Source organism: Cololabis saira, chromosome 1, assembly GCF_033807715.1.
Source record: "Cololabis saira isolate AMF1-May2022 chromosome 1, fColSai1.1, whole genome shotgun sequence".
Lineage (NCBI taxonomy): Eukaryota > Metazoa > Chordata > Actinopteri > Beloniformes > Belonidae > Cololabis > Cololabis saira.
This window is the reverse complement of record NC_084587.1, coordinates 39,173,489-39,245,577: the sequence shown is the minus strand read 5'-3', so window position 1 is coordinate 39,245,577 and position 72,089 is coordinate 39,173,489. Positions and strand designations below refer to the sequence as shown.

Genomic DNA, 72,089 nt, shown 5'->3' with positions numbered 1-72,089 from the left:
TTTTTTTACCTTGTCTGCACACATATTAATGGTTAATACCATGCTGGTAAGAACCTAAAACATATATATGTGCAATTTTGATATAAAATACATATGATATATTTTTTTAAATATGTCACATATATTTATTTTATTAATATATATACACATACATACGCATACACACACACACACACACACACACACACACACACACACACACACACACACACACACACACACACACACATATATATATATATATATATATATATATATATATATATATATATATATATATATATATATATATATATATATATATATGCATACACGATTTTTATTTTTTACATACATATATTTTATACATGTATACCTTTGTATTGGATTGATTCATTCTATAATAAAACACAATGTGGACCACACGCCGTTCTCTGTCAGTATCCTTTGGTATTACATAATCTCCTGTGCTCTTCCTTCACTGGCGCACGGCGCCACCCAGAGGCCAAGACGCGTTACTGCTGAAGGGCTGGGCAGTGGGCTCACAGGACCAGCAGCGCTGTTCACAATCCTCTACTTCTCGGATGCTATTTGTCCCTTGAGCACCTGGTGAGACACATTTATGTTATTCAATTAATTTTTTAAGACAGATCTGTTGCGGTGCTCTTTGCTGCCTTCGGGGACGGAGGCGGTGAAGTCGCCTGAACATCGCTGTTTGCGAGACAAATATGCGGCGTCCATAATGGACGAGATCCTCGGATGCACATCAATAGACAGCAGCCTCCACTACATTTTTTAAAAATAAAACACGTGAGATGTATTATTATGAGGGGATTTGCGTGTATTTATTCCTGACAATATGCTGAGTAGCCTAAGGATTTCTGAACCTGAATTGGTATTGAGCCTTAGAAGCGAAATTCATTCATACACGTAATCTTTGTATGATTTAGAATCTCATTATACGACCTGATATTCCTGTCGTTGGTGTTGTATCAATAATAAGCGGCTTCGTGATGCGCGCTGCCCAGAGACGGAGACATGGCCTGACTGGGCTAATTTGCAGCCTCTGCCTTTGACCGCCTTTAACCCATCAGCTGCAGCCGTTTGCACAAACAGTTCATGCGCTGTCATTTGCAGAGAACGTTGATATCTGATGCTGGATGCAGCCGTGTGTGTGTTTAAGCGTGACATTAGGAAATGTGGGCCAGTGGGAGTCAGTGTGCTGACAGACCTCTATAGGGGCCGAGCAGTCGATCTAATTCCATTGGGACTGGGTTGACAGTCAGGAGGTTCAGATACGACAAACTCTGTAATTAAATCCCTTTATTTCACCTAGTTATCCGCGAGCGTGAGTCAGCAAGGCCCTGGAGCTGCTGCAGAGGTAGGATGTTTGCTTCAGTCAAAAGAGCTGTTGTGCAGTTTTTTTTTATACACGGGGAACTTCGACTACTGAATGGAAATCATATGAGACCATCATGGGGGCATAGATGTGGGACTGTAAAGAAACAAATTATTGCTGCCTGACTCCTCTGGCCTATTTCTGGCCGATCTGTCTGTAATGTTTGTGTGTGGAGTAGCATCCAATTGAATTAGGAGGCTTAATAAACTTATCATACAGCATGTCTTACTGGACGTGACATCCTAACCTCGTCCTTCTCTTTGCACTACATTCTCTGTCCGTGGATTTGATGACGGGGGGGGGGGAGGGCACAGTTGAACAATCGGCTTTGATATTGAGCCTGGAACTGTTAAAATTCCTCTCTTGGTTTCCAGGCTTCTGGTTTTGTTTCATGTTGGTAACAGCACCACATGCTGCAATGAGCATCTCAGTGTCCTCAGGTGATGGCTGAAATAGCTACTGTGCTTATGATACACCAGCACATGCACAGATGCTGAAGTAACTTGCTTGGTAAGAAAAATAAGGAATTTGCACAATGTAATTGTTTTAAACAGTGTGTTTCATTAACCCCTATTGTTGATAGATTTAAGGCTTATAAGTAGCTGCTTTATTAGACGTATAGTTGCAGACTGTATTCTGACACTGTCATTGTTTTCAGCACAATGTATTGAGGGTCAAGGGGGAACTTGTGATGCAGAAATGAGTCTGACTTCCTGGTTTCTGGTGAGCGGTGGCGGGACACGCCATCGCCTTCCCAGAGAGATGATTTTTGTGGGGAGAGATGACTGTGAGCTCATGTTGCAGGTACAGTACTGGAACTCCTAATGGCCTAAACACTCATTTTTCTTCATCTGAAACTGATATTAGCGTGGATTACAGTGACTGACTTGATCTTGTCGGATTCAGTCCCGCAGTGTGGACAAACAGCATGCTGTCATCAACTATGACCCAAATACAGATGAACATAGAGTGAAGGACTTGGGCAGCTTAAATGGGGTGAGTGTTTCATGTATTTACTATTTTGTGTCTTAAAGTCACTTATGTCGGTTTTAGATTAGATCTTATTTACTCATTGGAATCTGTGCCGCATACTGTCTGATGACAGAGACTGTGCTATACTTGTCATGTTGTGAATATCATATGAAGACTATCCTTGTTTGAAACAAATATCTTGGGCTACAAACTGGACATGGGGATAAAATATCTGAATGTTTTTTCTGACTAAAAGAGTTGGATGAAGTGCATAATGGGAAATGTAGGATATAGCAATTGTGAGGTTGAAGCCTAGCCTGTTTCATCCAAATTACATCGCCACTCTGTTGTCATCATGTTAAGCCCTCCTAGAGATTCTCTCTTTTTCTACAAGGACAGTCTGATTTGATCGGCTCTCCAAGACTTTTGGGCATATTTAATGAGCTCCAACAGATGATAACCAAACACGCCTGCAAAGCAAATTGAGATTTGAAAGAGAAAAAAACAAAGATCTTGGCTTTTCCTCAAACGTAATGGATGTCTATTAAATTACATATTCTTATTACTGAAGAGACATTAGTTGAGAATGTAGAAGTTTTGAAATTTTTCATAAAACAGTTGGGGCAATAACAGAATAACAACAGAACAACAGAATTTGTTTGTTCCAGATGCCTGAGTGCATATATTTGGGGTCTGAAATAACTGTGAATCAAAATCTCCTAAACGGTACGACTCATGTCACTTTGTTTAGAGCTGCTGACACCTGAAGGTGTTCAGTTAGCCCTTCAGATTTGCAGGGTACTATGATATCGCAGACCCAGATCTGATTATCGAGTTTCCCCATGGTTATCTCTACCCAGCTTCACATCTTGCTGCACTTGCTCCACCCTGGAAGTGTAGTGCCAAGCTGTCGCAGTGACTTAAAAAAAAAATCCACATATCACAGAAGACAGTGGGGCAGTGGCTGGCTCTGCTTCCCAGAACTTGCTGCAATGAAGACAGTTTGAAGTCAAGACATAAGATTGTTCTTTTCTATTGCATCTATTGTGGCTTGAAGAAAATGTGTATCAGACATTTCATTAAGACCTGAAGAAATTATCATATTTGAAAAAAAATAAAATTAAATATTTTATTTAAGAGTTTTGAGCTCCCCACAGTATATTAGTAACATTCTGTTTGTAAGGTAATTTTCTTAAACTTTACCCTCAAATTCCAGAACTCTAATGCCACATTGAGCTACTGCACTCTCTAAAAAGCCAGGTGAACAAAAATGCTATTGCTAGGCATCCTCTTCAGCAACTGTGTTATGCTTGGAAACCTTTGAAAAATGGCGTAAGTTGGGTTTTTATAGCAAACACGTCAAGCGTAAATCAAGGGATGAAGTGGTGACAGTCTTTATATCATACATTCTACAAATGAGCTTTGTGTAAATTTAATATTGACTAATTCATTTTGGAATTTCAAATTCTGACCAAAGAAACATAAAAAAACCCCAAGGGAAACAGCTTACAACAAGCTTTGGTTACCAGTCTTTATAAGTGGATGTCTCACCATTGTCATATTAACAGTATCTATGTTTGAAAAGAATTAATTTGAAATGGTCAGATGGTCTCATATTTAAATTAAGGAGTTTGTATGTTATTTTAACCTCATACCTTTCCATTTGTTTGCAGACATTTGTCAACGATGTCAGAATACAGGAACAAATCTATGCCACACTGAAAATTGATGACAAATTGAGGTTTGGATATGATATCCTTTAAATATTTCCTTGTACCATCATGCTTCAAATCCAGTGACACAGCAACATTCGGCACATTTCCACTAGTGGGAGTTCCAGGTGCAGATATGCGGTCGGTGTACCGGACCGTCGTTGTGAAGAAGGAGCTGAGTCTCTTGATTTACCCGTCAATCTACGATCCCACCCTCACCTATGGTTATGAACTTTGGGTAGTGACCGAAAGGACGAGATTGCGGATACAAGCGGCCGAGATGAGTTTCCTCCGCAGGGTGGCTGGACGCTCCCTTAGAGATAGGGTGAGGAGTTCGGTCACCCGGGAGGAGCTCGGAGTCGAGCCGCTACTCCTCCACATTGAGAGGAGTCAGCTGAGGTGGCTTGGGCATCTGTACCGGATCCTCCTGGACGCCTCCCTAGGGAGGTGTTCCAGGCATGTCCCTCCGGGAGGAGACCCCGGGGAAGACCCAGGACACGCTGGAGAGACTATGTCTCTCGGCTGACCTGGGAACGCCTCGGACTCCCCTCGGAAGAGCTGGAGGAAGTGTCTGGGGTGAGGGAAGTCTGGGCATCCCTGCTGAGACTGCTGCCCCCGCGACCCGGGAACGGATGAGTGGAAGAAAATGGATGGTTGGTGAGTGAGTGAGTGATTTCCATAACCAGGAGCGGCCCTACAAAAGTGGCCTTCAAGAACCTTTAAGTGGCAAAAAATGTTCCTGTAGTAAGAAAGGCACTCAGGTTGGTCTACAGGAACTGCCTGGTGGCTGCTGGGTAGTTACAGGTAGTTCTGTTAATCAGGATTTTTAAATTATGTTCAGCACTTTTACATGAACATAAATCATGTGAACACAACTCATTTGAACCTTTGGGACCAGAAACATTTTGCTGAGTACATTTGAGAACTTTGAGAGATTACAAGAAAAAAAATCAATAAATGCACCAACAGTCGGTTCTGGCCTCGTTGGCATATTACGTCAACGTAGAGGTTAGATGTCGGGGGAGGGGTCCTTTTAATATCAATCGCTAACAACACGTATTTTAAAAAGCAAACAAAAGTGAGAGCAGTATTCTTTGTTTCATCTTTCTTCTCTTTCTTCTTTTGCTGCATTCTTTATTTTCGTCTCCTTCTATGTTGCTGGTCATTTGCGAACAGCAAACAATGCGCATTACCACCACCTAGTGGTCGGCTGTGCTATTTGTTCAGTCAAAGGTTCTTGTGTGGTGCTACAGTGTTATGGAGACATGTCGGCTGAAGGAGCTGAGAAGACGGTTTGTCCTGTTAGAGGTTCCTGTCTGGCGCGTTTACCTGGAGCTCCTGCTAGTGGAAACACACCTAATGTAACTTCATCTGTTGCCGAATAGCTGTGGATGCTCATTGGAGCTCTGCCTGCTGCATAATGGATGAGGCTATCAGTGCATGTTTCTCACCCCTGCAAAGAGCTCCCCATCTTTTATCTTAACCTGCTTCACATACCAACCTGTTCACTGTGGTCCGAGGAGAGCTGCATATTCCCGAGGAAGCCCTCAAGGTTAGACAACATGTTCTACAGTGAAATAAGTATATAAAGTTCATATGTTTACAGATTAGAACAGTTTACTTTTTCACGATTTCATGGTAAAGAAATTAAAGAGTATTGCTGAACTGGGCAAAAACTACTTTTTCAGTATTGAGGAAAATGCTGTTTCATCATAGCAAGCTGCCAAGGTAGCTGCAAAAAAGAGGACGTCATCTCAGCGAGCTAGATACACTTACAACTTTAAGTTAGAATGTCTCTTCAGTTATATGTCACAATAAATATTTTAAGGATAATAATAAGAAACAAAGTCCATATGCATTTCTAGCCATTGATTAGTTTGACAAAACCAGTTTGTTCCTTTTTTTGTTGGTTTATTCATCTTACTGCTGTTGCTTCATCTGTCAGCATGAGAAATTGAGCAGCCAGCTTCAGCTGAACCAGAAGAAACCAACAGAGGCAGAATCATCCAAATCTGATCCGAGAACTCTCAAGACATCAGTGGCACCGGTAGTTGAAGGGGCCTCGGCCAAAACCTCAGAGGCCAGCAGATCAGAAGAGAAGACAACAGGTGAGCTGTAATATTTAAAGACACAGTTCAAAGGACACATTTTCAGTGGACAATGGGATGATTTAAAACAAAACGAAATAAAAAAGCATGCAGCAATTGTTTCACACATGAGTTCCAGACATTTTTGGAGGGGCTAGATATGAAAAAACAACAGTCCTTTCAGGTTTGTAACAGCGTTCACCCACTTTTTACCTGGTAATAGCTCCAGAAAATGAAAAAGTGAGCTCAAACGTGCACACAGCCAGTAGTGCTTGGAACCATTTACAGGAAATGAGTGAGCACTGCTGGCAGTTCCAGTTTCATACATTTCTGTCACTCACTTATTCATACTGAGGATATATTTGAATAGGTGTATCAGTCTCTGCGCAAAATTGGTATTTATGTAGGGTGCCTCATTTTTCATTTGAAATGCTGTTAAAGTGAAACATTGTGATTTCCACAGCAAACTTTGTGCATTCTGTCCGGGCTCCTGTGGGCTGTACCAAGGCACCAATGCACAAATGCACATTCCACCGAGACTTTGCAGTTGTGAGAATAGAGAATCAAAAATCTCCTTCTTTGAATTACAAAGGATGTGTAAATAGGAAACCAAATGGTCTGCATTTGATTCTCCACACACATTTCTTTAGTGTCTATATGTGAAAAAGACTACAGTCTCACCATTAACCTCTGGGCCACCATTGTACTGTTTAAAACGATACAGTTGTGTTAGCCCAAGTTTTGTATTTCAGTGTAGTAAGACTAAGAAATGGACTGGTTTTGTCAGGAGACACAGCGATACCGCACAGAGGTACACCCCTTTATGGTCAGCCAGCCTGGTGGGGAGATGGAGATGCTGCCGACCAGCAGCCTGGAAGGCCTGAAGAAAAGAGCTCCGACCGGAAGAGAGAAAAAGCTGAAGCAGGTACTGTATGAACATTGATGTTTTGATATGTAGCTCTGTGTGGGATCTTACTGAAGCATGTAGTTGAGTCAAAAGTGTGTTGTCTGAAATATAAAAAAAAAAAAAATTGTAGCATTTCATATTTTGTCCTGTTTATATTTTGATGATAGACTAGCTTTAGAAACCTCGGTAATAGAAACATTAGGAAGTTTTCTAAAATGCAACAAAAAAACGAATATCTGGGAATTTGCTTTTAAATTTGTTCAAATTTTTTTCTCATTGTCTTTATTGAACATTGTCATGGTTTTTAGAAAATGTTAACAAATTCAGAATTAGATGCAACAAACTTAAAGACAAATAAATAGGGGCATGTTTACTATTGTGTTGAGTTCAAAGTTGCTTCGGCAGGTTTTAACCGGGATGGGATGAATTGTAGAATCTTGCAGAATATTGTTACTTGAATATTCTAAAAGCTTGTCTTTTTTATCTTTTATTTCTCTTTTTGGGGGGGTGTTTCTGGCATCAAATTCTAAATTTAATTAAATTATGATAAAGTAGTGAAGACACCAAATCTTTGCACGTATGCTTACAGATACTAAGAGAAGTGAAGAAATCCCAAAGTCTGCTGCGGTATCAGCCTCCAACCAAGAACCAAGTTACTTTGAAATCCCTACCAAGGATACCACCTCATCAGGTAAAGTCAGCAACGACCCCCCCTCACAGGAACAAGAGGCTGGTGCTTCTGTCAGTGCAGAAGCCGCCCATGGTCATGCCTCCTTCACTATTGAGTTTGACCCTGGGGCATTAGCTAAAGTCTCTGTCAAAGATCGAGTGGCAAAAGTAGGACCAGAGTCCCGGACACGTCCTAAAAGGCCAATCGGGGAAGAGCTTAGCCCGCTTCAAACAGCCATGGTAGCAGCTGAAGTTAAAGTTGCTGACTGGTTAGCCCAGAACGAGCTGCCATTGGCTCTTAAAGAAACGGTTGCAGAAGATGATGGGGAAAGTGTGAAGAGTGATGTTCCTGTACAACTGAAGAGTCTTAAAGGTTAGTGTATATGGTGAACAGTAGGCGTTTAACACATTATGTTTTTAATTACATTCTAACCATGTGTATTCCTCTCTTTTTAAAATACACATGGCAGGCAGTAAACACGAAGATGGCACTCAGAGCGATTCGGAAAACACACTAGGAGAGCAGCGGCGAGCTGCAGCCATGGAGGAGCGCTCATGGGGACTTTGGGGCGGTGCTGGGACGAAAATCAGAGAAGGTCGTGCAAACGTACCAGAGGGCCTCTTTGTGGAAGAGGACAGTCCTGCACGTCGTCGCAAGTCTTCGACCTCCAAGGTGGCAAGTGAATTGATTGAGAGACGACGAGGATCAGCACCACATCAGCAGAGTGGGCGAGATGACTGTTATCGCCACAGAGACGATTATAGTGACAGAGGAACATATACCATTGAGCTGGAGAATGGAGACCATGAAGAGGAAGAAGCTAGAAAACTGATTGACAAGGTGGGGAAGAGTTCAGTTCGATTTTATTGAATCAGAAATCAGAAATCAGAATCAGAAAAGGGTTTATTGCCAAGTTTTCACACGAGGAATTTGTTATGGTGATTGGTGCAACACAATACAATTATAAAAGCGATATGTACGAGATAAAATTAAATAAAATGTATAAACAATAAAAAGTATAAACAGTAAAAAAAAATGTAGACCGGAAATGTACAAAATTAGGTTTTAAAGTGCCGGGTGAGTCTGTACAAAAGTGACTTAGGAACTTAGGATAGGTAAAAAGTATAGACAGAAATGTACAATGAGGTTTGTAAAGTGCCGGATATGAGTCTTTGCAAAAGTTACAGGATTGGAATTTTTACGATTTTTTTTTTTACGAATTTTTACGGAATTCTTCAGTATCCAGTCATATTCTGATTATATGAGAAAATAAATGTTTTCTTTTATCATTATTATTTTGTGTATGTTTTAGGTGTTTGGTGTGGATGAGCACTGTATCTCCAGGTTGGTAGGTCCTGACCAGAGAGAGAGGCTCACAGCCCAGAAATCCGGCACCAGAGACAGAGGGAAGCCTGGGCGCTTGGAGACAGAGGTACAACAACTTTCCACTGGTTTGAAGTGACTAACTACACCTACTGTAAATGTGTTTTTAGCACTGAGTTGGGACCATTTTGATCCTAATTGATATTGGACAGGTTCTTCTTTATGCTCCAGTATTTCTCTTCTGTGTCCTGATATTCAGTGTTTTCTTGGTTTAGGTCTTGTCTGAAGAACTGATGGTGGGCGGTCCTCGGTGGGTTTCACAGTGGGCTACTCTCGCTGCCAGCCACATTAGGACTGACCCTGAGGGATCGGGAGGGGACAGCCAAATCATGGTCACAGATGATAGAGGTACTTGATTTAAGTAGTTACTATCCTGCATCAAAAAAAAGATTGTAACGATATGGATAATGCAATGATATTATAAATAACACTACTAATAAATATGATTCTTTAATGAAATGTGACATTATTTCTTTGGAGACTATGTGTGCCCTTTTATCACCTTGTAATGTATAAGTCCTTCTCTCAACACTTAAAAGACTTTCTGACATAAAGCCGCTGGTAGTTGTTTTGACCCATTCCTATATGTCTTAAGCTGTACAACAACAGCAGTGTAGCATTGTTGGTGCTGGATTTTTCAACATTTTCCATATTGGGGGCAGGTCAGGCCTGCAGGCAGGACAGTCCGGTACTCATATCTTCTTCTACCTTTGTAACAAGTGGAGAATGTGGTCCCATGTTGTCTTGTTGAAGAATGCATCAGTGTTTCTGGATAAGACATGCGGTGCGTCCGAAATGCCATACTAAACAGTATATACTCAAAATGTATACTTAAGTTCGGCACACTTTTGAGTAAATATTAGTAGTATGCATTAATTCGGATGTACTACTCAGAGTCACACGGCACTTCCTGCCGTTAGGAGAGGGAGTTGTTACCATGGTAACAACTCCTGTCACAGCAGCAGTAGCAGCACCGCTCCGCTCTTTCCTGTTTAACCTGGCCCAAACAAGATGACATTATATAATATTATTATATACGAATATTATAATATTAATATTATATAATAATGTTATTAGGGCCCGAGCACTTGCAGTGCGAAGGCCCTATTGTATTTGCAGGAATTTTTTTTTTTTTTTTTTTTTCTTCTGACAAAGTGATGGCCTTTTTGCCCCCCTTAACATGCCCAAAAAGTCACCAAATTTTGCACCCAAGTCAGGCCTGGCGAAAAATTTGATATTTAATGGTTTGCATTAATGGGCGTGGCAAAATGGCTCAACAGCGCCCCCTTGAAAACTTTGTGCCTCAAGCCCCACGATACGGTTTGACGTACATGCACGAAAATCGGTACACACCTGTATCAGTACACAACTTAAAGAAAAGTCTCTTGGCGTCATGCCCGAAACCGAACAGGAAGTCGGCCATTTTGAATTAATCGTGTCACTTTGGCGCAATTTATGCCATTCCTTCGGCAGTTAATTCAGCCCGAACCGTAACGTGCACCTAGGTGTGTTATACATCAAAATGTGCGTCTCCCTCCTGCGACCACACGCATTACTTTTCTCTTTCAAAAGCGTTACCGTGGCGACGCTAGACACCAAAAAGCGCGCCCACCCTTCATCTGGTTGGTTCAGACAGAAAAAACTTTGCGCCTCAAGCCCCATAATACGGTTTGACGTACATGAATGAAAATTGGTACACTCCTGTATCATGTCGCAACTAAAAGAAAAGTCTCTTGGCGCCATGGCCGAAACCAAACAGGAAGTCGGCCATTTTGAACATTCTGAATTAATTGCGTAATTTTGGAGCAATATATGCCATTCCTTTGAGAGTTAATTCAGCCCGAACCGTATCGTGAACCCAGATGTGTTATACATCAAAATGTGTGTCTCCATCCTGCGACTACACGCATTACTTTTCTCTTTCAAAAGTGTTACCGTGGCGACGGTAGACGCCAACAAGCGCATCCCCCCTTCATCTGATTGGTCCATATTTGATAGTTCCCCAAAAGGCACCAAATTTGGCATGCAAGCCAGGCCTGGCGATAAATTTGATATTTCATGGTTTGCATTAATGGGCGTGGCAAAATGGCTCAACAGCGCCCCCTTGAAAACATTGTGCCTCAAGCCCCACAATACTGTTTGACATACATGCAAGAAAATCGCTACACACCTGTATCATGGCACAACTTAAAGAAAAGTCTCTTGGAGCCATGGCCGAAACCGAACAGGATGTCGGCCATTTTGAATAAATTGTGTCATTTTGGCGAAATTTATGCCATTCCTTCGGCAGTTAATTCAGCCCGAACCGTAACGTGCACCCAGGTGTGTTATACATCAAAATGTGCGTCTCCATCCTGCGACTACACGCATTACTTTTCTCTTTCAAAAGTGTTACCATGGCAACGCTAGACGCCAAAAGGCGCGCCCCCCTTCATGTGATTGGTCAATATTTGATAGTTCTCCAAAAGTCACCAAATTTTGCATGCAAGCCAGACTTGGCGATAAATTTGATATTTCATGGTTTAATTGGCGTGGCCTAACGGCTCAACAGCGCCCCCTAGAATACTTTTATCTGCCATAACTTTTGAATGGTTTGACATAGAGAGTCCTGGGTGGTGTCATCAGATTCTTTATGGAGTCCTTGACCTTCATTGGCCAGAATTAGCCCTGCCTCTTCTTCTGATTGGTTGTCCCTTTTTTCTGCTATAACTTTTTAATGGTTTGACATAGGAAGTCGTGAGTGGTGTCATGGGACTTTGTACTGAGTTCTTAAGCTTCGTTGGCCTTAATTAGCCCCGCCCCTTCTTCTGATTGGTGTCCCGATTTTCTGCTATAACTTTGGAATGGTTTAACATAGGGAGTCGTGGGTGGGGTCATCAGATTCTTTATGGAGTCCTTGACCTTCATTGGCCTGAATTAGCCCCGCCCCTTCTTCTGATTGGTTGTCCCTTTTTTCTGCTATAACTTTTGAATGGTTTGACATAGGAAGTCGTGGGTGGTGTCATGGGACTCTGTAATGAGTTCTTAAGCTTCGTTGGCCTTAATTAGCCCCGCCCCTTCTTCTGATTGGTTGTCCCGATTTTCTGCTATAACTTTGGAATTGTTTGACATAGAGAGTCGTGGGTGGTGTCATCAGATTCTGTATGGATTCCTTTACCTTCATTGGCCTGAATTAGCCCCGCCCCTTCTTCTGATTGGTTGTCCCTTTTTTCTGCTATAACTTTTGAATGGTTTGACATAGGAAGTCGTGGGTGGTGTCTTTTCTGATATGCTTATGGGGGGCGGTGGCCGTGAGTGCGAGGGCCCGTTCATCGCTGCTTGCAGCTTTAATTATACTTAATATTATACTTGACATATACGTATCTGTGCAGAACTTAGCAACCGAACACCGCTGCATTGCATTGTGGGAAGTTTCTGCTTAGCTAGTGTCCATCAATTCATACCAAAGATACTCTATACAGAAGATAGCGCATTATCGTTACTGCCAATGGTATGAAATGGTATACACTTCCTGTCTCCTAAGTGGGCGTGGTCGCCCCTCTCCCCACATCGTTTTGGAACATACAACACTAGATACAGTACAACTTTCTTCAAAAAAGACTTAAATAATAAAAATAACAGTATTATTAAGCAAAGAAGCAAGTTTTATTTTAGTTTTAAACTTCATTTTATCCGATGGGAAAACGATGATTCTTCATTTTCTCCTAATCTATCGGTCCGAAAATTGCCATTTTGGTGTCAGAATGTTCAGAAGGTTTGTGGCTTTTGAAAAATGGGTCCCATATTTACTTAGGTTACTATGGGGCGAAGGAATTGGTAATAATCTGTGCTCACGTTCACTTTTCCCATAGGACTCAATAGACTCAGGACCTGCTTCCTGTCTGTTAAAGGGGCGGAGCAGTCACGTGACACAGATACAGGAAACCGAACCGTAGTGGGCTGTCTCGGTTATTGAACGTCTCTGTCCATACTAATAAATTTCTCCGGAATGAGTATGGATAGCGCATACTATTGTGTACTTACTAATGTCTGGTTTGGATTCTACTTTTAAAACAAGTCATTTTTAAAATTACCTGTTGATGTCACCTGTTTGAAATGATTTCATAATTATTTTCTTCCACCTCCTTACTAGCATGAAATAGCCTCAGTAGCAACTTTAAAAAAAAATGAGTTCTTTGCCTTAAATGTCGCTGGGGTAGGTTGCATTTTTCATAACCTTCCATCTTCCAGTGTTTTGTAAGTGAAATTGACATTTTAAATGGCCATCTGAGCCTGGTGACCATCAGTTTTATTGCACATGAATGTAGTGAAGCACCCAACCGTAACGTGCCTTTGTCCACTTTTTATATGCAGCCAATTAATGTGATTACATCACAGCGGGGTTTTGTGTCACTTGATTACATCCTTTTCAGCCAAATGTACCATCCACTTTAGGGCTGAAGTTGATAAGCATAAAAAGTGGGAAGGATTTTGATAAGCAACTATTGAGATAATATCTGCTGTGTAATGTGATATCTGATTTTTTTGTTTTTTTCCCTCAACACGATGAGGGCCAAATGATGCACTGCTATAATTCCAAATATCTGTAATTAATGATTTTTGCCATTAAAGAAATATAATACTTGCAGATTATAGCATGCCACTACTAGGGACATAAAATTTTATCCCACATTGAGAAACATTTAAATGCTGTTTTTTAAATAATGATCATTGCACTTTGTTTTGTTTTGTTTTTATTTTTCCCTTTTTTCTATATCATAATAACAGATATTTTGACACTGATTAAAAAATGACTCTCTTTTTGATAATTAATTAAACAGAAAAGAATTACATAATTAAAACCACGGCACACATCACTACCAGTGCATAATTTTAACCGTTATTGATGTATAATTCACGTTCATGAAAGTTGTTCTCTTCTTTCTGCAGAAGTAAGTGAACCCAGCCACTCTGCCTCAGTTTCCTCTGCTGGGTTTACCGACCGTAAGAGGAGAACACTACCCCAGCTGCCCGGCGAGGAGCTCATCTTAGGAAGGAGGACCCCAGGTGCAGGTTTGCACATGGACACGGGGGAAAAACAGGACACAGAGCTACAGGAAAAAGAGAAGCAAGAGGACAGGATTTCCAGAGGAAAGAACCAGTCCGGAGGTGTGGGCAGCCACAGTGGCAGCCCCAGTCGCTCTTCCCCAGCCAAATCACAGGACAGCGGTGGTGGGAAATCAGGTCGTTCAGCGGCGTTGACTAAGCTCCCCCCTCGCCCACTGACCAGTGGGGAGAAGAAAGTGGATGAAGCACGCAGGAGGAAAAAGGAGGAGGAGAAAGCTAGGGAATGTATTGGGAAACCATTATTGAGGCAGGAGAGTTTCACGGTGGAGAAACCAAGCTCCAACGTACCCATCGAGCTCATACCACGTACCGATGGGATTACGGGCAGCAGAACTCAGAGTAGAGAGGCTGGCATCAACAGTACCACGCTGCAGAAAGACTCTGAGGCTGTGGCCGCCTTCCTGGAGACCACTGTATCCGACCACGGCGATCCCCCAAGTCAGTCCATCGAAGGCTCCTTGTCACCAGAGTCAGATGTGGACACAACAAGCACCGTAAGCCAGGCTGATGGAGTGAGGAAAGTACTTCAGAAACGTCGGACCCTTGCAGGGCAGCAGAAAGAGAAGACGGTAGTGTGCTCATCCAGCAAGGGCCCTGCCGGGGCCAGGGAGACTCAGGACCGGAGGGTCAAGAGCAGAACATCTGCTACTCCTCAGCAGAACCGACCCTGGACTTCCCTGGACCTCACCGACGATGACGTTAACTCAAACTCACTCCTTTCAGATTCACAAACCACATCCATACAAGGATCCAAACGCTCAAATGCTAGAGCCCAAACAGGGAACGCAGCCGATGGAACCAGCACCAAATCTGTTCGGGCTAAGATCACCCAGGGTCCAGCGTCCTCTGCTCCCAGTAAAATCAGTAACGCCCCCAAGCCTAGGCCCACCAGGACATCCCTGTTGAGAAAAGCCAGGATGGGGGATTCATCAGATACCGAAACTGCTGATCTGGACCGGATGTCAGTGGCGTCAGAGGCCTCTACTGCTAGTTCCACATCCAGGACAGGGATGGCTAAAAGAGGAATGTCCAGGATAGAGGCCCTGGCCCAGCCGAGGCGACCAAGAGTGGGTTCCCCATCTGCTCAGAGTGACTCTGAGGCTACCGTGACGAGAAACAGAGGTCTGGGGCCCCGCAGTGCAGCGGGTGATTATGCCATCAGACACGGGCTTAGAGGGTCTATCACCTCGGTGTCTGGACAAAGAGCAAGAGCTAACAGCGCTTCCAAGCTGCCGGATAAAAGTAGAGGAACCTCCTCTTATGGGCACGTTACTCCTGCATGTAAGTGGAAAATGTTTCACCACGTACAAGTGCAATGGAAATCTTCTGTTTGTCACACATTGTAGTTGTTTTACATCCTAACTAGTGCTCATGCTCACTAAACATTACGTGGATTACTATTAACACAAAACAATAGAAACTGCGCTTACTTAAAGGGGACCTATTATGAAAAACACGTTTTTTCTTACTTTAACATATATAAAGTGGTCTCCCCGCAGCCTGCCAACTCAGAGAAGGAGGAAAGCAACCAAATTCTGCAGTGTCTGTACAGCCGCCCGGATGATCCTTCCAGTGTTATGTGGCTTCTACGAGCCGTTCAGATTCTGCTCCCTTTCGTTACGTAACCAAAATGCAATTTACATAGGTTGGCCTCTGATGTGTGAAACCACGCCCACAACTAACTCCGCCGGCCGGAGCTTCCGTCATTTTTCTGTAGCGGTGTATCGCATCATTCAGGCAGCCAATCAGCACAGTACCTCATTATCATAGCCCCGCCCACTCAGAATCCTGCATAGATAATGAGGTTAGAGACTGGGAAGATAAAGACATGGCTCAGAGGCTGAATTTCTAATTTATTTAGCAAAAACAATCAAAAGCTTGTTTTTAAGACATTCAAGGCCTGTTTAAAATAGGTATTAGATGCCATAATAGATCCCCTTTAAAAAGAATTAGCATTTACTTTATTAGAAAAAAAAAATCATCCTGTATCTAAAGGAAACTGAAACTTTTTCTTCCATTAGCTGGCACTCGGTGGCGTCGTGTGCCAGTGGAGTACGCCTCCACCTCGGAGGATGAGTATGGCTCAAATCGCCACATGTCCAAGAGGGGTTACACGCGGCCATTCCCGTCTAACCGAGTAGCCCAGTTGGGAGGTTCAACGCCAGCAACCCCCGGTTCTGCTGGTGGGGTGGCCTTGCGGCAAAACTCCAGGGAGCAGGATGAGTATATGAAAGACTGGACAGCGCACAGCGAGGAAATAGCCAGGTAAGGAGGAGAGAAGCAGCGATTAGTTACCTCAGTTAACCACTTCTTGCTTTAAGGTTTATTTGTTTATTTATTTTTGGCTGATAGCATGAGCTTCTCATGTGTGCATGACATTTATTAAGAGGACAAACATTTTGTTTTAAACATATTAGACAGTGTTTTACTTGTGTTTGTCGACCAGGATTAGCCAGGATCTCGCCAAAGACTTAGCCATGCTCGCTAGAGAGATCCATGATGTGGCAGGAGAGATCGACTCAGTGAGTCCCGCAGCAACTGATCCCGGAGCATTGGTACGGTCATCACGTTACTTTCTTTCTGCTTGCGAAAATGTCAAAATAACTTGATTTATTATTTAATGGATGCTGACCAGATTCACGTTGTTCTTGATAATGTATAGATTCCTATTAAATACTGTTGAGCTGACAAAAAAAAATAGCTAAATCTGATGAAATAACTTCTCTTGTTTATACATCTTGACTGTGCTTTAGCTGGAAGAGTCTGCTCTGGATGGCAGCGTAGACCCAGGCGTCCCCTCCACCGGCCACAGGACCAACGGACAGTCTGTGGAGCTTCGTCAGCGAAGATCAAGTGGACAGAGCTCTCGTTCCATCCGCCGACAGACATGGAATAGAGATGATGTGAGTCTGTGCTCAAGTATAGAAAACACGATGAGTGGTCAGTGTGTGCCAGAATTCTACATAACAGCTTGGTTTTAACTTCAGCTATACTTCATTTTATATTTAGTATTAATACTTAAAAGATATGTTTGAAAATGTCATGCAAGCTACACAATCTTCTATAGTACCTCCACTCTTTGAATGAATAACTTTGACTATAGGTTAGCAATTTCCCTTTTTGTGGGACTGCAAAGTGGGCCATCGCTTTCCTCATACTGATTTGGCATACCCATCGATTCCCGATTAAGGCGCACGTTTCTACGTTTTTACTTTTCGCGTTTTCTCAAAGCTGCGGGACTAGTTAAGGGAACGAAGTTTTTACGGAAGAATAAAGAAATAAATAAATAAGCCTGAGCAATAGTATGAGTGCCACGGCTGCGCCACATGGCACTCCTCCTCCATTGAGCTTCGGAGGAGTATAATATTGCTCAGGCTTATTATTATTATTTATTTTCATCTTTTCATCTCATGTCCTTCATGACACATTCCTTCCCAATCATTTATGCTTGGGACCAGCATGTGAGAATACTGGCTTGCGTACCCCTAGTCCCTGAGTATTTATCAAAATTTAAGACCTCGTGCGTTTTTGTGTCCATAATAGGTTAATGTTGGTGAATTTTGATGAACAAGGCATCGTGTACCACAGCAGGCCACAAGAGGGAGCACCACACTCACACAAGTCAAGTTGGGCCTAACTGGAGACAAAGCCAGTGTTTTTTACTATGCAGTCACTGGAAAATGAAAGCTTTAATTTAATTAAAGCCCTTTTTAAACTTAAGGTTTTCTGAATCAGAACTTGATTTTAAACATTGAAGAAAGAGAAGAAAGAAAAAAACTCCCCCGGCTTTAGATTAATTAAAAACGTTGCATGATAAAATGTGCCATCATTTATTTAACAAAGACAGAATGCCTAAACTGTGTGAGAAAACGATGTACATCTTGTGATTCAGTAGGTTGTAGAACCACTTTTTGCAGTGCGGGACTGGAATACTCTTTTTTTTATGACATCTGTAGTCTTTTGTCATCAGACAACATGTACTTTGGTCTACAGAGGCATCATGGACAAGTCAATGACTGCAAGGTTTCCAGATCCTGTGACTGCAAAACATTACCAAATCCTCATGCCTCTACTACTATTTTGGACAGCTAGTATGATGTGTTTCTGCTGACATCTCGTGTTTGTTTGTTTTGGTTTTTTCCAAATTTGTGGCACTGTCTTCTGTGGCCGCACTTCTTAACTTTGGCTTTGTTTTCTTTATAGTTGTGTTTATATAGGGTTACAACTTTTCAAAGGAAAAAGTTCAGCAATACGACTATGTGCATGTAATCATCTAATCTGCTTGGCTGTCACACTATTTTATTTATTACATGTATACGTGTGAGTGTTTTCTAGTGTCCACTTCAATATTTTAGGTCTACAAACTGAATTTTTTACAGATTATTGCTATTTAATCAACATAAAGCTCTTAGCTACAGTTATAGAAATATATTTTCAAGAAAAAGCTGTGCCTAAACAAAACAGTAAGCAAGTAAGTAAATAAATAAGTAGTAAGTAAAAGTGAGTAAAATGTATTTATACTTTTCACAGAGAACGCTCACAAAATGCTTCACATAACAACACAAAGGTATCAAATAAAACTTAAATCCATAAAAGCACAAAAACCAAGACAATACCAACAGACAGAAAATCACTACGACCTCTTACTAAAAGCCAGTAGAGATGATATGTGAGAAGAAGGTGTCTTAGAATGATACATCATGTGTTTGTTTTGTTTCCATCACTTATCAGGCGGACCTGGACAGCTTACTGCTCGCATCTGTGACGCAACTCTCAACCAGGATACGTCAGTCTGTTGACAAAACCACCTCCAAAATCAGGTGAGCTGTGCATTACATCACTAAAAAAGTGGTATGGTTGCTGTCGTGGTAGCAGATCAGGATTTTAATCTTAAAGTTTAGTATATAGTGGATTAGGATTTCTCTCATTGTTTTGTACTGAAACTAGGACAATTGGCACAGTTTTAGTGGCACATTACACAGTCTTTCCCACAATGATGATAACACAAAGGATTTTTTTCTTTTACTCATATGACCTGCAGAGAAAGCCTTTATGAAATTATTTTAGCAGTCAGCGGCTAAAATCCTATATTAAACATTTTTTGTTTTTTACTTTAATTTATTTTTGCAACATCAAGGATCCTCTTCAAGAATAAAGAGCGAAAATGGGAAGAAATTGAAGCCCAACTGCAGGCAGAGCATGACTCCTTACTACTGAGGAGCTCCAACAAGGTGATGAGCATGTCCTCTTACACTTTCTTCTATCTGATGAAAGCTTCCCAAGATGTATAAATCTAGCTTTTTTTCTTTTTCTACCTTTGGAGTTTTTCCTTTTGTTTTGGAATGTGTGTTATTTTCTGTGACCCAGAATAGAAAATATCAGGTATAGATAATGGATGGATTTTTAAAATTTGTGTTCTTAGGTTCATTTTCACATTTTGTCTTTAATCCAGTCACGAGAACGAGTTTTAGAATTATTCTTGAATATTATCTCCTGAAGTTTTTGAAAACTTGCTAAAGTAAGAGCAGACGATGATTAATGCTCTTTATTGTTACTAAATCTTGTAAAACAACTCATTAACTGGTTTTCATAGAGTGCTGAGTGGTTTGTAAGAAAACACTCCATAATTTGTAAAAGAAATTTCATAGAATTGCTTTAATCTATCACCTTACTTTACAAGCCCCACAATGTCAGTTTACTTACTGCAAACTTTCTTCTTAAAAAAAAAAAATCAGATTGTTTTATTCGCGAAAACAGTAACACGCTTACCTCCTCCAAAAGAGGCAGAGATAGATTCTGCCTATAATCCAGACTGTCCTCATATGAGCCCCGAAGAGATATGTCGGACCACAGCACAAGTTGCAGGACTCAAAAAGCATTCCTAAATGTGAACAGGGTCAGTTCCAGACTTATTTTTGCAGGAATGACGAGATTAATCGAGTTGATTTGTTATGTGTGTGAGCATTCACTTCATTATTCACGTTCTCAACTTGCCTTAAATTTTAAGATTTATGTTTTACACAGGAGATTTCAACTGTTATTCAAGACCTGAAGAGGGTGGAAAAACAACTTGCAGGTGTGTTTCTGATGGCTCTCCTTAGTATTCAGGGTAAAATCAAATCTACACAAATGAGCAGAGATTAATGGCATGTAAACAGTGTGTATCGTTACTGTTGCTGTTGAATGCAACGTGTTTATTTTGCTCCAAACTTACAGTAATTGACTTGATGGTGGACCCCGATGGCACCCTGGATGCCCTTTCCGGCCTAGGCCTGACAAGTCCTCTGGCTGGCCAAAACATCAACCCTGGGACTCGGCAAGGGGCACCGGTGTTGGACCCCAAAACAGAGATGGCAACATCCAACACACTTTCAAACCGTGGGCCTGAAGAGATGACTGCTAAACCCCGTGCATCAGACTACGCAGAAGTGGCAGGGCGAAAGTCTGCACCCCAATAGGTGTCTAGATCCTCTTAACAGAAAAGAAAAACCAATGGAATATTTCAGAATGACTCCTTTACATAAACATGTCCTAAATCCCTTGAACAGACTTTATTATGATGTTACAGGACTTTTTTTGCTATTAGGTTTGAGACAAGACAAAGAAATGAGAGTGATACCTTTTTCGTGAGAAAGCCAGGTGAAGTGAAATTAGAGGATTACGGGTGTCGAGATGGCAGATACACTTTAAGAAACCACTGGAGTATTTATTGCTACCCTTGTGAAAGAGCTATGACGTATATAGAAGCCCATCTGTGTTTTTGTGTTGCAGCTCATTCATTGCATCATCCATTACACCTAAAATCAATTGTAAAAGAAAAAGATATTATGGTTAAGCTTTTGTGAAATCCCCCTTTAAATTATTTCCGTGTCATGGTTTTAAACAGACAAGACCGAGCCGATGTCAAACCTTAAAATCCTCGTTACTGGCACAAAAGCTCGTCAGCCAAAATCTAATGCAGAAACACAAATGATATCAGATCTAAAAAAATGTTTGATAACTGTTCTTGTATGCTGCCATAAAATGATTTATTAAAATAAATACAGTATATATTTTTATCTTTTTTGATTTTTCAACCATCAAATCTGTCTCAGCAATGACTTTCCATCAGAAATAGCCATGGTGCTTATTTGTTGGAAGAAGAACTGGGAGTGCGCAGTATATACCAGTTTAAATGCTGACGAAGGCTCAATTAAAAAACAAAAGTTTTCATGTGGAGACAATATTTGAACTCTGAGTATCAAAGGTATACCCTGTCTGTTAAAAGACACTCAAATGCAGCTACCACAGAAGATAAAGCTCTTCCAAATGTATTTTGTCACAAGTGCCCTGGCTCAAACAATCACTGGAGTTGATGGGAGATGAGTGAAAGGAGGTGAAAATTGAATTTTTGCACATTTCAAATAAAATGTTTATTGATATTAATTTTGGAGGCGACAGGACATGATATTCCCCAATGACACTCCTTTTATTGTATCATATATATTTGACCAAAAGAAAGGTTAGGAACCAGTTATCTGTACATGAAAGGTTTCATGATTTTCTTCCCCATCACAAACTAAATGTGTAAAAACCAGCAGACACAGGAACCACATCCAAGCCCTAAAGATGCATCTTCTGGATTAGAATGCAATGAAATGATCGACTGTGTTTATGACCGTAGGTTTTTCTGATGTCTTGCCTCTTATCAATGTTTACAATCGAATGTAACCAGATCAGAACTGCTGAAAGAGTTTTAGCCAAAATAACTTTACCAGAGATGAATAATTGCATTTTTGTGCTTGGCATACTTACAGTAGTCTAATTCTGATTGATCATTTGAAAATTTATTTATTTTTTAATGTTCTGTTTGACTTTTTGTTTTCTTTATGAACTGTTAGGTTACATGTTCACATTGCAATATATGCCTTGTTTGTCCCATTTCCAATAAAATGCATGATTACCATGAGGTCTTCTTTCACTTTTTGTATACTATAAATTTCACTTGACACACATTAGTTGGAAAATAAACATAAAAGCATGTTAGACCATCCCCTTCAGGGGCAGAACATGTAACTGAACGACACAGTGCTTAATCATAAAATTCACAAGTTCACGACCAAAAGACAATCGCGTCCCGTCAGCTGCATGGCAAAATAGATTTTAACCTATTCCTTTAAAGGTCTAGTTCTCCTTAAACAATCGATTGTGTGTTCTCAGGCATAGTCATGTCGGGGACCAATTGTGTTCATTTTATTTTTCTTAGATATTTGTAGTTTGAGCTGAATCTCAACTTCAAATGAACTGAGATTACGGTGATGCATGGCAGAGTTAAAGGAGCATGAGGGTCCTTTTAAGAAATGAGACTCATTAGCGCCACCCTTCGCCACAACGTCACATCCGCAGGACAGCGCGGGAAATTCGGCCCCACAATTGCAGCACATTTTGCAGCACACAGCCTGTTCAAGGCAACGGAGAGATACACTAGAGGGCTCATTCTTTTTGGTTTGGAACGCTTCATCTGACATTATTACTAGAAAACTTAAAACGTGTACGAATTTTTTTCATAAATCCTGCCTTAATCCTGCCTCATGCTCCTTTAAGTAACATCCTGACCAGGAAAACATATTTTTGAACTAGTTGACAATTAGTTGACAGATGTTGAAGAAATAAAACAGAAAATAGTTCTTTAGTTCTGTAGGACTAACAGCTCTTGTTCCCATTTCTATCTGTTATTATCTAATAAATAAACAATGAACAAAATATCTCACTGTTGCTGTAGATTGAGAGTGTACAGTGGACCTCATAATTATGAGCCAATGTCAGGCAGCAAATTATGATCATTTTACATAATCTGTGGATTCTCTTAAATTTAATGAATTCGCAATCTCAAAAAGAAATCTGAGTTCAAAGAGAGTTTATCATGTTTGCTTTGTCTGTGTTGTTTTTGTTGCTGTATTGTAGCAAGGAAACTAATTAAAAGGCAAAATGGCTAATAAAAATGAAGGGGCAAGAAAAGGAGGGACCATACAATGCCACCAGAGGAATTGCACCCCTGGAATGTGGAACAACACTCACCGGTCACGTTAGTACACCTTTCCGACCGCTCGTTAACACAAATTTCTAATCAGCCAATCACATGGCAGCAACTCAATGCATTTAGCCATGTAGACGCAGTCAAGACGATCTGCTGAAGTTCAAATAGAGCATCAGAATGGTTGAAGAAAGTTGATTTAAGTGACTTTGAATGTGGCATGGCTGGTCTGAGTATTTCAGAAACTGCTGATCTACTGGGATTTTCACAGACAACCATCTCTAGGGTTTACAGAGAATGGTCAGAAAAAGAGAAAATATATCCAGTGAGCGGCAATTCTGTGGGTGCAAATGCCTTGTTGATGCCAGAGGTCAGAGTAGAATGGCTAGACTGGTTCGAGCTGGTAGAAAGGCAACAGTAACTCAAATTAAAGCTGCAAGAAGCGATGAACGGGCCCCTCGCGCATGCAATTTTCACCAATAAAAGTCAAGGACTCAAAACTAAGTCCGATGACACCACCCACAAGTCTTTATGTCAAACCATTGAAAAGTTATAGCAGAAAATAGGGACTATTAAATATCGACCAATCAGAAGAAGGGGCTAATTTTCACCAATTATGTTCAAGGACTCAAAACCGAGTCCGATGACACCACCCACGAGTCTTTATGTCAAACCATTCAAAGGTTATGGCAGAAAGTAGGAACTATCAAATATGGACCAATCAGATGAAGGGGGGGGGCGCTTTTTGGCGTCTATCGTCGCCAGGGTAATACTTTTGACTGAGAAAAGTAATGCCCATCAACGCACATTTTGATGTATAACACACCTGGGTGCACGTTACAGTTCGGGCCGCATTAACGACCGAAGAAATAGCATAAATTGCGCCAAAATTACATGATTAATTCAAAATGGCCAACTTCCTGTTCGGTTTCGGGTATGGCGCCAAGAGAATTTTCTTTAAGTTGCGACATGAAACAGGTGTGTACCGATTTTCGTGCATGTACGTCAAACCGTATTGTGGGGCTTGAGGCACAAAGTTTGCTAGGGGGCCTGTTGAGCCATTAGGCCACGCCCATTAATGCAAACCATTAAATATCACATTTTTCGCCAGGCCTGGCTTCCGTGCCAAAAATTTGGTGACTTTTGGGGCACGTTTAGGGGGCAAAAAGGCCCTCATTTCCTCGGAAGAAAAACGAGAAAAACGAGAAAAACAAAAACATTTCCTATAGATACAATAGGGCCTTCGCACTGTCAGTGCTCGGGCCCTAATAACCACTAGTTACAATTGAGGTATGCAGAAAAGCATCTCTGAACGCACAACACGTCCAACCTTGGGGCGGATGGGCTACAGCAGCAGAAGACCACACCGGGTGCGATTCCTGTCAGCTAATAACAGGAAACTGAGGCTACAATTGGCACAGGCTCACCAAAATTGGACAAATAAAGATTGGAAAGACATGCTGGTGGTGGTGGTGTAATTGTGTGGGGGATATTTTCCTGGCACGCTTTGGACCCATTCGTACCAATTGAGCATTGTGCCAATTGTTGCTGGCCATGTCCATCCCTTTATGACCACAGTGTACCTATCTTCCCGATGGCTACTTAGAGCAGGCTAACACGCCATGTCATAAAGCATGAATAATCTCAGACTAGTTTCTTGAACATTACAATGAGTTCAGTGAACTCAAATGGCTTCCACAGTCACCAGATCTCAATCCAATAGAGCACCTTTGGGATGTGGTGGAACAGGAGATTCGCATCATGGATTTGCAGCCGACCATCAGCAGCAACTGCGTGATGCTATCATGTCAACATGTACCAAACTGTCTGAAGAATGTTTCAAGTACCTTGTTGAATCAATGTCACGAAGGATTAAGGCAGTTCTGAAGGCAAAAGGAGGTCCAACCCAGTACTAGCAAGGTGTAGCCTACCTAATAAAGTGCCCAGTGAGTGTAAAACAACCAAATTAAGAGAAACAGGCACACAGGGTCAAATTTAGATGGGGAGACATGGGTTCAAAAACTATATCAGAACAATTTATTTTTTTATCACAACTATAAAATGTATGCAAATAAAAAGCTGTTGAGGAAAAGAACATAAGGATATAAATCACTATCTCTCTCTCTCTCTCTCTCTCTCTCACACACACACACACACACACACACACACACACACACACACACACACACACACACACACACAGGCAAGCCACAAAACCAAGAGGAACTGAGGCTGTGTGTTGAGAGGCAGACTAACTTGGAGTGTGCCCAGGGGTGCTACCTGCACTCACTTGAAGTGCAGCACAGCAAAGTTGTTCTAATTAAACAGATGCCCCAGATGTCTACTCACATGCATCCTTGCCTAGCCTACCTACAACAAAGCACTCAGGAAACACTACTTTTTTTTTTGTATATTTTTATCCCGATTTTTTTATTTTTATTTTTTTCTATCCCCGATTTTTTTCCCCATTTTATCACCCAGTGCTCTACCTAAGTGACAGTCCTGGGCATTGCCATCCTCTACCAATCCCTGAGGAGGGCCCTGCACTGAGCTCAGGTCTCCTCCTTATCCTGAGGAGTGAGCAGGCCGCATCTTTTCACCAGACAGGGTGGGGCTTCTCTGGCCGGACGTAGCACGTGGAAGGATCACGATATTACGGCCAGATCCTCCCCACCCCATCTGGCACCCCAGTTGGCCAGAGGGAGCATGTATAGCCCAGGACTGTTGCAAGTTTTTGTGAGGGTAGCTCACATTAGCTACCCAAGGGAACACGGGGAGAACATGCGAACACAGTCATGGGGAAACTTAACACGCATTCAGCGCCCAGGACCTTCTTGCTGTGAGACGGCTGCACTACCAGCTGCGCCACAGTGCCCCCAACAAAAGTTACTCAAAACATAGACTAAGGAACCTCAGCTGGATAACTCAGAATCTTGAAAACAGAGCAGAAGAAACTTAACTCTAGAGGGCAAAACAGCAGGACCAACATTGGACCTGAAAAAGAAATCAGATAAAAAAGCCTCCCATTATATTAAAACCTGTTTAAAAATGGTCACCCTACTTACGATCAAATCTAGGTCAGCCAGCCACAGCAGGAAGAAAGTAAGAAGCAAGTGGGAAGCAAGTGCTGCCAGAACCCTTTATACTCTTGCCCTGATTGGACTGCGATTAGAGGGAGGGGCTAGCTTATCGCTCTGCACCCTCACCTCACTACAGTATCATACATAAGCCACATGTATGGCATCTTACTTATTTAAAGGAAATCCAGGCACATCATATCATAAAGTTTCTAAAGTCAGGGCCTGTTATATAAAGTAAGAGGGAAATATTATAGCATGTTCCCTCCTTCTTCCCTCCTCAAATGATTCAGAATGAGCTAATTTTTTTGAATGAAATTCCAATGTGGGTTTTTACTTTCAACTTTTTGTACGTATTCACTTTATGAATAATTTGATCAGATTTGAAGTCAAAACCTAATTGACTAGCTAATTAGTCCATTTAAGTTCATACTTCTGTCTATCCTTATCTATCTATCTATCTGTCTATCTTTAGAATATGCTATGAGCCTCTATCTCTCCACCACAAACAATCCCTCTCCTTGTATGACTTCAACTCACCTTTTGCAAAGGAAAGTACACACGACAAATTAGATTTTAGAGGCCACACTGCCAGAATTAGTGCACTGCTAATTGTAGGTCTCCAGATATTCTGCTCCACTTGCTTAATCTTCTACAGCTGTGTCAGGGTTTCTATCCCATGCGAACAACTTTTCTCCGGGCGGCTGGTACACATCAGCACTTTTGCAGGTGTTCAAGTTATTCTTTCCATCTTCCCCCCACTTAGTTAAATGTATTTAATTTTAGGTTTTTTTGGTCCCCTTTGGACATTGTTATTATGTTCTTACTGATTTCATTTACAGTAATCAAAAAAGAAAAAATACATAATCATAATCATTTCTAAATCTCTGATGCCTCCCTGGGCCTCTTTAAAACCAAACGTGTTCATTGCCTGACACAGATGCAATAGAAATGATGAAAATATGTATATGCATTTGTGAGGTGGTGTATAAGAAGTACCTCATGCACTATTCATTGTAATTTGTACTGCAGTTGATGATTGAGTACTCCTTTGGCCATAGACTGAAAAAGATGTATGATAATAGTCCTTGTGTGTGCGAGGTACTCATCCATGCATCCATCCATTACCTTCCACTTACAGTATCTGGGGAGTAGCAAACTGAGCATGGAAGCCCAGATCTCCGTCTTCCCAGCCACCTCCACTAACTCCTCCAGGTGGATACCAAGTCATTTCCAGGACAATGTCAAGGTTTTTGAGTTTGTTTTGTTCTTAAGGGTTTTTTAATTTTTGTTCTTTGCTGTTAGGTTCTGGCTTCGGCTTAATGTTTTGTCTTGTTTTCTTGCCCCTGTCCTCAGCGGTTACTATTACCTTTATTTCTTGTTGTAATTTAAAGGTCTGTCTTTGTCTGGTTTTTCTTGGCCTTGTCTCCCTGATTATGTTCACCTGTGTCTCGTCAGCCCTGTGTGTATATCTGGTCATTGGTACACTGCCCTGTTGGCCCATGCTGTGTTGAGTGAGTTCACTCACCTCCCTGCCACACATCATCTACAGTGTACATGTACCACACCTGTTTGGTCCCAGATCCAGCTCATCACTACTCATCAGCCAGGCAGCATTTAAGCGACACTGAGGCCTCAATCTGGGCTAGATTGCCTTCACAGCATGCACTACTTTCCAGCACTCATTGTTGGATTGACATCTTGGTTTCGATTCCGGATTGCACCTGATCACGTCCTCTTGTCTCTGCCCCGACCCTTTGCCCGTCCACGACAATCCTCCTGTCTGCTCCCTCTCGACTTGGTCTGCCCGGTTTTTATACCCTTTACTGCTTCCAGCTAGCCCCTCCACGCTGGTGTCACCTTCATCAAACACTCACAGGAATAATGTGACTGTTCCAGAGCACACACTAGCCTGCTAGTCAGAACTATATATTCCCCGTCCTCCCTGCTGGTCCATGCTGTTTTTTTCCTGACTGTTTCCTTATGTGTCGTTACTGGACTGTTTGCTCCCCAATTATGGTCTGTTCCTGGTTCTGTATAGACAAGTTTTTGAGCCGTTTCCACTCTACTTCCTGAAGTCCTCCCGTCGATGCAATCCACTCCCATTCTGGTGGACTAGTTCTGTATTGCTAGCTTGCACTGGCGTTCTGCCGAGTACCGACATAGCACTGACAAAGAGGATATAGCAACTACATGGATATTTCAAAGAAGAAAAGTGGTTCGGGAACGACGTGTGCGGTGGTTGGTTGTAAGAACTCGAGAAAGCACCTGAATAAGTGGTCAGATAGAGAGTGCTACGACCACAAACCAGTTACGAAGCTCCGTTGTTTACTTTTTTTCGCAAGCCTGATACCGACTCGGAATCAAGGACCTGGCTGAAGGCATTGAATCTAAAAAAAAAAACACTGCAACATTTTTGTCTGTTCGCATCACTTTGTTGACAAAAAACCAACAAAGGATAATCCTTTCCCTGAGTTGTGCCAAAAAGGCGTAAACTCACCCGGAGGACCACTGCCTCCCGCAGAAAACGCAGACTTGAATCTGAGGGTAAGTTCAGCAACTTTAGCTATGAAGCTGACAATACTGTTAATTATGACGAAGTTGTCATACACTAACATTGCTACTGGTATTTTGCTAAGGCAGTTGATGGTTTTGGAGATGGGACAAACAATGCCCACCATAGCTACATTATTGTGTGTGTGTGTGTGTGTGTGTGTGTGTGTGTGTGTGTGTGTGTGTGTGTGTGTGTGTGTGTGTGTGTGTGTGTGTGTGTGTGTGTGTGCGTGCGAGGCAGAGTCCTTCTGTGACTAGCACCACGGTCATTGATAATGCTAGCTGTCGGCTGTATAAAGGAGTGCGTATGGTTCAATTTTTCTTTTCATTTTTCGCTCACGAGCAGCGAGTCTTTGCTTTAGGCTAGCATCCACAACGCTGTGTTTACACCGGTAGACGCTGCGCAAACCACTGCTGGCGGAAATGAAATGCATTTGTGTAGGGTAATGGCGGCGCCCAGGTCTTGGCGCGTACAACTTGTCTATAGTTTAGACTTTTAGTTTGATTCCTTTAGTATCCTGCGCAGCAGCAGTTTTAGTTCAATAAAATACTTAGTTTGGAACATCTGCTTCCTCAGTCTCCTGCATTTGGGTCCTACATTACCCTGACACGTTGTCAGATGTAGTCTGTCCAATAGGTCCTGGGTCTTCCCCTGGGCGTCCTTCCAGTCGAACACGCCCAAAACACTTCCCTAGGCAGGCACCGGCAGGCATCCTCACCAGATTCCTGAACCACCTCAACTGATCCCTTTTGAGGAGCAGCAACTCTACCCAAGCCCTCCCGAATGATTGATTTTCCCACACTAAGGGGGTGTCCAGCCACCCAACCACCCGGAACGATGCTCACCATGTACATATACTGAGCAGTGTAGAAATCAGCTAAAACAAAAATAGAACAAAATCAGAATGGAACATGAATGAACTAATATAAAAATTATTTTTAAAATAAGAGGAGGAAAGTAAATGGAAACCTAACTAACAAAGGGGACAATGGATAGTTTCGAAGTTAAATAAAACCCAAACCATGACAACTGGATTTACTAATGACTTGAGTATTTTTCCACAATAATAATTAAAAAAAAGGGCATTCAAAATGCAATATAGCAAAAAATATTTTTCAAATTTGAAGTCCATTTTTGGACAGTTTAAAATCTTATTAGGAAGTTTCATGTTTAAAGCTGCTTCAATACTTCCAGAAAATTGATCTTCAGAAAAAACTAGGGGGAAAACCCAGTTTGTTCAGGTTTGTGAGGCTAAGAAAAATTATTTTCAGCTGATCATTCTAATGGGGGGGTATCAGACCTTTCCATATGCTGAACACCAAACTGACAAGGCGTTCATGGTGTAAGATAAAGATGGGCTCCATTGATTTAAAAAAGTAAAGAAAGGGTAATACTACGCTTGTAAAACCTTCCCTGAGAATCTGCAATGTAAGAAGTCTGAAGTAGAGGTACTTTTGAGAAAATGTGATCTTTAAGACAAGGTAGAGGCTCAGCTGTATTATATTATGGGGAGCTTTGCTCATAGTGGGAGCAATAAATGTAGGTCAAGTGAGTGTTAAAATCTGAAGACGATAGACACGTTTCAGACCAAATTCAAAGCAGTTGTGACAGAACAATCTTTCAAACACTGATGTAATTAACCTAAAGGACATCCAACTCCACTATCTGTTTTAATTCAATTCAATTCAATTGTATTTATGTATTTAAAGCTTTTAAACTATAAAGTAAACCTACTGGCTGCTGACTGTATATGTGACAACAGCATCAGTGTTTCTTTAAAAAATATGGCAACTGGTATTACATAACATAATTCAAGAATTAATTATATTAATGATCTTAAAATAATTTAAGAAACTGTCTTCGTAACATTGACTTTCATCTTTTTTTAAGTTGACCAGCCCAAAGTCATTTCTTTCTCGCATTAGCATCTTATGTATCTACTGCACAAATTTAAACAGGCAAATACTAAGACTTAGACTTACGTTATTGTCATTGTGCAAAAAAAACAAAACAGAAACAAACAAACAAAATACAATTCCTCAGAAATCTGTTTTTTGAGTCCAGGAGTATGTGGGCCTATTTCACTGCAGGCATACGGTGTGTTTCACAACTGGAACGAAAGGTTTCCTAAGGTGATGCTACAGTACTTCAGGGTGCTCTGTCTTTGCTAATGTCAGCATTTTGTATTTGCCATGCAAAAGAGGAAAATTAAAAATCTCTCCTTCTCTCTCTCTCTCCCTCTCTCCCTCTCTCCCTCTCTCCCTCTAGTTCTTTGTATGTGTGTGTGTGTGTGTGTGTGTGTGTGTGTGTGTGTGTGTGTGTGTGTGTGTGTGTGTGTGTGTGTGTGTGTGTGTGTGTGAGAGAGAGAGAGAGAGAGACAGAGACAGAGACGGATTGACACTCTCCACCTCAGATAGTCTTCTCACTTTTATCAATCAGATCACTCTCCTTCAGGATGCTAATCTGCAACCATGTAACAGCTCCTGTTGCACCTCCATCCTGTCCAGAAGCCAATGGAAGTGCAATGTCTACCCCTCCCCCTTTCACTCAGGAGACTATACACCATCAGCCACACACAAACACACCACCTACCCTCCCCAGTGAATGTAAGAATGTGAAGAGGTTTTAGTGCTCCGGTCACAAACCGCCAGGGTGTACACAGCTCAGACAGCACAGAGACCAACAGTAGCTGATTCAGCTTCTGGATGAGAGATTGAAAAGAAATAAGGGCAGACGGGAGTGACAGCCCCTTTCTGTGTGCCTCACTGTGTAGCTGTGTGTGTACATCAGAGCATATCTTCCTCCCTGGAGACAGCATCAATCCACAGGTCATCAATGGATCTGTCAGCTGATCCACAGTTGGGGGGGCAAGACGGAGGTCCTGCAACACTGCTGGCCTGTGTGTCCCAACCAAAACGCAGTAGCTACAGTGCTGTCCAGCAGCAGGGCTACTCTGCATCCATCTTCCCAAGACGCAAAGAGAAACAGGAACGGGTGAGCCAGCTGTCAAGAGTCTTTCAGATACTATGGCAACCATGTAGGCTATGCACTTCTCGTGGAGAGAAAGAGTGAATTTAGCAACTTAAATTGTTCTGTTTGAATTAACCAAACAAAAATAAAAGACGTGAAAACAATGCCTGACCAGGATTCAAAATGCAATATAGCAAGACATTCTTTATGCAATATATTGTATGTGTGTGAAATTGAATAAAATGAAGCTTTAGTTGCACTCCAGTGTGCAAAGTGTCTGGAAATGGGGCTGCATGGAGCTGAGCTCCATTGTTTCTAAAGAGAATGGATTGCCACCTTATTCAGTGTAGCCACATACTCGAATAATATGCACAGGCTTTTGAAGTTATGCTGGGTAAAAAAACTATTGTATTCGGTGGCGGAAAATGAGCATAATGTGACCACAAGAAATGATTCTCGGGTAACAATTGTTGGATTTGGATTGTTTGCATGACCATAAAACACTGCAAATAAATATATTTCCTCAGGCTGTTGGATCCTGAAGTACCATTTTCCTCAGTCCTAAAGCAGGTATCTTATATAAAGTTAACTCAGAGTTTGGCTTTGGTTCTTTGAATACTCATGCAAACCATCGTGTTGCACCGATTTCCCAGCCAGCTATGTATTCAGTCATTTGATATTACAGCATGATGCATGGTTGCCACAAAGCTAGCATTCCAAAGCTACTACTGGCTCTGGTCTCTCTATGGTAAGTGTACATATCTCATGTTGTCTTGCCTGTTTTTCCCTTAACACCTCAAAGACATGCATGTTTTATTTAATGCAGATTCTAAATGTACCATTGTCTTTGTGTGTAGCCTGGTGTCATGTGTGGGGTTCGACACCAACTTGGGAAAGCTCAGTGTGGACCATGTGAACCAGTTGAAAAATATTATCTTAAAGGCTATTGAATTTTCATTTTTTATCACATGCAGAGTCATTGTATCATCATTTTCTGATTTGTGTATACTCTACATCCACCTCCTGTGACTTTTAACATCTTTTAATTAGTGTGGAAGAGCTGTGCTGGACTTTTTTGGATAATTAACTGTGTACAGGGAGTCAGGAGGAAGCAGCAGACCTGCGGTGGCTGCTGTGACCTCTGAATCCTACAGCACTGCTTCCAAAGGGTACAGATTTTTAAAAAACAAAACCTTTGAACAACAGCTCTAACAAAATTGACTGGTATAGACATTTTCTTCAGCAGTATACAAAGCATTTATTTCGCAAAAACCTTAGTTGGTGAGTTATGTTCACACTTCACATGACTGCCACTGACCTTTAGTTGAGGATTTTGATCACTTGGTTACACACCTGGTCATGTCTGAGCTGTGATTATGGATAAGGCCACAGCAAACTGATAAATTAAGGTGAATATGATTTCCTCCAACGTAGTCTTGGGATTTACTCTCTGCTTTTTTCATTATATTTATCAGAAGCAACAGAAGGCTGTAAACCCAGTTCTCCCCATGTGTTTTAGCCCTTATCCCCAGTTGTATGAAAATTGACATTTCAAACTCACCAATGTATGAGATGGCCCAACAGAATCATTTTTCACAGCTGGATTGCTTTCTACATGCCACGTGCAGTCTCACTGGCTTGTTGCCTAGTGGTCTCCCTGTGGTGCAGAGCGAAGTTGGCTTTCATTCAACATATATTACTCTATGACATCACAGAATCACCAGGGCCTGACCACACTTGGAAATCCACTACCTAAAGTGAACGCTGCATGTGTGATAAATGCAAGTGTGTGTGGAAAGTTTAGTGTACTGATGTATGAAATTAGACTATATTAGGATGTTAAGTGGATGTATACATGCTATCACTACTTGCATTTGTTTCAGCCTGTGTGTTTGCTGACATATCATCAGTGAAGTGAAATAACATAATCAAACCACAGAGAATGGCAAAAACATAAGCAAGGAAACCCCAGGGGTTCAAGTCACATTTCTATGGTAAAGAAACATTATCATAAAAAAATACTGGCTGAACTACATCTCCTGAGATTTTTTTCTCCATCATGTATCGCGGTAGGCAAACACAGCTATTTTGTGCTACCAGTGGAGGCTAATAATATCTTACTTTTTACACTTGAGTGAGTACTCAAGATGTGTCTCGCAGTGCTGTCTTATAAAGGAAGACTGTTAATTGACATTTTATGTTTGATGTTATCAGATAATGAAGTCTGTAGCAGAGAGTCACAAAGGAATGGGATGATTTGGTCCGTTAAGGCTGTTGTGACCTCTGTACCTTCCTATATGCATCTTCATTTGTAAACCCGTACAGAGCCAATGTTCTAAAAACAAAACCTTCTTTGTACAACAAAAAAGGTATAGTCCATATTCTTTGCAGTCACAATGCTTTTGGTAAATTGCTTATACCAAAATGAAACAAACAAACATGACTATCCTCGACCCGAGGCAGGTGATTTCAGTCGTGGACTTGCTCTAAAAATAGTCCTATCATTCTTTGAAAGATAAAAGTCTGTTCATAATGATCACAAAGACAGAGAAACCTCAACTTGCTTTGCCACTGTGGTTCTCTCTGTTCTGGAAAGTGTATTTGTTTGGCTCCATATGTCAGGGATTACAAACTTTCACCTCTCTGTCAGGAGTGACTCCAACTCTTCCGTGGCCTCTGTCTGTGCACCCTCTCACAGACAGCTTGATGTGCAGAGGGCACATGTCCTCGAAAGACACAACAGACTTCCTCGACATGACTTTGTCCTTATCTAGTTCTTCACGAAACTCCCTAAAATCTTTTGTTGGCCTGACTCAGTAGCTCAGTAACATATTTAAATGGAAACTGAATACAGACTTTATAAAAGTAAAGATTGTTTCACTGAAAAAGTAACTGACATTAAAATTAAACGTCAGCAACGTACAATGTTACAAAGTGAACTGTAAGGATCTTTTTTAAAGCAAACCACACTGTTTTGCAAACCCTAACGCATGAATCTAAGCATTTAGTTCTCAGAGTCTTAACTAAAGTTAACAGCTAATGAAAGTACCGTAAAAGGGAGTAGAAACTGAAGTAACTGAAGTGATTTATAAACTGAAGCAGGTATAGAAATTAAATCAGCAAGATGCAAAATCTGTTCGCTCAGCTGCAAGTCACCAAAATTATTATTTGACTTAAAACCGATTTTAATCAATAAGTGCTATTTTCATGATTCATTAAAATACTGTAAGATGGGAAAATGTAGTGATTTTCATGTTGATAAATATCCTAGGGGTGTCAAATTAATTAATTCATTGCGATTAATTAATTACAGGTATATTTAGGGCATTATAATTTTTAATCACTTATTTTTTGATCTCTAACTTTACTTTTAATTAATTAATTCATTGCGATTAATTAATTACAGGTATATTTAGCGCATTATAATTTTTAATCGCTTATTTTTTTATCTCTAACTTTACTTTTAACGGAGAAGAGATGTGAAAATGGAGGAGCATGTGAAAGTTGTCGGTCCAGTGAATGGGGAATTTACATTTCTAAAACGCCCCGATGGCACCATTGATAAAGGTAGAGTGATATCTGTTCTTTGTGGAAAGGACTTTGCTGACCACCTCAAGTGGTCAGCCAAGCCAGCTCAAGTTTAGCCCCATAAACGCAAAGCACCCGGTCGCAAGTGCAGCCACAGCTAACGTTAGCAGCAACGATGTTAGCTATCTATCAAGCCACAGCAACGCTCTTCACCAAACTAGACTCGAGGAGAACAAGGGCGTCTCCAAAAATGTTTCATAGGGGTGGCCGGATGCGGCCACTTAAATTCTTGGGGTGGACACAGAAACTAAAAGCCATCATTACAGGATTTTATTATACTGTTGTAGTATACAGGCTCAGAAATACTTAAATAAACGCCTACTGATATGCATTTGGCCCAAATGATTTGGGATGAAACACATAACTGGTGGTAGAACAGAAATAAAGAATGAAGAGAAATAAAGAATATGAAGTGCTTGACCAAAGGTCAAGCACTTCATATTAAGCAGCTGGAAGCAGTCTCAATCTTGTCCTCCCCTAAGGTGTATAACCCAAAAATCTGCCAGTGTCGCCTGTAAACTCCCTCCTATTAAATAACATTTGAATTTAACCATGTCGACTTTGACAAACAAAATACAAGGTATTACCTTAGCAGATTTGTATCCAATAAAGCTATTTCTAAATTTAGGAAGGCCATCTTCCTACAGTGGAACATAGTGAAGCAGTCGAGGGCTGTGACGTAGGTTCTACCTCTGCAGATTTCCTTCTCAGTAACACTGCAGATGTGCTGCACTCACCTTTAGATGCAGTTACTCCTTTGAGCAAGTTGTAAGTCTGTAGTCTCTTATCATGCATGAAAAGATGGTCTAGAACAGCTTATCATTCATGAGTTGATGGAGGATAATAAAAATAACCGAGGATAATGGATAATAAAAATAACCAACATTTTCTGTTCAGCACTGTAGCCAGGCTGACAAAGTCACAACTCAAAAAAAGACTGTTTTTTAGATATTTAACTTTAAATTCTATTAAAATGTTGATCTGATTTCAGGCCACTGGGTGGCACAGTGGGTAAAGCAAGCGACCCATGTACTGAGGCTACAGTCAGAGCCGGATTAACGCAAAGGCAAACTAGGCATGTGCCTAGAGCCCGATTGACAGTGGAGGGGCCCAGAGAGAGGGACAAAATTTTTTTTTTTTTTTTTTTTTTTTTTTTGTCTGCACACATATTAATGGTTGATACCATGCCGGTAAAAACCTAAGGCATATATATATGTTCATTATTACTATATTTAGTATACATACATATATATACGCATACATAAGCACAGGGCCGCCACAAGGGGTGTGCGAACCGTGCGACCGCACGGGGCCTCGCGCTATGGGCCGTTTTTTTTTTCATTTTTTTTCCTTTTTTCCCTTATAAATATCAACAGTCACATTCCATTACAGACCTAACTGTGTACTAGTCTGTGCATATCAATAAATATATGTGTCTGTTGTTCAATACAACTGATCAGACCAAGCGCAGACACAAGCTGCTCTGATCCAGACGGTGGAGTTGGAACAAACTGTCACACAATGTCGAGAGAACGAGACAGATTCAGGAAATTTCCATCAGGGGATGAAAAAAGAAAAAAACTTGTCTGATAGTCTGATAGACTGTTTAATATACAACACATGGCTTATTTTGGAATACAAAGAACTAACTTGACTATGACTATGCTATGTAAAATGTGAATTAACTTTTATTAGTAACTTTGGTAAGATTTCAATTCATAAATAACATCGATGGAGGGGGGCCCAAAAATCACAGTCTGCCTAGTGTAGTCCATGTATTTAATCCGGCTCTGGCTACAGTCCTCGTGCAGCAGTCGCAAGTTCGAGTCCTGACTGTGGCCCCTTGCTGCATGTCACCCCCATTCTCTCTCTCTATCCCCTTCCTATCTACACCTTGAATAAAGGCCACTAAAGTTTAAAAAAAATCTTTAAAAAAAAAATGTTGATCTGATTTTGAAGCCTTGTTGCTACGCAACAGGTTACCATAGAGACATCATTCAAATGTTCAAAGACTTGGGACGCTTTGGACTACAACATATTCACGCCTCATTAGGCTGGAATTTACAGTTTTTGAGAAATGTGACGTCATATTGGGGCTTGTTACCATGGCGACACAAAACCTTTTCATATGGGGAGCATACGAATGAATCCAATACAACCAGAAACCACCTCAGACATAACCAGAACCACGCCAAACACAACTAAAACCACAACCCCCTGCAAATTCTGCAAACAGGGGGTGTGGTTCATTGACCACCCGAACCAGACTTAGATAAATAGCAAATGCAACAATATACAGTTTATGTAAATGAGGGTGTCACATTATCATTGACCACCATTGATGACCCTGAACCAGAACCCCCTCTGACAAAAACAGAACCAGGCCAAACACAATCAGAACCATCCAACCCAAAACCAGAATCAGCCCGAACATGACCAGAACGACCTCAGAGAACCAGAACTACCCTGAACACAACAAGAACCACTACAAACAGAAATAGAACCATCCCAAATACAATCAGAACCACTCAACCCAGAAGCGGAACCACACCAAACACAACCAGAACAGGGGCTGTGGTTCTTCAATCAGCCCGAACCACCTTAGACAGAAACAGAACCGCCCTGAACACAAGCAGCAGCAAGCAAGGTTTTCATTAAGCAGCAGCAAGAAGCAACAAATATGCAGTATGCGCATATCAGAATTTCCCGTAATTTTCTGGTTTTCATTGCTATGCTGATGATACGCAGCTGTATTTGTCTATGAAGCCAGATGGAACAGAACCACTAGCCAAACTTCATGTATGTCTTAAGGACATTAATGTTTTGCTTCTAAATTCCAATAAAACCGAGGTGATTATTTTTGGTCCTGAACACCTTAGGAAGGGATTAGATGGTGTTGGGATATCCTCCATTACTACTTTGCAAAACCTTTGTGTTATTTTCAATCAGGATTTGTTGTTTAAACAGCATATTAATCAGGTTTGTAAGTCACAGCTGCAGCTACAGGACAAGACTAGAGCAGCTCTTCTTAAAAATAGCTTTGTTCAAGATATGCTGCTATAGACCTAAGCTGCTGGGGGACACCAACATGATCCACTGCTCAAGGTCTCTTCCCTCCTAAAGGGGAGTTTTTCTTGCCACTGTTTGGCTTAAGGTTTTTCTCCCACTAGGGGAGGTTTAACCTGCCATTGTTTCTGTAATAATTGCTTGGGGGTCATATTCTGGGTCGCTGGAAACTGCCTAGAGACAACTTGTATTACACATGGTTGCCATCCAAGAGAACTGAGTGCCTTCAAACCACCCATCCGTCCATTATCTATTCATGCTTCAGTGAGGGTTTCAGTGAGGGTTTAAGGATACTGCATGTATTGCAGCTGTCGATGGGCAAAAGTCAGAGTACAAATCAGTCATAGCATTCCCTCAAACTTTTTTTTGCAAAACACTTTTCTGAATGTCTGTATTCAGAAAATGTCTCATATACAACCATGAGACCTTACTGTAAATCCATATGGTAGTAATAATACACGTGACATTATTATAAGTTTTGTTTCACTTATATGACTCAAAGGCAGATGTATTTGGCCTTGTGGATTTTATTTTTTGCTCATCGGTTCATCTGCTTGGCTTTTCACCATCAGTTAGTAATTCATTTTCTCTGAATTTCCTTACTTGCATTTTCAGTGAAATTGATTTTCCACAAGTAAAAAAGCTGAATCTAAGTTAGAATGAATTCATTAAACTTATTGTTGTGTCAATAACTGGCAAAGAAATCAAAATAACATCTCACAATATCGTGAGTTATGAGGCCAGCTTGCAACCAGTAAATAGGTTTCCTTGCACATTGCCATCATCCCTGCAGGCAGAGCTGCAGCTTGCCTGCAGTCAGCAGCATTTTGTTGCTGTTGTTGTCGTCAAAAAATGGTGAAACAAAACGTAATCTTGTTTAATTTCATTTCCTCTAATTTGCTTCTGTGCAATAATTGCCAACATTTAAAAGCAAAGCAGTCAAAGTAAAACAGGACTGCATGCACTGGTATTTTGTCCTTAATTAAGAAACAAAACAACAATATGTGAATAAAAATAAAAATGATGCCGAATAGCTGATGTGCATGGCATCAGTTGAGGTAATTATCGGGAGGAAAATGATTTAGTTTCTTTCAAACGAGTATAGCGTTTAATCTGTTTTCATATAGAATCCAAGTTCCTCCTGTCAAGATTTGGGACTTTTTCAATGACTGTCGCACACCCTTCCTCTCTGAGCCAAATGTGTTTATGGGTGGGAGGGAGAAACAGAAGAGAAATAAAGAGAAGGGAGGATGAGAGAATGAGGGAAGTGCAGAGCCATAGCTCTGCATTGGCTGTCTGAATGAGAAGGGTTGGTCCTTCTCTATCTTTCTCTCCTCCACTGTGAAGCAGAGGGAGAGTAAACATGCGCACACTCAGAGGCTGGAATAATCATGTTAGGGCTCGTCATAGAGCAGGAGCTGAGGTATGCACGCAAACCTTCCAGGACGGTGAGAAACCGGTAAGATGAAGAAAGCAAGCAAGAGTGAAGGCTGGAACTTGCAGGGTGGATCACAAAGAAGCAGAGACTGACAGACAGACATGTGTGACTGAGCGGCTCCTTCACATCATTCACAGAAGTTCGGAGGAGTGCTACTCTCATGGCAGGACCAACCACACAGGAGCCCCTGAAGGTGATGTTCACAGCCCTGCAAGACTCTTTCTCTCTCATTTTTTAGAGATTGAAAAGCTTTTGTGATATGAAAGACCTAAATTTGTTACTTTATGTTTGTGCTGAAATAATAAACAGAATTCATATCCTAAAAGTATACTTAATGGTGGCTTTCATAACATTTGTATTAACTTTTCCCTCTCTGCATCCTCATTGATATTGAAATGATAAAACAAACTCTTTGGGTTGGTGGATGAAATTGATTACTGATTCATAACTTAATGTCTTAATGTTTTGCACCTGACAACTGGAATAGTTATGCCTGGTGAGGTGCATCTATTGCTCAATATATATCAATAGAATTATTTCAAGAATCACGACTGACATTCTTTTTTTTATGATCATGAAAAAAGATAAGAAAAAAATACATAATTAAATGAATTACATATTAAATCAGTTTTTATATATTTTAACATTGATAGAATTGCTATGAATTCTGTAACCAAAGCAGGGCTATATAATTAAGAGACTAGGAATCTGGTTTATGCTGTTTAAGTCTGATAAAGAACATACTCATCAAACACACAGAAGACAAAGAAACACTATCAACATCAAGGCATCAAAGAAGCCATTTCAGGCTGTGATACCGGCTTTTCTAAATGTTTTTCTGGGCTTTTGAAATTTCTCAGAGCTACGTGAGCATTGACAGTCTCACCCTGTCAGTCTTGCTCTATATCAAGTTTTATTTCCTTGCAGCATTTACACATCCATAACTCAAACAAGGTCCTTGAGTCTGATAAATGTAATGAAGAGCTACTTGGCCTCAGTGGTCATCGGAGCAGTGTAAGGTGCATCTGGCTGGCACCACTTGTTAGTCTTCATTGCTTGCAGACTGTGGAGATGATTGGGGAGGAGAGTCCATAAAGATCTTTGAACCCATATCTTCATGATCTGCTACTAGTATGCTAAATTGTTTTTTTTTTCTTTTTTTATCTTAATTTCACTGAAATAAATGTTGTTGCTGGGTGTCATTTTTTTATACAATGGAACATCCATTGCTTACATGTACAAACACATCACTGGGATGCAATTGACTTGATTGATCAAACACATAAAAGAGAATATGTGATGTTGACAACTCACAACTTGACAAATATGCAAATAGGCAAATGAGGTAGAGAATGAGATGGTGAGAATCTGCCGTTGTAAGCTAAACAGAAGTGCCTTACTGCACTTTTAAAACTGTGAAAATCAAACCTCCTCAGGCTGAATTAGGGCTATAGCAACATAAGCTCTGACCACACGAGCTATCACTCCATCCATATTGCAGGCACGATATACCCGACTTTCAACTGCACACACACGTGTCCACAAATATAGGCTTTGATATTGCTTATAAAAAAAAAGCAACATTGCCTGCGACTTCTGCGACACAGAGCTCATAAAATCTATTTCAGCTGGGACCTGCAGGAACAGCAAAGAAGTAAGACTACAGAAAATCATAAACCACATTTTTCGAGCATATTCATGTTAGTTGTATAGATTAGTCATCAGCTGGAGACAGGTTACTCTTCAGGTAGCTCTGTGATCAAAAGCAGGATAGCTGGGTTTGTTGCAGAACATGGAATTCTGCCAGTTCAACGGTTTCTGCTGTGACATAGTCGTTGTCGTATTGATCATGTTTCCTAACCTCTGATGAATACTATTGACTGAGGACATTAGCATTTAAGGGCTGATCGTTTTCATTTGTGCACAAATCCAGAGCTAAAGATGTAGTCTGACTTTTGTTGATGTGTTTATCTCTAACTCACCTTTCAGACCCAGCAGAAGTGCATTGCGATCTTTGCCCTTGTCTGCTGCTTTGCAGTGCTGCTGGCACTGATCTTCTCCTCTGTGGAAATTTGGGATGATGAAGATGGGATCACAGAGGAAAACTGCAGCAGGAACTGCCAGTGAGATGTTTTGCAAGCATGACAGACAATAAAATATAATAAAAATCTTTTTTTTTAATTATAGGCTACTGTTCCCATTAGTTCACAGTTCTTGTGTAATGATTTTCATAAAATCATCACACACATTTAAGAGAACAATGGAATTCCACCAATGTGGCATGTGCTCATAACTCTAAGCTCCCACCATCCATCTTTCCATCTGTTAACATCAACAAATTCATCCGTTGAACTTTTTTTATGTTTGAAAAAGATGAAATCATTAGAAAAAAAAAAGCATGCAGGTCCCTCAAGAGCCATAAAAAAGTTGTACTGTAAATTTCTAAGAAGACTTTTTCTTTCAGAATTGTGCTTGTGGAGAATATTCCAGATGAGCTCTCTCTTCACATGGATGGCAGATTGCATTTTCCTCTCTCTGCTGGCTTTCACTTGCTGCTGGACCAAGCAAAGCACTCAGTTGAAGTGGTGTCATCTGTCTGGGACTTAAACTCCTGGGATGTGGAGCCAATACCAAGCAATGCCAAACAGGTACAAGTTATGGCACATGGCTCTGCAGAAAATCACTGAAATGCACTTCCAAAAAGCTTGGTTGGAGCAAATGCAAATATCTTTAAATTTGTATACGGTCATTGACCAATACTAGTCTTGTTGAAGTATAAGTATAGGTCTTTCAAGAGACATCTGAAAACGCTGCTCAAATGCTCATGTAATACATTTACTCGTTCTTTTCCTCAGGGTCAGCTTTTGTTCCAGCAACTGCTCAGTTTGAAGTCTCGTGGGGTTAAACTGAAGATTGCAAGTACTAACACTAACTCCAGTGAGCTGAAGGTCTTGCAGGAACACCGTGAGTGGCTGTCATATTTTATTTTAGATAAATGTAACTTATCTGTGCTGTACCCTCCTATTTGATTTCTTGCTTGTGTTGTTCTCTCAGATGTAAGTCGCCTAGGAAAAAAGCATCTGCTAAATAACAGTAGCAGTAATAACGGTAGCAGTAATGACAGTAGCAGTAATGACAGTAGCAGTAATGATGGTAGCATTAATAAAGGTAGCAGTAATGACGGTAGCATTAGTAACGGTAGCAGTAATGACAGTAGCAGTAATGACAGTAGGATTAATAACAGTAGCAGTAATGACAGTGGCAGTAATGACAGTGGCAGTAATGACAGTAGCAGTAATGACAGTAGCAGTAATGATGGTAGCATTAATAACGGTAGCAGTAATGACAGTGGCATTAATAACGGTAGCAGTAATGACAGTAGCATTAATAACGGTAGCAGTAATGACAGTAGCAGTAATGATGGTAGCATTAATAACGGTAGCTGTAATGACAGTGGCAGTAATAACAGTATCAGTAATAACGGTAGCAGTAATGACAGTAGCAGTAATGACAGTAGCAGTAATGACAGTAGCAGTAATGACAGTGGCAGTAATGACAGTATCAGTAATAACGGTAGCAGTAATGACAGTAGCAGTAATGACAGTAGCAGTAATGACAGTGGCAGTAATAACAGTAGGATTAATAACGGTAGCAGTAATGACAGTGGCAGTAATGATGGTAGCATTAATGACAGTGGCAGTAATGACAGAATCAGTAATAACGGTAGCAGTAATGACAGTGGCAGTAATAACAGTAGGATTAATAACAGTAGCAGTAATGACAGTGGCAGTAATGACAGTAGGATTAATAACAGTAGCAGTAATGACAGTAGCAGTAATGACAGTGGCAGTAATGACAGTGGCAGTAATGACAGTGGCATTAATAACGGTAGCAGTAATGATGGTAGCATTAATGACAGTGGCAGTAATGACAGAATCAGTAATGACAGTAGCAGTAATAACAGAATCAGTAATGACAGAATCAGTAATAACGGTAGCAGTAATGACAGTGGCAGTAATGACAGTGGCATTATTAACGGTAGCAGTAATGACACTGGCATTAATAAAGGTAGCAGTAATGACAGTAGCAGTAATGACAGTAGGATTAATAACAGTAGCAGTAATGATGGTAGCAGTAATGACAGTGGCAGTAATGACGGTAGCATTAATAACGGTAGCAGTAATGACAGTAGCATTAATAACGGTAGCAGTAATGACAGTAGCAGTAATGACAGTAGGATTAATAACAGTGGCAGTAATGACAGTAGGATTAATAACAGTAGCAGTAATGACAGTGGCAGTAATGACAGTGGCAGTAATGACAGTAGCAGTAATGATGGTAGCATTAATAAAGGTAGCAGTAATGACGGTAGCATTAGTAACGGTAGCAGTAATGACAGTAGCAGTAATGACAGTAGGATTAATAACAGTAGCAGTAATGATGGTAGCAGTAATGACAGTAGCAGTAATGACAGTGGCAGTAATGACAGAATCAGTAATGACAGTAGCAGTAATGACAGTGGCAGTAATGACAGTGGCAGTAATCACAGTAGCAGTAATGATGGTAGCATTAATAAAGGTAGCAGTAATGACGGTAGCATTAGTAACGGTAGCAGTAATGACAGTAGCAGTAATGACAGTAGCATTAATAACGGTAGCAGTAATGACAGTAGCATTAATAACGGTAGCAGTAATGACAGTAGCAGTAATGACAGTGGCAGTAATGACAGTAGCAGTAATGATGGTAGCATTAATAACGGTAGCTGTAATGACAGTGGCAGTAATAACAGTATCAGTAATAACGGTAGCAGTAATGACAGTAGCAGTAATGACAGTAGCAGTAATGACAGTAGCAGTAATGACAGTGGCAGTAATGACAGTATCAGTAATGACAGTATCAGTAATAACGGTAGCAGTAATGACAGTAGCAGTAATGACAGTAGCAGTAATGACAGTAGCAGTAATGACAGTGGCAGTAATGACAGTGGCAATATGACAGTGGCAGTAATGATGGTAGGAGTAATGACAGTGGCAGTAATGACAGTAGCAGTAATGACAGTGGCAGTAATGACAGTAGCAGTAATGACAGTAGCAGTAATAACAGAATCAGTAATGACAGAATCAGTAATAACGGTAGCAGTAATGACAGTGGCAGTAATGACAGTGGCATTATTAACGGTAGCAGTAATGACACTGGCATTAATAAAGGTAGCAGTAATGACAGTAGCATTAATAACGGTAGCTGTAATGACAGTAGCAGTAATGACAGTAGGATTAATACCAGTAGCAGTAATGATGGTAGCAGTAATGACAGTGGCAGTAATGACGGTAGCCGTAATGACGGTAGCATTAATAACGGTAGCAGTAATGACAGTAGCATTAATAACGGTAGCAGTAATGACAGTAGCAGTAATGACAGTAGGATTAATAACAGTAGCAGTAATGACAGTAGGATTAATAACAGTAGCAGTAATGACAGTAGGATTAATAACAGTAGCAGTAATGACAGTGGCAGTAATGACAGAATCAGTAATGACAGTGGCAGCAATGACAGTAGCAGTAATGATGGTAGCATTAGTAACGGTAGCAGTAATGACAGTGGCAGTAATGACAGTGGCAGTAATGACAGTAGCAGTAATGATGGTAGCATTAATAAAGGTAGCAGTAATGACGGTAGCATTAGTAACGGTAGCAGTAATGACAGTAGCAGTAATGACAGTAGGATTAATAACAGTAGCAGTAATGATGGTAGCAGTAATGACAGTGGCAGTAATGACAGTGGCAGTAATGACAGTAGCAGTAATGACAGTAGCAGTAATGATGGTAGCATTAATAACGGTAGCAGTAATGACAGTAGCATTAATAACGGTAGCAGTAATGACAGTAGCAGTAATGACAGTGGCAGTAATGACAGTAGCAGTAATGATGGTAGCATTAATAACGGTAGCTGTAATGACAGTGGCAGTAATAACAGTATCAGTAATAACGGTAGCAGTAATGACAGTAGCAGTAATGACAGTAGCAGGAATGACAGTAGCAGTAATGACAGTGGCAGTAATGACAGTATCAGTAATGACAGTATCAGTAATAACGGTAGCAGTAATGACAGTAGCAGTAATGACAGTAGCAGTAATGACAGTGGCAGTAATGACAGTGGCAATATGACAGTGGCAGTAATGATGGTAGGAGTAATGACAGTGGCAGTAATGACAGTAGCAGTAATGACAGTGGCAGTAATGACAGTAGCAGTAATGACAGTAGCAGTAATGACAGTGGCAGTAATGACAGTGGCAGTAATGACAGTAGCAGTAATGATGGTAGCAGTAATGACAGTAGCAGTAATGACAGTAGCAGTAATGACAGTGGCAGTAATGATGGTAGGAGTAATAACGGTAGCACTAATGACAGAATCAGTAGCATAATAACGGTAGCAGTAATGACATTGGCAGTAATAGCGGTAGCAGTAATGACAGTAGCAGTAATGACAGTGGCAGTAATGACAGTAGCAGTAATGACAGTGGCAGTAATGACAGTATCAGTAATGACAGTAGCAGTAATGACAGTATCAGTAATAACGGTAGCAGTAATGACATTGGCATTAATAACAGTAGCAGTAATGACAGTAGCAGTAATGACAGTGGCAGTGTGAGAAAGTGAGCAACCCCTCCCCTTCTCACCATCACCGGACATTTTTTTAATTGTGTGGCAGAGTGGAGGATTGGGCGTGGTCTGCGGGGGAGCGGCACACAGGTGTGCCTGGTTCTACTGATTGTGGTACACCTGTGTCCAATCAACCTCTCCGCCCTGCCTGGGTTCATAAACTGCAGCTGTATACCAGAAAAGGGGCTGCTGAATGGAGGAAGCTTGTTGCGAGGCTATGCCCCATTGTGTCTTTTTCCAGAATACAGATTTTGCCTTCCGCCTGTATGTCTGTTTTTTACACAAAATAAAAAGCCTTATTTTTTGGCATTCTACGCTCTGCAAGGTTCTTTTTACACCTCATCACCCAGGTCCAGTTTTGCCTTGTCCCCTTGTACCTGGGGAGGCCGCTCTGGTTCCTCACATTTGGTGTCAGGAGTGGGATCTTTGGCGCCACCTGAAAACTGGAGAGAAGAGGTGGGAAGCGATGCCGTGGGTTTGGCGGAGTCTGGGAGACCCGGTGACCAGCAGGAGTCTGGGAGACCCGGTGACCAGCAGGAGTCTGGGAGACCCGTGACCAGCAGGAGTCTGGGAGACCCGGTGACCAGCAGGAGTCTGGGAGACCCGGTGACCAGCAGGAGTCTGGGAGACCCGGTGACCAGCAGGAGTCTGGGAGACCCGGTGACCAGCAGGAGTCTGGGAGACCCGGTGACCAGTAGGAGTCTGGGAGACCCGGTGACCAGCAGGAGTCTGGGAGACCCGGTGACCAGCAGGAGGTCTGTAACCGGCAGGATGCGTCCTCGGATACCGGGAGGAAGCGTCCTCGGATACCGGGAGGAAGCGTCCTCGGATACCGGGAGGAAGCGTCCTCGGCAACTGGGAGGAAGCGGCCGGCAACCGGAGGAAATGGCCGTTTTCCTGTCTCGCAACGGGGTTGGCGAGACTCCAGAGGGGGAGGGAAGTGTGAGAAAGTGAGCAACCCCTCCCCTTCTCACCATCACCGGACATTTTTTTAATGTGTGTGGCAGAGTGGAGGATTGGGCGTGGTCTGCGGGGGAGCGGCACACAGGTGTGCCTGGTTCTACTGATTGTGGTACACCTGTGTCCAATCAACCTCTCCGCCCTGCCTGGGTTTATAAACTGCAGCTGTATACCAGAAAAGGGGCTGCTGAATGGAGGAAGCTTGTGGCGAGGCTATGCCCCATTGTGTCTTTTTCCAGAATACAGATTTTGCCTTCCGCCTGTATGTCTGTTTTTTACACAAAATAAAAAGCCTTATTTTTTGGCATTCTACGCTCTGCAAGGTTCTTTTTACACCTCATCACCCAGGTCCAGTTTTGTCCCCTTGTACGTGGGGAGGCCGCTCTGGTTCCTCACAGGCAGTAATGACAGTATCAGTAATGACAGTATCAGTAATGACAGTATCAGTAATGACAGTATCAGTAATACCGGTAGCAGTAATGACAGTAGCAGTAATGACAGTATCAGTAATGACAGTAGCAGTAATGACAGTATCAGTAATGACAGTATCAGTAATGACAGTATCAGTAATAATGGTAGGAGTAATGACAGTGGCAGTAATGATGGTAGGAGTAATGACAGTGGCAGTAATGACAGTGGCAGTAATGATGGTAGGAGTAATGACAGTGGCAGTAATGACAGTAGCAGTAATGATGGTAGGAGTAATGACAGTGGCAGCAATGACAGTAGCAGTAATGACAGTAGCAGTAATGATGGTAGGAGTAATGACAGTAGCAGTAATGACAGTAGCAGTAATAACGGTAGCAGTAATGACAGTAGCAGTAATAACGGTAGCAGTAATGACAGTGGCAGTAATGATGGTAGGAGTAATGATGGTAGGAGTAATGACAGTAGCAGTAATGACAGTGGCAGCAATGACAGTAGCAGTAATGACAGTAGCAGTAATGACAGTAGCAGTAATAACGGTAGCAGTAATGACAGTGGCAGTAATGATGGTAGGAGTAATGATGGTAGGAGTAATGACAGTAGCAGTAATGACAGTGGCAGTAATAACAGTATCAGTAATAACGGTAGCAGTAATGGCAGTAGCAGTAATGACAGTAGCAGTAATGATGGTAGGAGTAATGACAGTGGCAGCAATGACAGTAGCAGTAATGACAGTAGGAGTAATGATGGTAGGAGTAATGACAGTGGCAGTAATGACAGTAGCAGTAATGACAGTAGCAGTAATGACAGTAGCAGTAATGACAGTAGCAGTAATGACAGTAGCAGTAATAACGGTAGCAGTAATGACAGTGGCAGTAATGATGGTAGGAGTAATAACGGTAGCACTAATGACAGAATCAGTAGCATAATAACGGTAGCAGTAATGACAGTAGCAGTAATGACATTGGCAGTAATAGCGGTAGCAGTAATAACGGTAGCAGTAATGACAGTAGCAGTAATGATGGTAGCATTAATAGCGGTAGCAGTAATGATGGTAGCAGTAATGACAGTGGCAGTAATGACAGTAGCAGTAATAACGGTAGCAGTAATGACAGTGGCAGTAATGATGGTAGCATTAATAACGGTAGCACTAATTACAGAATCAGTAGCCTAATAACGGTAGCAGTAATGACAGTAGCAGTAATGACATTGGCCCGGTTTCCCAGATCAGTTAAGTAGTTCTTAACAGCGAAAGATTTCTTTCAAACCATCTTAAGGAGCCTGTGAAAGAAGTCTTTCGCTGTTAAGAACTACTTAACTGATCTGGGAAACCGGGCCATTGGCAGTAATAGCGGTAGCAGTAATAACGGTAGCAGTAATGACAGTAGCAGTAATGATTGTAGCATTAATAGCGGTAGCAGTAATAACGGTAGCAGTAATCAGTAGCAGTAATGATTGTAGCATTAATAGCGGTAGCAGTAATGATGGTAGCAGTAATGACAGTGGCAGTAATGACAGTGGCAGTAATGACAGTGGCAGTAATGACGGTAGCATTAATAACGGTAGCAGTAAAGACAGTAGCAGTAATGACAGTGGCAGTAATAACAGTATCAGTAATAACGGTAGCAGTAATGGCAGTAGCAGTAATGACAGTAGCAGTAATGATGGTAGGAGTAATGACAGTGGCAGCAATGACAGTAGCAGTAATGACAGTAGCAGTAATGATGGTAGGAGTAATGACAGTGGCAGTAATGACAGTAGCAGTAATGACAGTAGCAGTAATAACGGTAGCAGTAATGACAGTGGCAGTAATGATGGTAGGAGTAATAACGGTAGCACTAATGACAGAATCAGTAGCATAATAAAGGTAGCAGTAATGACAGTAGCAGTAATGACATTGGCAGTAATAGCGGTAGCAGTAATAACGGTAGCAGTAATGACAGTAGCAGTAATGATGGTAGCATTAATAGCGGTAGCAGTAATGATGGTAGCAGTAATGACAGTGGCAGTAATGACAGTAGCAGTAATAACGGTAGCAGTAATGACAGTGGCAGTAATGATGGTAGGAGTAATGACAGTGGCAGTAATGACAGTGGCAGTAATGATGGTAGCATTAATAACGGTAGCACTAATGACAGAATCAGTAGCCTAATAACGGTAGCAGTAATGACAGTAGCAGTAATGACATTGGCCCGGTTTCCCAGATCAGTTAAGTAGTTCTTAACAGCGAAAGACTTCTTTCAAACCATCTTAAGGAGCCTGTGAAATGACAGTGGCATTAATAACGGTAGCAGTAATGACAGTGGCAGTAATGACAGTGGCAGTAATGACAGTAGCAGTAATGATGGTAGCATTAATAAAGGTAGCAGTAATGACGGTAGCATTAGTAACGGTAGCAGTAATGACAGTGGCAGTAATGACTGCCTGCCCCTGTTTCCCATATACGGCTGTAGCATAAAGCCAGCTGGCAGTTTTCCACAGTTCTCTCCATGCTACTCATTCATACTTTTCATATTCCCATTTCTCTGTTTGTTTCTCATACATTTTAGATGCTGAGATTCATTTTCTTAATATGAAAGCTCTTACCAGAGGAGGACTACATTCTTCATTCTGGATCGTGGATCGGAAGCACATTTACATCGGGAGCGCTGATATGGACTGGAGGTCGCTCTCCAAGGTAACGACCAATATCAGAATAGACAGACCTCTCTAGTCAGGTGTCAGCAGGCCTGCAGTAGTGTTAGATCTCAGAAAATAAAAGATAGGCATAATATCTCATCTAAAAAATAAAATAAAACTTGGCACCTCTAAGGTATAAATAAGTTCTGTTTGCACGTTCGTGTGCAGTTGTTACAGTAGCTCCTGAAAGGTATCGGGGATGATTGAAGATTGTTCTCAGATGTGGTCCTGAAAGAAAAGTAATATTCCTATTTACATTTACTAAATTATTCATAAAAGAGGACGGCCCAGAAAGCATTAGTGTCACATACTGTAATATTTAATGGTTACCTGCCTCTTTTATGGACCAGCAACGCATGGAGGTGGAAGCGCAATCAAGTGTATTCAAAAAAGCACCAACAGGGTAGGGAAACAGTGTTGTTTCTTCAGGGGCACAAATTAAAACAGAATAAACACAAAACAAAGCTCTGTCATGTAGTTAATGACCTTGCAAGAATATATTTAGAATAACTGGCTGAGCTGGCGACCTGTCCAGGACTACCCCTGCCGTTCACCTGAAGAGAGCTGGGATAGACTCCAGCACATCCTAGTGACTCTGAATAAGTGGGTATAGATAATAGATTGATGGATATATCTGGCTGATATTCACCTTTATTTTATTATCCTTAGTGATTCTGTGGATGACAAGATTAGTTTGATTGTAAGCAAAGACTTTTGCCAAGACAACATTATACAGGATGAATTCTTGTGAAAGTACTTGTGCATGTCCACTCTCTGGAGAGTCTTGCTTTAACTTATTTATGACCATTTTTGGCAGCTTTTAATTTTGACCCCACAAGATTAAAAAGTTAAATTTGATGAAGCTTGTAAATACAGTTTGAACCTTCTTGGTTTAAGATGACTGAGAACGAGTAGTGTTTTCAGAGTCACATTTCAGATGGTAAGCTAATGAACTTTCATGAGCTTATCAAAATTGTGTTGTTTTTTCCCCTCACTAAACCTTGTTTTATTTTAATAAATGTTATGATGCAATATGCTAGGACTGCAAATCAAGAACCCCAATTCCCTAAAAGTTAGGAGGCTGTGTCAAATCTAAAATAAAATCAGAATGCAGTGATTTGCAAATCTCTTAAACCCATTTTTTATTCCCAGTAGAACACAGATGTTGAAAGTAGTGCTGTCAAGCGATTAAAAAAAAAGAGAGATGATTTAATTAAGATCTGTAATTAATTAATTTCTTTTTTAATCTCACCTAGAAATTGCTGTGAAAAGTCCTCAACTTGAAGTGTTTTCCTTTAAATTCATTATATTATTGTGGCAGATTAAAACATTGATAGGCTATATAACAACAAAAAAAGTGGCTTTTTAAAGTCATTTATTTATTTTTTAAAAGACCTGAACAGATGCCATTTACATGGCAAGATTGGCAAGAACATTCACCAACCTCTCGGTCGCAGACGTGCGCATGCGTGGAGTTTTCTCCTTGAGTTTAGTTTGGTGAAGGTGTACCTTTATCAATGCTGCCATCGGGACATTTTAAAAATGTAAATTCCCCATTCATTGGACTGACAACTTTCATATGCTCCTCCATTTTCACTTCTCTTCTCCGCTTCTCACCGTTCCTCCCCATGCCTGTCCAGCTACAACGGGAGTCTACCAGCGTTTGCTAAATAAACCCAAACACAGGGACAGCCAATCAATGTCAACTTCAATGTGGGACTGACCGTTGTTTTCCACCCCTAACAATTAAGCCCAAACACAGATTTCATAATAAAGGCAACTCGCAAACAGAAAAAGTAAAGTTAGAGATTAAAAAATATATTAAGCGATTAAAAAACATAACACACTAAATATGCCTGTAATTAGGGGTGTTATAATAGCAAATGTTACACCCCTAGTTGAAAGTGAGACATTTTGCCATTTCATGGGAAATATTAGCTCATTTTGAATTTGATGGGCGCACCACTTCTCAGAAAAGCTAAAACAGGGGCAACAAAAGGCACCAATCTCTAACAACTGGAAGAGTATTTGACAGCTTATTTTACTAACTGTTAATCAACAGCCCAGTAACATAAAAGGAACATTTTAAAAGGAACATTTTATAAAGGCAGAGTCTCAGATGTAAAGATGGGCAGATGTTCACCAATCTGCTACAAACTACATAAAGAATTGTGAAACAATATCAGGAAAATGTTTCTCAATATAAAAATGCAAAGACCCCACCATCCACAGTGCTTAATATCGTCAAAAGATGCAGAAAATCAGGAAGAATCTCTGTGCAATCTACAAGGCCGAGGGCACTACCGTATATCAGCCATGATTCTCGACTGGAAATCATTGCATGGACTCATGAAGACTTTCAGAGTTCACTGCCCTCTCCTGAAACTCCAGCAACTGAGATTTACAAATCATTGTATTCTGCTTTTTTCAACTTTTTTTGTAAATGCATTTGTATTATACATTCCCAACCAATTTACTCTTAAAAAGCAAATGACAACTAGTTATTTGTTAGTAACGACTGACGAACAAATAGTTGACTTACTTTACATTACATTATTGTGTCGGGTAAGGGGTATGGTAGAATGCAATATTTTTAAACAGCTGTATTGGTACCTCTGTAAAGATCTAGATATTCCTCCTGCTACTGGTTATAGCACACAAACAGAATGAATAAGGCCAGTTAGCATGGTAAACATTAAAACTGCAATATATCTGATTGTTAACGGTAACAGATCCTCAGAGAACACTGCTACTCACTATGAATATTTAACATAAATACTGTAACTCAGCCTTACTGCTTACTGCATAATATCTGTCAGCCTCCAGTCATCTCATGTCTTCTTAATGCAAAAAACTTTTTTGCTGCATCATGCCTTCCTGTGTGCTTCTTCCCACAGAGGAAAGAACTTGGGGTGTTAGTTTATAACTGCAGCTGTCTGGCCCTGGACCTCCACAGAGTCTTTTTATATTACTGGCAGCTCCATGACAAGGACTACATCCCCTCCATCTGGTCGAAGAGAGTTACAGCCCTCTACGGGAAGCAGGATGCTCTGGAGCTACAGCTCAATGCTACCCCAGCCACTGCTTACCTGTCTGTGAGGAACATATTTTTTTGATTACAGTATTTAGTAAATGTTCATTTTTCATTAAATCAAATTTTCTGTTAAACATAAACAGAAAAAAAAATGTTTTTTTCTCTTACTTGTATTTTATATTTTCTTGTTTTGTTTGTTTGTTTTTTTTCTGCTGAACTGGTTAACATTTTCAACTGAACTACTGAACTTGTGATGGATACAGATAATACAGCCAATGTGATATTTTCCCAAATTATTAATTTTATGTCAATTGTAAATTAATTGTGGGTAGAGCCTAATCAGATCACTAGAGCTAACAAATCAAAGCAGACTGTTTTTTTTCCTTGTTTTTGATGAGAGATCAGCATCATGGCCTGGCCTAATTTGATGGTAATGAAACTTCTTGTAGCAAAAACAATTTTTTTTTGTTTGGGACATTTATCATCCTATAGGGTCTTATGGAGCCATGCTGTCGTAGGCTGCTGGCAGCTCCAAACTGCTCCTGGGCCCCACTTTCTCTGATAATGACACATGGCTGTTAGAAGGAGCTTGTTATTTTCTTGCCCTTTTACTGTTAGAATTGAAAGGGAAATTCACTTATTAACAGATATAGGCCCGTATCAAACCTGCCCTTTCGTAGTAAAATCATAGAGAAAGCATAACCTCCTGTCACTAAAACTGTTTTGATGTCTTCCAGTCAGGTTTCCGGCAACATCCAAGCACTGAGACAGCTCTAGTAAAGGTCCTCAATGGCATCAGCTCCAATACGGATAGTGGCAACATTTCAGTCTTGGTCTAACTGGATCTCAGTACTGCATTCAACATGGTTGACCATAACATCTTGATTGAATGGAAGAACTGGACTTTCTGGCTCAGCACTTGCCTGGTTGGAGTCCAATCTTAAAGACAGGGACTATTTTGTGTCTTTAGGTAACTACAATTTGGAGCTAATTAAAAAAAAAACATGTGGAGTTCCTCAAGGTTCAATTCTAGGGCCTCGGTTGTTTAACATCTATATCCTCCCACTAGTTCAAATTATGAAAAAAAAAAATGTGTTACCGTAACTTCACAGATTGCACACATTTATATAACCATTCTGCAAGGAGACTTTAATCCAATTCAAAAATTGATCAAATAGATTGATCAAATTAAAGATTGGATATGCCAGAACTTTCTACAGTTAAAGGAGCCATCTGTAAGAAATGGCCAAAACTGGTACTGCAGTCACTTTCAAAATATTGTTGAGCGGCGTGTACCCTCCCCCTCCTCCCCCCGACCAGAGGTTGCCAGGTAGGCTGCAGAATGCAGGAGGAACGTAGGCTGCCATGGCTGCCATAATTAGAGCCGAGCTGGCAACCCGGATGCCGAAACAATACTGACTTGGTGATTGGGAGATAGGTGGAGGGTGGAGCTTCAGAAACAATACTGACTTGGTGATTGGGAGATAGGTGGAGGGTGGAGCTTCAGAAACAATACTGACTTGGTGATTGGGAGATAGGTGGAGGGTGGAGCTTCAGAAACAATACTGACTTGGTGATTGGGAGATAGGTGGAGGGTGGAGCTTCAGAAACAATACTGACTTGGTGATTGGGAGATAGGTGGAGGGTGGAGCTTCAGAAACAATACTGACTTGGTGATTGGGAGATAGGTGGAGGGTGGAGCTTCAGAAACAATACTGACTTGGTGATTGGGAGATAGGTGGAGGGTGGAGCTTCAGAAACAATACTGACTTGGTGATTGGGAGATAGGTGGAGGGTGGAGCTTCAGGCCAAAACAAAAAATGACAACATAAACATCAGTTGAGGGCTGCAACTCCTCTTTTTAAACTGGAATATCCTGGCTTGAGTGCTGTTGTCAGTGACATAAGTATTTGAAATGAACATGATTTTTAAATGTCTGTTGACATATCGGGGTCATTTTATAATTCGTTTTATTATTGCTCTTACATACAGCTCCTTTAAATGAAGATAAAACAGAAATAATAGTGTTTGAAGCCAAGGAAGAAAGATTAAAAGTCAGCAGGCAGCTTCAAGCAGTAAAGCTAAAAAACAATAACCAAGGCAGAAATCTGGGACTGGTTCTGGACCTGAATTTTAACAGCCACATTAAGACAGTTTTAAAGTCAACCTATTATCACCTAAAGAACATATCGAAGATTAAAAGACTGATGTCTCAGCAAGACCTAGAAAAACTTGTCCACGCTTTCATCGCCAGTAGACTGAACTACTGTAACACTGTTCTCATGGGTGTCCCTAAAACAGCCAACCCACAGCTGCAGTTAGTCCAGAACGCTGCTGCCGAGTCCTCACTAAGACCATATAACTCCAGTTCTTAAATATTTACACTGGCTTCCTGTCTGTCACAGAATAGATGTTAAAATCCTGCTGCTGGTTTATAAATCTCTGAATGGTCTAGGGACAAAATAGATCTCTGATCTCCTGGTCCATGATGAACCAACCAGAACCCTCAGGTCATCAGGGTCACGCCTACTTTCTGTACCCAGAATTAGAACCAAATGCTGAAGCAAAAGCTTTTCCTCACCTGTAGAACAAACTCCCAGAATGCACCAGGGCTGCAGAAACTCTCAGTTGCTTTAAATCAAGGTTGAAAACCTTTTTATTTGCTGCTGCGTTTCAATAATCTACCATAACACAACCTTTATTTCTTGCATCTCATTTATTTTATTCTTTTTAACTCATGTCTGTCTTTAATTTCCGCTTTTACTACTTTACTACTTTCATTTAGCAGACACTTTTAACCAAAGCGACTTACATGTGAGGGAACAAACACATGGGGAAAATTAGGGTTAAGGGCCTTTCTCAGGGGTCCAAGGTGGTTCATCTTGGTAGAGATTCTTGGGCTCGAACCTGGGGTCCTCTACTAAACTACCACTGCCCCCGTTTAATTCCTTTTACTTTTTAATGCATTTAGAAAAAAATATTTTTATGTAAAGCACTTTAAATGATCTTGTAGATGTATTGTGCTATACATATAAACTTGCCTTTAAAATCAATGAGCATACCCATATTTTCAATGAGGCTACATGTAAAAAGAATCTGAATTCTACAACTGTCTACTTTGACAGTTCTCACATTTTTTCCCTATCTTCATAGAATCATCAGTGCAAACATGTCTAAATGGTTTATCCTTTCTGTAGACCTCTCCTGAAATCTTCTGCTCCAAAGATCGTACCAGAGATGTAGAGGCCATCTATCAAGTAATCCAGAATGCCAAAACTTTTATTTACATATCTGTGACAGACTACCTCCCTCTGGTTAAGAGGAGTTTCAGAGGAACTTCGGTCACAAGGTGTGTTTCTGTTTGTGGTAGCCTTTTATTTAGATGTATGACTGTGCTGGAATGGAATGAGACGTAAGCTGCAAAAGTGGTCTACAGTAGACTACAAATAATTCACCTAGCAGTGGCTGTGTCCATAGGTATTGGTCACCAATCGATGAGGTGATCAGAGAAGCTGCGGTATTGAGAGGAATCAGAGTTCGCCTGCTCATAAGTTTCTGGAAGAAAACTCACCCTCTCACGTTTAACTTTGTGACCTCCCTCAAGTCTCTATGCATGCAACTTCACAACTGTTCCCTTGATGTGGTATGTGAATCACCAAAGTTGCAGTTATTTACCACTGGACATTTCCATTCTTCATACACAGGTTTTAATCCAAGTTATGTCACACCTTCCTTTTTTTTTTAACAGAGGTTTTTCAGTCAGAAGGAGCAGAAAGATGACTTCCAACTTGGACTGAACCACAACAAGTACATGGTGACTGACAATGCCATTTATCTCGGTAGGCAAAGTACACTTTGTATTTTATGTAGATTTGGTTAATGCCTTAATTGTCAGAAACCTTTTGCCAGTATATATGCATTTCAGTCTTGCAGCAGTTGATAGTTTTTGTGTCCTCCACCAGTCCTCTTGTCACACTGATCAAACATACTTCTGGAGTATTTCGAGTTGTATGTGTGAGCAGGGCCGGACTTACCTTTAGTGTGCAAGCATTTACAGTTGTGTGTGTGAGAGTATTTCATCAGTGTCTGTGTATGAGGGAAACATTTTCAACTATATATGAGCAGATTTCACTAGTATGTGTAAAAGCGTTCCAGTAGTGTCTGTGAGCACATTTCAGTTGTGTATGTGAGTTGATACATTTTCCAGTTGTATGTAGCGTTTCACTTGTGTGTGTGAGAGGGTTCACATGTGAGTGTGAGAGGTTTTCAGTATGGTATGTAAAAGAGTTTGGTTTCATATGGTGGCGGCTGAGCATGGGACACAAGCTGAGGACTGAGACCACCATCCTGTGGCGGGCCACCCTTGTGGAGGGTGTATAGTGTTGGAAGGCCGAAACACCCAATGATGCAAGGGCATACACTACTGAAGATGTGTCTCTTGCCCGGCTGTCCTGAAATTCTACCCTGGCCAAGACTCACCTCCCACACAACTCGGAGAACCCCGATCTGTTGATTACATATCACTCCCAACAACATGGCAAATCTTTAATGAGTGCTCACCACCTATTGGCACAAGGGACAATTTAACATCTCGTCCTGTGTTTTTTGATTCTATGAACGCTAATTCAGAATTGTGTCCTTCACAGCACCTCATATATGTTAGTGCCTTTTCAACTTCATGTAAGTTCTAGGAAAGAATTTAATAATGTATTTCTCATTTACCCATTGACAAAAACCCTCTCATCAAACAACATGATATATCCACTCTACACACAGGACCACTATAAATGTTACAATCGTCGTACCCTGATGAGCATTGGGCCCAAACCTGTTTCAGTCTTCCTGAAGCTGTTGTAAGTAATATATCTAAAGTTTGATGTTCTTTTTACAGGAAACCACGACTGGGTTGGAAGTGACTTTGCAGTTAATGCAGGAGTCGGGCTGGTTGTCAAGATGAAAGGTGGTGAAGATGAAGGAAAAACAGTCCTGGATCACATTAAGGCTGCATTTGAAAGAGACTGGAACTCCCGTTATGCAAAAAGCCTACAAGGAAGCAAAGATCAGCAGGGAAAATACAAACACATGAAATGGCCAAAAGATCAAAGGGAAACCAAGAAGGAAAACTACTGGAAAAACCCATAACCCCAGAATGTCTTACTATCTCTTAAAGCCTTATATGCCTGAGTGCTGTAGATTATACAGACACGTACACAAATACTCACTGAGAGCCACACTATTAGGCTTGATTTTGCAACCTTATTGTGACATATTCAGCTTTAGCCACCAAGCACAGTCAAGCCCAAATGCTGTTTTAACTCAGCAGTATCTTCCAGTAAAAAGCACCTTAATCAATTCTCAACCATTATAAGCATGCACTGCTGCACGAATAGTAAAAACTAATATTTAGTTACAAACTATATACATTTACTATCCAAAGTAACAAACTATACAAGGTTCCCTCAAATGGTGATGGAACAAGAGAATCAGGGCTGAATGTGAAGTCCATATTTAAATACCATGAAACTCATCACAATTTATATTAACATTTAGTTAAAAATGGCAATCTATCATTTTTGTTTACAGTCTTTATTTGTTTTCAGTAAGCTTTTTTTCTTGTTTTAATGCTTCTTGCTATACATCAGATTGTAGGCTTTTTAGGCCACAATATATTGCATTTAGTTGTTATTCTGCCCACCTCTGGAATGACTCACTTGTGCAGTAGTTTTGACAAAACATCTCAGTGAAATCTTTTCTACTTGGTTGGTGCTGTTTTTATTTCTGCATGCTGGGATGTGTAGGAATGCCAACATGTACACATAAATTCCAAGAAAATAATGTAGGATAGTTATCTATCTATCTATCTATCTATCTATCTATCTATCTATCTATCTATCTATCTATCTATCTATCTATCTATCTATCTATCTATCTATCTATCTATCTATCTATCTATCTATCTATCTATCTATCTATCTATCTATCTATCTGTCTATCTATCTATCTGTCTTATTTATGGTTCAGTAAAATAAGATTGAAAATCACAGCATCTGTTTACATTGTATGAGTTAAATAAATAAAGGGCTTCACAGGTATGAATTGTAATTAGTGTGTTGATTTTGTTATTGTTGTTAATGTAGAACTGAGCCAAAACACGCTTGCGGTTTTGATTTTATGTTTTGCATCCCTATATATTATGGCTACGATTTCAACCATCTTTTTGGCCACATGGTGGCAGAAAAACCTCACAGCAAATAACCTACATGTATCTCAGAAGCCGAGCTCACTGTAGGCCCATTAGCAAACTGGACCACAACTCACATACGGACAAGAGCAATATACGCCTTAAAGAACAAGCGTATTCTTTGTCTTCCAGTGTTCCCTTTCGAATATCAAAACACTGTATTGATTCTAGTCTGAAGTCTGTGATGGACTGGTGACCTGTCCAGGTGTGTCATGCCTTTCATCAGATGGCAGATGGGATTACTCCAGTAAAACACTCGCATGCTTCAATTTTAAATGTGCTATATAGTTTTCTTGCCTATATCCACGAATAGGCAAAAAGGCATAAAAGAGCAATAAAATGAGAACACTTGCACAAATCACTCAATCATCACACAAAAATAACACATTGACTAAGTCTAGGGAAGACGTTTGAACAGTCTGAAGCCTGGGTTTTCACTGGTCTGTGTGTGTGCGTCTGTGTGCATGTGTGTCCAGTGAGCATGGAAGATGATGGTGGTTTATTAATAATAATAATCACGATAATACATGTTATTTGTTAGGTGCCTTTCATGGCACTCAAGGTCGCCGTACAACAATCAAAATATAAAAACACAATTTAAACAACAGCAGAGTTTGCAGCAGAACATAAAAGACAGATATTATAGGTCAAATGCCTGTCTAAATAAGTAGGTTTTGAAATCAGTCTTAAGAACTGAACCAGAGTCAATATTCTTATGTCAGGGGGCCGGGAGTTCCAGAGACGAGGGGCAGAGCGGCTGAATGCTCTCCTCCCCGTGGTGGACAGACATGCTGGAGGGACAGTCAGGCTGTGAGAAGGCAGATCTAAGAGACCGGGTGGGGATATTGGTGCATAGGAGGGCAGACAGGGATGGGAGAGCGGGGTTATGGATGACCTTAAACGTCAAGGGGAGGATTTTGATGTTAATGACAACACTGAGCTAAGACACTGAGATACAGATGTGGATACATGTGGATGTATGTATATGAATGCTTATGTATGCATGTATGTGTAGATGAGTGCACATGTATGTATGTGTATACAGGTATAAATAAGTGCATATATATGTATGTATGCACAGCTATGTATATATAAGTGGGTTTGGTACATGTGGATGAATGTAAGCACATCTTGATGCTGTTAAGCCGAGATAGGCCAGTTTGAGCAACATTATTTCTTTTTCCTATTTATTTACTTTTTTCTTTCTTTATCTCATATGTATGTGGGTATGCATTTGTATGTGTATATGTATTCAATTCAATTCAATTCAATTTTATTTATATAGCGTCTAATACAACAGAGTTGTCTCTAGACGCTTTACAGAGACCCATACCCAGAACATGACCCCCGAGCAGTTATTACATAAACAATGGCAGGTAAAAACTCCCCTAGTGGGAGAAAAACCTTAAGCCAAACAGTGGCAAGGAAAAACTCCCCTTTAGGAGGGAAGAAACCTTGAGCAGGACCAGGCTCATCAGGGGGGACCCTCCTGCCGAGGGCCAGACTGGTGGGTCAGGGACGGCAACAGCACAGCAGGCAGGTGGAAGCAGCAACGGGATGACCGGGGGTGGGGACCGCAGGCCAGCACACAGCTCCCGAAGCTCCGGCCCAGTCAGCAAGTCCCAGGTTGGGGTGCAGGGTCAGGAAAAGACTTGTGCTCCGTAATGCAAGCTACAAGCCACCCACGGCCACCTGCAGGACAAAAGAGAGAAAAGGGAGGAGAAGGGGGGGCCAGCAACGGGATGACCAGGGGTGGGGACCGCAGGCCAGCACGCAGCTCCCGAAGCTCCGGCCCAATCATCAAGTCCCAGGTTGGGGTGCAGGGTCGGGGAAAGGTTGAGAAGGGGCAGGGCCAGGGAGAGGAGTCTTGAGGGACGAACATTCTCCCCCGCCCAAAAGGGGCCGTTACCCTGCCCCCCTCACTCCCACACTGCAGGTTCCGGTGTCCGGCAAAGGATGCTGCAACATGGACAAAAGAGAGAAAAGGGAGGAGAAGGGGGGGCCAGCACAAGAAACCACAGGAGCGACTCTGACACACTAAAGTTTACACTACCTAGAGATTTACCAACACCAGCTAGAGGTTTACTAAACACTAACTATAGGCTTTACTAAACAGAAATGTTTTAAGTTTAGTTTTAAAGGTGGAGGTGGTGTCAGCCCCCTTAACCCAGATTGGAAGTTGGTTCCATAGTAGTGGCGCCTGATAGCAGAACGCCCGCCCTCCAAATCTACATTTAGATACTCTAGGAACTACGAGTAAACCTGCACTCTGAGAACGGAGAGCTCTGACAGGAACATAAGGCACTATCAGGTCTTGCAAATAATGCGGAGCTAAGCCGTTTTGGGCTTTATACGCAAGTAATAAAATTTTAAATTGGATTCTGAATTTTACGGGTAACCAATGGAGCGACGCTAACACTGGAGAGACGTGGTCTCTCCTGCTAATTCCTGTCAGTACTCGTGCTGCTGCATTTTGGATCAGCTGGAGCCTATTCAGCAAATTACTTGGACATCCTGCTAACAACACATTACAGTAATCTAGTCTAGAAGATACAAACGCATGAACTAGTTTTTCTGCATCACTCTGTGAGAGGATTTTCCTAATCTTTGCAATATTACGGAGATGGAAAAAGGCTATTTTACAAACCTGATTGACATATGGTTTAAACGACAAATCCTGATCGAAAATAACACCAAAATTTCTCACAGTTGCACTGGAAGCCATCGCAACACCATCTAATCCCTTCCTAAGATGCTCTGGACCAAGAATGATAACCTCTGTTTTATCTGAATTTAGAAGCAGGAAATTTCTGGACATCCAGTCCTTGATGTCCCTAAGACATGCCTGAAGTTTAACTAACGGTTCTGTTTCATCCGGCTTCATAGACAAATAGAGCTGCGTATCATCAGCATAACAATGAAATTGTATGCCGTGATTCTGGATTATACTTCCCAACGGCTGCATGTATAAACTGAACAAGATTGGCCCTAGCACTGAACCCTGCGGAACACCATAACAGACCCTTGACTGTTCTGAAGAAACCTCATGTACATGAACAAACTGGAACCTGTCAGATAGGTATGATTTAAACCAACATAGAGCTGTCCCTTTAATCCCAACAACATGCTCTAACCTGTGCAGTAAAATGCCATGATCTATAGTGTCAAAAGCAGCACTGAGGTCCAGTAGAACCAGTATGGACACTAATCCCTTATCTGAGGCCATAAGGAGGTCATTCGTGACTCGAACAAGTGCTGTCTCTGTGCTATGATGCATTCTGAACCCTGACTGAAAGACTTCAAACAGATCATTTCTATACAAATAGTCACATAACTGGCTTGAAACTGCCTTTTCCAGAATTTTAGACACAAATGGAAGGTTGGAAATTGGTCTATAATTAGCTAAGGTGTCTGGGTCAAGAGAAGGTTTTTTAAGTAAAGGTTTAATTACTGCGACTTTGAAAACCTGTGGTACATATCCTAAACTTAGGGATAAGTTAATTTGGTCCAGTATTGTCGTACCAATAAGAGAAAAAATATGTTTGAATAGTCGAGTCGGGATGGGGTCTAACATACATGTGGTTGACTTAGCTCTATTAACGAGTGAAGTCAGCTCAGGGAGGTCTATAGGATCAAAACAGTCTAGAGACAAGTCAGAGCCTAGGGAAGTCGCTAAAGCTGAAGAAACACCTACAACCGGCTGGTTGATTTCTTCTCTAATTCTCGCGATTTTACTGTTGAAGAAGCCCATAAAGTCCTCACTACTGAGAGCTGCAGGAATGCACGGCTCAACAGAGTTGTGACTCTTTGTCAGCCTGGCTACAGTGCTGAACAGAAAACGTGGGTTACTTTTGTTATCCTCTATCAACGTTGAATAATAAGCTGTTCTGGCTTTGCGAATGGCTTTTTTATATACTATTAGAATATCTTTCCATTCACGATGAGAGTCTACAGACCTACAAGAGTACCACTTCCTTTCCATTTTACGCACGTTTTGTTTCAACATGCGGATATCTGAATTATACCAGGGAGTTAAGCTCCTGTGGCTAGAAACCCTCCTTTTCAAAGGAGCAACTTCATCTAAAGCTGAATGCAACAAATCAGCAGTGTTACTAGCAAGGAAATCAACATCTGCAGAGGTAGAACCCAGGTCACTGGCCTCGACTACATCACTATTTCGCACTGTCGTAAGATAAGCAATGGCCTCCCTAAATTTAACAATAACTTCATCAGACAAACATCTGCTAAAATAATACCTCCTATTTTGCACTTCAACATCAACAAAATTAAATTCAAACGTTATTAAGTAATGGTCGGATAAAAGGGAGTTTACAGGTGACACCAACAGACCATCAGTTTCAACACCGTAGGTGAGAACGAGATCGAGAGTATGATTAAAACAGTGCGTCGGTTTATCCACTTTTTGTGAGATACCCATTGATTCTAGAAGAGAATCGAAGGCTAATTTAAGATTATCGCTTTCAACATCCATATGAATGTTAAAATCACCCACTATGATGAATTTATCTGTGCTGATCAATAATCCAGAAAGGAAATCTGAAAATTCAGACAAAAACTCCAGATACGCACCAGCAGGGGGCCGGTACACTACCACTAACACAACTGGCTTCTCTGATTTCCGGCTCGGAAATTTCAGACCAAGCATGAGGCTTTCAAATGTATTATAGTTGCACTTAGGTTCAATTTTTGTTTCGAGATCGGAGTTATAAATTGCTGCGACTCCTCCGCCTCGGCCCGTGCTTCTAGGAATGTGATGATTAAAGTAGCCGGGCGGAGTTGATTCATTCAAACTAACATACTCTTCCTCCTGTAACCATGTTTCTGTTAAGCAGAAAATATCACTCCTGCTCTCTGTAATTATATCATTTACTAACAGAGACTTAGAGCTTAATGATCGTATATTTAGTAGTCCGCATCAAATTTTTAGGTCTGTAATTGGTACCAAATGTACATTGGTTTTAATTTTTACAAGGTTATCTTGGTTAACGCCTCTATAACGCTGCACCTGGTGAACTTTTGGAGGGCGGGGAACTGCAACCACTTCTATTTTGCTAGGCACCTCTAACTGACTAAGCCTCGCCTCCAGCCCTGTTAAACTACAGCTCTGCATCCTGGCCTGGACCCTGCATTGTCAGGGGGAGTGTCTAATAACATTGGCCAGATTTCTAGACATAAGAGCTGCACCATCCCGGGTGGGATGAATGCCGTCCCTTCTAATCAGACCGGGCTTTCCCCAGAATGTCTCCCAGTTGTCAATAAAGTCCACGTCGTTTTCTGAACACCACTGAGACAACCAGCGGCGGAGCGAGAGCATGCGACTAAACATGTCATCGCTGGTCAGATTGGGGAGGGGGCCAGAAAAACCTACAGAGTCCGACATGGTCTTGGCGAAGTTACACACCGAGACAATATTCATTCTGGTTACTTCCGACTGGCGAAGACGGGAGTCATTAGCTCCGACATTGATGATAACTTTACCATATTTACGATTACCCTTTGCCAGTAGCTTCAAATTTGCTTCTATGTCGCCCGCTCTGGCCCCCGGGATACACCTAACTAAGGTCTCTGGAGTCGGCTTCACATGTCTCACAATAGAGTCTCCAATCACCAGGGTCTGTTTCTCAACAGATGTGTCGCTGAGTGGGGAAAAACGGTTGGACACATGAAGCGGGTGGTGTTCCGTGAGCCCTTTAAGACTACCCTTCCTCCGAACCGTCACCCAGCTGCCCTGCCTGGCCGGCTGCTCGGGAGCTGCAGGGGAGCGGTTACGCTCAGCTGCTACGGGCCGGTCCGCCGCTAGCTTAGCCTGGTTAGCTGAGGAGGCTCTCGGACTATGGTTTAGTTGGCCAAACCGGACCTCTAACTGACTGAGCCTCGCCTCCAGCCCTGCAAATAAGCTACACTTTAAGCACTTACCGTCTTCACTAAAGGAGGCAGAGGAATAACTAAACATTTCACACACTGAGCAGGAAAGAGGTGAAGCGGTGGGAGCCGGAGCGGCCATGCTAAGATGCTAACGGAGGCTAACGGACAGAAAATATATCGGTGATTGGTGACAGTGAAAGTTACGGAAGAGAAAATGAGCGAGTGTTGAAATAAAGACAGTAATGTACCAGATATAGTGCTATTTTACCAGAAAACAGTCTAAGTTTTAGATAAAAAGTCGGGAGAGATCTGAGCCTGCAAACGCCGTGAGACGGCAGCAGCACAGACCGCAACACCAGGAAGTGACGCGATGCGTGACGCAATACGTTACCCAATGTATATGTAACCCACAGCGTTGAAGTGGAAGAATACCACCGTGGCCTCTCTACACATCCCCTGTACTCTGCGTTGTGTTTTAATGTGGTCGTCGTGGGGTGTTTTGTAGAGAGAAGGAGGCACCACACACTGGATTCGGGATTGTGGTTGAGACTGGCTTCGCTTTAATCCTTCTTCAGGGCACCTTACAGCACATGGAAGATGAACTCACTTTTAGAAATAAATCAATAAATCCCTCAAACAATAATAATGTAATTTCCCCCAAATAATATATAAAATATATAAAAAATATATAAAAATAAGGGTTACTGTCAAATTAAATTAAATACACCTTAGAAAGGACTCAATTATAAAATATGAGATACAAACTAACAGAAAAGCTGATAATGTGCTGGCCGAAATTACCATGTCTCTTAAACATCACAAAACACATCTAAAAAATATTCAAAGTCATGGCAGAACGTAGTGTACAATGTAAACAAACAGAATCATAGCACAAATTAAGTGGATGGGTGGTTTTTAGCACTGATGTTTGAGGATAATTCGGGGACCCAAAAACCATGCTCACCTTACAGCACATGGAAGATGAACTAAAAAAATGGCGGCCCGCACGGGACGTAATTCAGAACCGCGAGAACTGAGACACCGACAGTGCAACAGCGACACCTACTGACACACTCAGACCACTGTCCTACATCTGCCCCTTCTTTAATTGATGGCGTCCCAGTCATCAGAACCAACTAATTGCAACAGAAACCACCCAACGCACTTGAATAAAGCATAACCGAAAGAATCTAAAATAGAATCAAAGAAGGGTTGGTGATTCACAAAGGTGTTCTACCATCAATATGCACATCCACTGTAACACAGTGTATGCAAAAAAAAATGTGTTGTGTTAGGCAAGTCCTGTTGTTCGTTTTGCTTTCACCCTCTGCCATAATTTCCATCCTCTCTCTATCTTTTCTTGGTCACTCTCCAACTCCTTCACCCGTGACTCATAAGACAGCTTCTTTGGGGGACGACGATTTCTTGGGGGATTTCTCCGAGGGGGACTGGGACTTTCTGGTGTGTCAGCACCACGGACAGTTCCATCTGTCTCTCCTTCGTCACTCATTTGCCCTGCCTCCAGGTCCACATCCTCATCCTCTGAACGTTCATCCTGTCCATTTGTTGCCTCCAGTTGTGCTCTATCCACATCTTCCTCTGTATCGTCCATCCACACACCCTCTGCTGTATCCGACACTGTTTCTGCCTCTCCTGCATCCAAATCCAGCTCGACAACTTCTCTCGCTTCGTCAACCTGCTCAACTGGGAGAAACATGCACTGTGTCAAGAGGTTACGGTGCACCACTCTTTGTGTTTCACCACCCTCTCGTTGCAGCACGTACACAGGTATGCCGGGTTGCTTCTTTACCACAATGTATGGTCGAGACTCCCACCTGTCTGCAAGCTTCTGTCGTCCCTCCACATGACACACTTTGTCGAGGACCCTGTCTCCTGGGCTGAAGACTTGACTCTTTGCCTTTTGGTCATAATATTTCTTCTGCTGGCTCTTAGCATGTCGAGACATCTGGTTGGCTTGGGCATACGCCTGTGACAGACAGTCGTGCAGAGTCTGGACATACTCACTGTACCCACATGGCTCAGTGTTAGTGGGGAGACCAAAAATCAGGTCAACAGGCAGTCTGGGATGTCTACCAAACATGAGATAGTATGGCGTATAACCAGTGGAGTCATGTTGGGTGCAGTTATAAGCATGAGTCATAGCATCCACATACTCATGCCAGCGGGGCTTCAGGTGAGGCTCTAAAGTCCCCAGCATGTTCAGGAGTGTTCTGTTGAACCTTTCAGTGGTCCCATTTCCCTGGGGGTGGTAAGGGGTTGTGTGGGTCTTAGTGATGCCAGTGCACTTACAAAGCTCTCTCACAACAGCACTCTCGAAATTGCGCCCTTGATCTGCATGCAGCTTTGCTGGGAAACCAAAACGACAGAAGAAATTTCTCCACAACACCCTGGCCACTGTACAGGCTTTTTGGTCTTTAGTGGGGTAGGCTTGGGCGAAGCGGGAGAAGTGATCTGTAACAATGAGCACATTTTCAATACCACCCTTGGACTTCTCTAGAGTCAGAAAGTCAATACATACAAGCTCCATGGGGGCACTGCTGTGGATGCTGACCAGGGGAGCCCTGAGACCTGCTGTGGGGGTCTTCCGAAGGCAGCACCTCTCACACTGCTCACCCCAAGCCTTGATTTCCTGGAACATTCCTGGCCAGTAAAATCTCTCTCTTATCATCTGTAATGTCCTTTCAAATCCAAAGTGTCCAGAGTCGTCGTGCAGAGCAGTTTTCACTGCTGTTCGAAGCTTTTCTGGCAGTACTAGCTGCTCCACTGCACCTCTCTGGCGGTCCTGAATACGGCGATACATGATGCCATCCCTTATCACCAACCTCCTCCACTCCTTTAAGAGAAGGCAGACCTGCCTACCACCTCCGACTCTCTCACTGTGATTTGGTTTGTGGTCACGGCTTTTGAAGTGCATGACAGGGCCAATGACAGGATCTCCTCTCTGCTCTGCACGAAGTTCCTGTGTTGTCATGGAAGGGAGCGACTCCGTCCCCACACCACCATAGGGCTCGCTGGGTTCCAGAGGCAGCCTGTGGTCAGGTACCTCAGACGCTGCAATGCTCTCAACTGGGGGGCTCTCTGGCTCTGGTGTTCCACCCAACCTCACCCGCTGGGGGCAAGTTTGCAAGACCTGGGTGACCTCCTGATTAGACAGACGGGAGAGGGCATCTGCATTTGCGTTATTCCGACCCCTCCTATACTGGATATCAAAGTCAAATGCAGACAGACGAGACACCCACCGCTGGCCTGTAGCATCCAGCTTTGCCGAGGTCATCACATACTTGAGAGGGTTGTTATCAGTCTGGACAGAGAATCTGCGGCCATAGAGATGGTCATAAAACTTATCAGTCACAGCCCATTTCAGAGCAAGGAATTCCAGTTTGTGCGCAGGATATCTCGTCTCCGCTGGGCTCAAACCCCTGCTGGCAAAAGCTATGACCCTCTCAGTCCCATTCTGCACCTGAGCCAAAACAGCACCAAGTCCTCCCCCTGAGGCTTCTGTCTGGAGAACAAATGGCAGACTGTAGTCTGGGTAGCCGAGCACTGGCGCAGTCGTCAGCTTCCCTTTAAGGGACTGAAATGCCTCCTCACACTCACTCGTCCACAGGAAGGGCGTGTCTGGATTTGCACCCGATTTTCTCCCTCTCCTCTTCTTCCTGGGGTCGCCACTGGTGAGGCGATACAGTGGGGCAGCCATGGTGGAGTAGTTCTGCACATATCGCCTGTAGTATCCCGCAAATCCCAAAAACTGAAGCACTTCCCTCCGGTTGGTAGGTCGTGCCCAGTCCTTGACCCTGCAGATCTTTTCTGGGTCTGTACTAACTCCCTCAGCAGACACCAAGTGGCCCAAATACTGGACCTCCCTCCTCACAAGCTGGCACTTGGACGGCTTTAACTTTAGGCCATGCTGCCGAAGCCGATCAAACACCAGCTGCAACCTCTCCAGGTGCTCATCAAAGGTTTTAGAGAAAATAATGAGGTCATCCAGGTAGATCAAGAGATGGGTGAAGTTTAGATCACCAAAGCAGCAGGTCATTAGTCTCTGAAAGGTGGATGGAGCATTTTGCAGCCCAAACGGCATCCTGTTAGCCTCGAATAGCCCCATAGGAGTGCTAAATGCTGTCTTGTGTCTGTCCTGCTCCGCTACTTCCACCTGCCAGTAACCAGATGTGAGGTCGAGGGTGGAGAAGTATTTTGCTTGCCCCAGAGCCTCCAGAGCCTCCTCTATCCTCGGCAGTGGAAATGCGTCCCTTGTGCCGCAGCAGTTAAGCTTCCTATAGTCTACGCACAGCCTTAGGGAGCCATCTTTTTTTGTTACAACAACCACTGGTGATGCATATGGGCTCTTACTAGGCCGGATGACACCTGCAGACTCCATCTCTGTCAACAGCCTTCTGACATCCTGCCACTGGGCGGGGGGAATTTTGCGATATGGCAGCCGAAAGGGCTTTGAGTCGACCAGCGGGATTTCATGCTGAATTGTTTTCGTGTGACCATAGTCCGTGGGATGCTGAGAAAATACACCTGTGTTTTGCTCCACCAACTGTTGAAGGAGAGAGCGCTGGTGCTCATCCTCCACTGCTGCCTCGCTGAGGTCCACAGGACAGCCTGTGACCACCTGACCAAAGCTCAGGCAAGCCTTGTCATCCTCTAACTTGTCACCTTCTTCCTGCTTCCCATCAGGAACCTCCACAGCACTTTCCACCAGGAAAGCCTTAGCGAGGTGAGTCTGTGGCTTGATTGTAATCACTCGCTGTGACAGGTTCATCACCCTGACAGGGGCACAGCCTCTTTTCACGTCGGCAAGGACCTTGGCAACAAAGAGGTCGTGGGGGAGGCGCAGGGAGGGGTGGCCTTCCATCAGGGCTGTGTAAGTCTTTCTCTGTGGGCCAGCTTTAATTTTGCAAGTTAAGTCCATTTCTTTTCCTGCAGGAATGCGAATCTTATGGCCAGTGTACACAGCTGGGCCCACCATGTCATCTATTTCACCCTGTTCTGTGCCACCAATCCCCTGTAGAGCCGAATACCACTCTGGGTGGCTGTCTTTGACCCTGTGGAGATACTGCTGGCCAAAAGTTGCTTGGAGGTGTTTTATAGAGGCCCGAATGACATTGGTCCCTATAAGTAGGGGGACCGCTGAGCGATAATCGGAATCTGGAACAACAAAAGCTGGAACAGTCTCGAACTCTTTTCCCAGCGCCTTCAGTGTAACATGTAGGACACCATAGTAGGGCACAGTCTGCCCTCCGGCACCTTCAATGGGTATTTTAGAGGGCTGAAGCTTTTGCTCCCGGAGGGCGGGGTGGTGAAGCCAGTAGCTGTGGGTGATACTGGTTACTTGAGAGCCTGAGTCTATGAGAGCTCTGCATTTTATACCATTGACATCCACCTCTCCCTCGTTCCTGGGGCCCACCAAGGACGGGCCCTCTCCTCCATCAATGTCCTCTCTGTCCAGCGATAGGGGACCTCGCTGCTGGCCCATGGTTGCCCCGGTTACCATGGGCTTTAGGTGTTTAAAGGATGGGTTGACTGATGGATGGTACCCTCTGCAGGGGTCCCTGGCTGGGGCTGAGGGTTCCAGGTTGGGTGGGAACCTGAGAAAACTGCTCTACAGACCCGGGCTATATGTCCTTGCTTTCCACACCGGTGGCATGTAACACTTGCACTCTGGGTGGGCCTTACAGGAGATGGCTGGGGTCCCGCTGGGAGGATGGGAGGTGGGGCAGAGATTCTCGATTCAAGGTGAGACAGCTTGGCCATGTGTTCCTGTTGATTGAGGGCTAACTTCCTGACCATCTCAGTCAGTTCTGATAAGTCTGAGGCATGCTTTGTTTTTTCTGCTTTCACAGTTGCCTCACATGCCGGTGTGACATGGACTTGGGCATACGTTTTCTTTGGCTTCTGTTGTGACTGAAATTTTTTAGCCTCTCTCGCCAAGTTTCTTAGCTCAGCCTGCAGTTCTCTGAAGCTTAGAAGCCTGGGCTTCATTGGTGCAATTCTCGCATAGACCTCCTCATCATTAAGCCCTCTTAGAAACTGTCTGGTGAGTTTACTGTCACGATCAGAAAAGGGTTCACCTCCTCTCTGACTTTCTTCCACAGCCCGCAATGTGGACTCTAGCGCAATAGCATAAGAACATGGAGACTCTCCTGGCCGTTGACTACGCTCGTAGAAGTCAGCTAGTGGATCCAAGAGGCTTTGTGCATCACTGTACTCTGCCCTGAGCTCCTCAAATGCCTTCTCTGGGATCTGTTCGTGGGGG

The 72,089-nt window shown here is 42.0% G+C and overlaps 2 protein-coding genes across 4 annotated transcripts; both read left to right on the top strand.

Moving 5' to 3' along the window:
• The first annotated feature begins 478 nt into the window (after positions 1-478).
• On the top strand, positions 479-22,129 carry cep170ab (centrosomal protein 170Ab). 3 transcript variants are annotated; one of them, XM_061722833.1, is made up of 20 exons: positions 479-588; positions 1,753-1,888; positions 2,037-2,182; positions 2,285-2,374; positions 4,024-4,105; positions 5,559-5,614; positions 6,008-6,170; positions 6,937-7,074; positions 7,646-8,098; positions 8,196-8,566; positions 9,039-9,158; positions 9,325-9,457; positions 14,039-15,496; positions 16,237-16,480; positions 16,662-16,770; positions 16,969-17,118; positions 18,947-19,035; positions 19,353-19,446; positions 20,240-20,291; positions 20,432-22,129. In XM_061722833.1, the coding sequence occupies exons 3-20, from the start codon at positions 2,078-2,080 to the stop codon at positions 20,671-20,673; spliced, it is 4,149 nt and encodes a 1,382-aa protein (XP_061578817.1). In that variant the 5' UTR covers positions 479-588; positions 1,753-1,888; positions 2,037-2,077; the 3' UTR covers positions 20,674-22,129. The 3 variants fall into 3 exon arrangements, with proteins under 3 accessions (XP_061578817.1, XP_061578819.1, XP_061578818.1); XM_061722834.1 differs by lacking the exon at positions 1,753-1,888 and having other exon boundaries at positions 489-588; XM_061722835.1 differs by lacking the exons at positions 4,024-4,105; positions 5,559-5,614.
• A 17,730-nt stretch (positions 22,130-39,859) lies between these two features.
• pld5 (phospholipase D family member 5) lies at positions 39,860-59,659 on the top strand. Its single transcript, XM_061732710.1, has 10 exons — positions 39,860-40,114; positions 41,911-42,044; positions 42,386-42,569; positions 42,777-42,885; positions 50,516-50,643; positions 53,543-53,740; positions 56,877-57,028; positions 57,157-57,322; positions 57,428-57,518; positions 58,571-59,659. Exons 1-10 carry the CDS (start codon positions 40,082-40,084, stop codon positions 58,819-58,821), a joined length of 1,446 nt encoding a protein of 481 aa, XP_061588694.1. The 5' UTR covers positions 39,860-40,081; the 3' UTR covers positions 58,822-59,659.
• The last annotated feature ends 12,430 nt before the right edge of the window (positions 59,660-72,089 follow it).

Bases quoted from the DNA above. Each gene is read 5' to 3' on its own strand.
- cep170ab (XM_061722833.1), top strand. From the start codon at position 2,078: ATGAGTCTGACTTCCTGGTTTCTGGTGAGCGGTGGCGGGACACGCCAT. The intron at 6,171-6,936 runs GTGAGCTGTAAT...TGGTTTTGTCAG, and splicing joins ATCAGAAGAGAAGACAACAG to GAGACACAGCGATACCGCAC. The intron at 16,481-16,661 runs GTAAGGAGGAGA...TTTGTCGACCAG, and splicing joins CACAGCGAGGAAATAGCCAG to GATTAGCCAGGATCTCGCCA.
- pld5 (XM_061732710.1), top strand. From the start codon at position 40,082: ATGGCAGGACCAACCACACAGGAGCCCCTGAAG. The intron at 42,045-42,385 runs GTGAGATGTTTT...TTTTTCTTTCAG, and splicing joins AACTGCAGCAGGAACTGCCA to AATTGTGCTTGTGGAGAATA. The intron at 57,519-58,570 runs GTAGGCAAAGTA...TTCTTTTTACAG, and splicing joins TGACAATGCCATTTATCTCG to GAAACCACGACTGGGTTGGA.